General features: G+C 46.6%; 5 long non-coding RNA genes and 5 pseudogenes across 5 annotated transcripts; all 10 read right to left on the bottom strand.

Moving 5' to 3' along the window:
• Positions 1 to 116: 116 nt before the first annotated feature.
• LOC123397869 lies at positions 117 to 3808 on the bottom strand (annotated as a pseudogene).
• A 5802-nt stretch (positions 3809 to 9610) lies between these two features.
• Positions 9611 to 10031, bottom strand: LOC123451866. Its single transcript, XR_006632513.1, has 2 exons — positions 9933 to 10031; positions 9611 to 9842 (listed from the first exon to the last, which is right to left on the bottom strand). It is a non-coding gene; the product is annotated as an uncharacterized LOC123451866 (long non-coding RNA).
• Positions 10032 to 15168: 5137 nt separating this feature from the next.
• LOC123397864 lies at positions 15169 to 18860 on the bottom strand (annotated as a pseudogene).
• Positions 18861 to 24661: 5801 nt separating this feature from the next.
• Positions 24662 to 25082, bottom strand: LOC123451893. Its single transcript, XR_006632527.1, has 2 exons — positions 24984 to 25082; positions 24662 to 24893 (listed from the first exon to the last, which is right to left on the bottom strand). It is a non-coding gene; the product is annotated as an uncharacterized LOC123451893 (long non-coding RNA).
• Positions 25083 to 30219: 5137 nt separating this feature from the next.
• LOC123397859 lies at positions 30220 to 33911 on the bottom strand (annotated as a pseudogene).
• A 5806-nt stretch (positions 33912 to 39717) lies between these two features.
• On the bottom strand, positions 39718 to 40138 carry LOC123451933. Its single transcript, XR_006632534.1, has 2 exons — positions 40040 to 40138; positions 39718 to 39949 (listed from the first exon to the last, which is right to left on the bottom strand). It is a non-coding gene; the product is annotated as an uncharacterized LOC123451933 (long non-coding RNA).
• Positions 40139 to 45275: 5137 nt separating this feature from the next.
• On the bottom strand, positions 45276 to 48967 carry LOC123397855 (annotated as a pseudogene).
• Positions 48968 to 54768: 5801 nt separating this feature from the next.
• On the bottom strand, positions 54769 to 55189 carry LOC123451966. The gene is made up of 2 exons (XR_006632538.1): positions 55091 to 55189; positions 54769 to 55000 (listed from the first exon to the last, which is right to left on the bottom strand). It is a non-coding gene; the product is annotated as an uncharacterized LOC123451966 (long non-coding RNA).
• Positions 55190 to 60326: 5137 nt separating this feature from the next.
• LOC123397843 lies at positions 60327 to 64018 on the bottom strand (annotated as a pseudogene).
• A 5806-nt stretch (positions 64019 to 69824) lies between these two features.
• Positions 69825 to 70245, bottom strand: LOC123451952. Its single transcript, XR_006632537.1, has 2 exons — positions 70147 to 70245; positions 69825 to 70056 (listed from the first exon to the last, which is right to left on the bottom strand). It is a non-coding gene; the product is annotated as an uncharacterized LOC123451952 (long non-coding RNA).
• Positions 70246 to 72089: the final 1844 nt, after the last annotated feature.

Here is a 72089-nt window from a genome sequence, read left to right as displayed (position 1 = left end):
ATCCGGGATCACTGAAGCTCGGGATCACATAAGTACTTTCGAATATAAGAGCATTTAGATCACTATTTTAATGATCTAAATGCTTACGGAGGGGGTAATAAAGAACCACAGTTCTCTTGAGAACGCATCTATTAAGATAATAAGATTAATACTAAATGTATAAGAAAAGTAAAAAAAGAACTTCTTAAACTCTCTAGAACCTCATGTCTGATGGTTTTACCTGATTGTTGGCTGCGTGTGTAAAGTTTTTGGGAATGGACTTGATTTCTAGAACCCTCTACGACTTACTGTAGAGCTATTATTGCATAATGCAATTGTTCAACATTTATTTGGTACAACTGTAAAGCAACGTAGCTCTGAGAGCCACTAGTAACTGAAGTGATACGTAAAACCTTTAGTACCATATATATCTAGTAATAGCTTGTCTATGCAACACTGTTCTGAATTTCTTCAGTTGAGGCTTCTGTTTCTGCTCCATGCTCCCCTATGAATTTGAGGTATGCATCTCGGATTGCATGCATCTCTGCCGCTGCATCTCCCGTAGTTGTTCGGTCTCGCGGGTGTTGCCTTGAGCAGGATATGCCAAGCCTGAAAACTGAAACCAATAACTCCATGATTCTAATACTTGTAGTGTTATCCCATTGTCCGCTGTGCAGCCACATTGTTGGGTCAGCTATCTCCAGGGTCCTATCTTGAAGTGCATCCTCAACAAACTTATGAAGATCCAATGAATCTCTAAACATGCCTTCTGTTGGGCTCCTTCCAGTAAACATCTCAAGCAGCAATATGCCAAGGCTATAAATATCACCAGCTGTAGAGACCGCAGATCCTTCTCCATACTCTGCAATTATGCAAAGTCTTGTGGTTAGCATGGAATACTTGAGTGAAAAGTAATAATAAAATTAGAAGTTTTAGTCACCTGGAGCAACATAGCCTATGGAACCTTTAATTCCAGTTGAGCCATATGAACTTTGCATCCCCTCACTTGTATTTTCTTGAAGAATTCTTGATATGCCAAAGTCTCCAACTCGGGCGCTCATGTCTTCAGCAAGAAGAATATTGCTTGGCTTAATATCACAATGGATCACCAATGGTTGGCAGTAGCGGTGCAGATATTCTACTGCATCCACAATATCGACAGCAATATCGAACCTCTGGGCAAGGCTGAGCGTGTTGTTTGCAGTGGGATCTTGAGATGGTTGATGAAGCCAGCTATCCAAGTTACCATTGGGCATGAATTCAAAAACCAATGCCTTGAACTCTTGACCTTGGTGGTTGATGCTCGAACAAGAAGTAATGATCTTTATGAGACAACGGTGTCTTATCCTTCTCATAGCCTCACATTCAGCCTCAAAACTCTTCGAATACCTAGATCGACCAAGGTTAAACACCTTGACAGCCAATTCTGTTTCTTCATTGTCCAAAACACACTTATAAACCGCACCATAACTTCCTTTCCCAAGCAAGTTGGCTTCTGAAAATTCGTTAGTTCCTTTCAGTAATGCAGGATAGGGGATTCTTCTGTAATGGCCATCAACAATTGAATCTTTTGCTACTGCGTTCTGGCTTGATTTGAGCTTCTTACAAAGTCTCCAAACAAGAACAATCACTGCAAGTAAGAACATGATTGCTCCAACTGCTGCTAGAGAAATTACCAGAGATTTTGGCATTTTTTTTCTCTTCTTGCTTAAGACCCCTGTGGGGCACGGAGCCAAATGAAGTTGAGGTGTACCACCACACAAATTGACATTCCCAACAACCGCTAAATGAGTGATGTTTCTGAAAACACCTACATTTGGCACCTCTCCTTGCAAATTATTGTAGGATATATCCAATTCAGACAATGACGACAATTTTTCTAGAACTAGTGGGATTGATCCTGACAAGTTGTTGTGTGCTACGTACAACTCTCGCAGGTTTCCAATATTGCCAATGGCATCCGGAATATTACCAGAGAACTTGTTCATGGTCAGGTTCAATATACTGAGCCCCCTTATATTTGTCAGTGACTGAGGTATGTTTCCCTCAAAGGAATTGTTGTCTAAGAATAGTTGTTCCAATACCATGCAATTCTGTATGCTGTCGGGTATCTTGCCAGACAGCTGGTTTCCTGATAGAACTAGTAGGTTAAGGTTTGCCAAGCTACCAACTTCATTGGGAAGGGGTCCGGAAAGGGAATTGTATGACAAGTCCAAATACCAAGAAAGGCTAGGTAACCTGAAAATTTCTTTGGGTATTGAACCGTTGAGATGGTAATTCATTTTTAAATCAAGTACAATGAGGTTTTTCAACTTCCCCAGGCTTGCCGGAATTGGTCCCTCCAAGTTGCTATTACGTGCATAAAGCTTATTCAATTGTGAAAGGTTTCCTAGCGATGGCGGTATGAGCCCAGACAAGCTATTGTTGTACAATGCTAAATCGATCAAGTTCTGTAGCTTACCGATGCTCTTTGGGATCATTCCGGACATGGAAGTATTTACTATCGCAAGTGTTTGTAGACCAATCAAATTGCCTATATCTGCAGGAATACTCCCAGAGATCCTATTGTCACCTAAGTGCAAGTACTGGAGAGTCGTTGACAGGTTCACAATTGAACCTGGTAGTTGTCCTTGAAAAGAATTGCTGCTGAGTACCAATAGCTGCAGTTGGCTGCAGTTTGCCAAAGACGTGATGAATTCCCAACCCTTGTTGTCATTCGCTTCAAGCTTATTGTTATTCAAGTTCAAATATTGAAGTGCTGCCAGCTTCCCAAACGCGGGAGAAAAGTACCCACTAAATCTGTTGCTATCAAAGCCAACTGATAAGAGGGAAGATATGTTGGATATTGATGATGGGATTGTTCCAGTGAAGTTATTACCAGACAGGCCAAGATATTTTAACTTGGGGAACTTGTTTCCGATACTATCCAAACTCCCGTACATCATATTTGTCCCTACATCAAATAGTTGTAGCGATGACCAATTGTAGAGAGAAGTCGGAATCATACCGTTGATGAGGTTTCTGGCGATGCTGAACTGTTGCATGCCCTGGATGCTTCCGAGCCGTGGTGGGATTGAGCCCACGAGCTGGTTGCGAGAGAGATCAAGGATTTCCAAATGGGACAGATTGGCCAGCGATGGAGGGATGAGCCCTGTGAAGCTGTTGTTACTCAGTGATATCCTTACCAGGGACGTGAGCTTCTCTCCGAGCTCAGCCGGGATGCGCCCGCCAAGCTTGTTGTTTAGCAGTCCCATTATGGCCATGCTGACACATGAGCTCAGGTTCACTGGTAACGTGCCTGAGAAGGAGTTGTCACCCAAGTCGAGCCTATGCAGGCGGCGGAGGCGGCCGAGGCTCGCTGGTATCTCCCCGTGCAACCAGTTGAAGCTCAGGTTAAGCGTCCGCAGGAACGTGAGGTTCCCGATGGCCGGTGAGAGTTCTCCGGCGAGCGCCTTGTTGTTCAATCTCAGCGCCACCACCCGCGCTGGCCTTCGGTGGCTGCATGTCACACCTTCCCAGCTGCAAAAGCTGGCGCTGCTATTCCAGGAGGCTAGCGAGCCGCCATCGCTGACCTGCGCTCTGAAAGCAAGCAACGCAGCCTCGTCGTGGTCGCTACCACTCACGGTCGCAGTAGTCAGGACGGCCAGGAATGAGCATAGCAAACTCATGATCCCCATTGCCATTGCTTGGTTTGGTTAGCAAGTACTGTAGTTGTAGTAGTAGCATCTGTGTGTGTGTATATATATTTATATATAACAGTATGTGTTGCGTGATTGCGTTGAGCATGTTGCTAATATTCCAAGGATGTACAAATAAACGCTCTTGTCAACGGTCGGAGCTGGACAAGTTTTTCATGTGTTCACATGACATGTTGTTCTCAAACTATTAGGCCTCGTTTGGTTAAGGGGGATTGGAGAGGATTTAAGAGGGAGGGAATTCAGGGGATTGGATGAATCCCTTTGTTTCACCCAATCCTCTCAAATCCCCGGGTTTTTGCTTCCACTAGTCCTCCGAGGAGGGTTTTGAAACACATGGATAGGAAGGGATTGAAGGGGAATGGAGGGGATTGGGCTAAGCAAACCCCTCCTACCAAATGGACGCGCGAGGATCTGTGGGGTTTCTGACCCCCCGGGGATTTTCCTCTCAAATCCTCTCCAATCCCGCTTAACCAAACGAGGCCTTAGTGGGCAGATAAGGCATCCACCTGCCTGCTTGCATTTTATTGTTCTAAAAATCTTCTTTCTTCGAAGCAAATTTAGAATGAAATAGATTGCAGGTATATTGCACATACTCCTACATAACTCCATCTTCACATTTCAGTTTCATGTTTATATGTTCACAGGAAATTCACAGTTTTGACATCTTTGGGTGAAAGATTAGCACAGCTCTGTGTTTCTCATCTGTTTACTGCAATTTGCTGAATGTTTCTAATGTACGTACATGCCATCTTAGATGCTGCGGGTTTTGATGCGATATTGGCCTGCTCATCTTACCAGCTGGTATACAATTAAGACCCATTGTAAGAGCATTGTGTGACTTGCGACGCCGAAAATAGTGATGTGTGTGAATGCGTGACTTGTCCAAGCATGGTTGTCACCGATAAGAGATGTGTGTGCACGCATGTCCAGCCAAGTAAACGAGCCACGGAATTCTCCACCGTCACCGTCATCGATCATTCACGTTCTCATACTAGTTTGAACTTCGTTCTCTGAAGCAACACATGTAATTAAGTCATATGCATATGCACAACTTGTCACGAGTGCCTTTCTTTCTATTGACTAGTTTTATAGCTGCCGTATTATCGATGCAAAATAGAGGCCATGATTGAGCAAGCATGTCCTTTCTAAAAAATTTAATTGTTTGCGATGCCTCGGCACATAATTGAGTAGATCATACCACCAAGTTGCAATTGGCCCTACGTACGTAATCCTGTAGATAGGTCCATGTGAACACGCACCTTGATCCCATCCACCTCTCTTCACCAGAAATACCCCGCTGCATAAATAATTTATAAAACAAAATATGGCGTTTTGATTTTGCATGTTCTCTCAAAACAGGCTTTCGTCCTGCTTTATAAATAAAGCAATACAATGAACAGTACACAACCAAACGATACAAGATGAAGAAAAGACTCTTTTACAAAGCCGAACACAAGATACAACAAGAAGCTTAGCGCTAGTCTAACAACTCGCCTATGACCAATATATGACACCAAAACTCCACGGCAACGCCCCCAAGAGGATGACGACACGATGTGTCGCCGCTGGGGAGTATGAAAACAGATAAGGTTTTTCATCCGGAGCCCTGATACAAGAACGAGACCCACGACTACGCCTTTCAAAAAGGGAACGACACCCATAGGTGCTGTCGGCGCCGACGCTAAGAGCTAAGAATCACCAAGAGGCGCCACTGCCACAACCGCACGAGAGTCAGGCCAGCACCGCCAAATCCGGGCACGAACAGAGCATGCCAGAGTCTTCCACCCTACACCCCTCGGCACACACGGTCGAGAGGCGTAGGCACCACCGTCACCACGGAGCTTACCGGAAAGCTCATTGTGGATCCTGCCATCCAGGACCGTTGTTCCGGCTTCCTCCGAGAACTCAACACCGATGTCAAAACACGCGGCCGCCTCACCAACCAAGCCATGAGCCTCCACCTCGACCGCTACAAAGAAGGACGATACATGCCCGCGATCGGGGACCAAGTCAAACCCTTGCACCGGCGGCCAGCCCACGCTATCGGCCAACTGCCAGCTAGCACTACCGGGAGGGAGGGGGTCGCCCCATCAGATTTGGCACCTCCAGATCCAAACATGGGGACCCCATAGCATCCGGCACCTCCGGCTACCTAGTGGTAGCCGATACCTTCGATCACCAATCTCCCAACTCCATTGGCTCCCCGCGACATGCTCCACCCCTCAACACCACTCCCACCTACAACACCCAGCCATCACGCGACCGCGGTCGAAGATCGTTAACACCCCCCCCCCCCGACGTCATCAGGGTAGCGCCACCACCACCACGCCACAGCCACCTCTGTCCAAGAGCAAGGAGTAGGCCGCCGCCCGCGACCCAAGACAAACCGCAGCCCGCGCCACCCGACAGTTGCCCCAGCTGTAACCAGTCGTCCAGGGCAGCCCCGGTCCACACCGCCGCCACCACCACCACGCCGCAGCTTCCTCCGTCTAGCGGCAAGGAGGGAACCACCAACCGTGGCCCAAGCCACCTGCAGGCTGCAGCCCGTGGCCACCGGGAGCCGTAGGCAGGGCCTCGTCGTACCTCCACCCCTTAGGCTGCACCACCACACCTCCCCACCCCAACCAACAGCAGGGCGGGGACGGCCGTGTGCCTCGCTGCCCGTAGCCTTGGCCAGCTGATAGGACGCAGCCAACCCCGCGCACCACCTGGGGAGAGACCACCCGCAGCCGCCGCGCGTCGTCGGAGCCGCAGGGCGCCCTTACACCACTGTGAAGCAGAGGACCGGCCGCCCTGCACGCCTGCCACCGCACTGCTGGGCCCCGCGACAGCATGACACCCCAGCGCGCCGCGCAGACCCGCGCCTAGCATTGCACGCGCTGAGGGGGAGAGGCGCCCCCGCCGCCAATCACGCCGGCCGAGCTTTGCCCGACGGCACCTCTAGGCGGCGGTGGGGGAGGAGGACTGGGAGGGCGGAACGAGGGGCGGCGGCGCTAGGGTTCCCCCGGTCACCCGCAGGAGAGACGCGGGGGATGCAGGGGTGTTGGTCCGACCCAATAGGCATGTACAGTCCCCACTGAGACTTTTTGGCCATCAAATTTATATGGCTAACTAACCATTAACTTTATAGCATGAATCCATTCTAATGGTAAAAATCCAATAGTGTTATATTAGCTAGTATTTCGTACGATTTTGAGTGTTTTACTATTAGTTATTGGCCAAAGATGATTTTTTTTTAATGATTATACGCGATCTAGGCTGAATGCAGCTATGCAGCCTAGGAATACAGCGTCCTGGAAGATGCTATCAGTGAAGACACATATATAATCTTGGTTTTTTTTTGTGTTTAACAAGTACTTCTTTCGTCTTAAAATTCTTGTCTTAACTTTGTCTATAAATGGATGTATCAAAATAATAGATGTTACTAGATATATTCATCTCTAGACAAATTTTTTGATACGAAGGGAGTAGTAGCGTGCATAGAACTATCTGAAGGTGCAACTGAGAGTGACATTGTCAAACGAACAAACCGGTAGTGTATATCCAGTTCCTGTTGACGTTGTGGAGGTATTGACGTGCAAGCAATGATAGTAGCCGCCTCCCCGATATCACAAATCACAATTTGGCTGGCTGCTCAATTCCAAATCATCGCAGTGGTAAGCTGGTAAGTGTATTCAGCGCAAGTGGTGCCAAGACCGACGATCAAAGTCTTGCCTTTTCGCACCAACTTTTTCTTGTTAGTATAGGGCCCTCTTTCCAATTTCAAAAGTGATGCATGCATGCACATTCATATAATCTCCATTATATGACCTAACTGTCTACGTTTGTGTGATGTGTCCGCATATGAAGAGTACTAGTCGTCAAGTCCTGCATTCGCACAGGTTTGAATTTTACCTAATAATCATTTTAACTTTGTTATGTGATCAAAGTTATGCACTGATATATTTAATTTCATTTTGCAACCTCTACTGGGATTGCTGGATTATTGTACTCACCAACATCGTCATGCAATATCTTATGTGGTAGTAAGAAGATGTTGTACTCCCCGTAAAAAAAATGCATTACATAATTATCATCTTTTCTTTAAAAAATAATACACCAAATTAATCTGATGCTAATATTTATGCACAGATATAAACTGATGGTAACATTAAATTCTTGCGAAATTTAGCACTAAAAAAATTGCAAGATAGCATGCTTGTGTACAATAATGTTTTACAAATTTGCAATCTTCTGATTAAATTATACTGTAACCAAAGTAATCTTTGATGATGATAGTAGCCCCCCGCGTGCGTCGTTTTCTCTGACTATATGCACGATTAAAATCTGTCCAGGATTGTCTGTCTCCGTGGTCCGTGCCCACGCATGACTGCATCGATCTACTACTACCTTACTGCTCCACAGCCATGTCTGCGGGACAAGCCATGCTGCTGGCTATGCGTCCAGCCCGACGCTACCCGTCAGTTGCTGCATGCTCTAGTCGGCGATATGCAAAGGAAGCGCGCGCGTGGGGACGTAGGTGCCCGAACTGGAGAGCAAATTAATATACTCCCTTTTTTTCAATTTATACGGCTCAAATCTGAAATCTCATCAATCAAGATGAATTGTGAGTGGATGACACTAGTTTTAACTAGCCAATGAAACATTTCTCACATATTCAATTTTTAAGGCAATAAATGCAGCATCCTCCTTTTTATTGGACTTGCATGATGGATGTAAAAAACAATGCAAGCATAGCCACTCATCTCTTTTTTCTAAACTTTATGAATTAAATATGGCGTGAGACTCAAAGCACTTTAATTTAATTAGACTAAAAATGAGCCTAATGGAAATCTAAAATTTTTAAGATGAGTTCTATAAACCAGAAAGAAGGGAGTAGGTAGGAAGGAAAGAAGATGCGGGATGGGGTCAAGAAGCTGCAAAGATGGAGGAGGCCAATGCAAGAAGAAGATGAGCGCCATGGGAGGCCTGCCATGTGGCATGCGGCTGACCGCACGGTCGAGCAGAGCTCAAGCTCCCTTGGTCGATGGACAAGTTTGATCCGTCGCGATAAATAAAGTCAGGACATATCCCCGCGTGCGTGCCAAGACGAATTTCTCCCTAGTCGTCTGCTCACTTCTTGACCAGACAACTTCAGCACAAGCGCAACTCGTCCTCCTCCAAGGTCTGACGGCGATGGGAGATAAACTAGAGGATTGGATGGAGGACCAAAACACCTAGCATGCAAAAATACCAAGCAAGACCGAGACAGCATTCACGTATGGCTCCTCAGGCCGCCCGATGGCAGTCGTATTCCTCTGTGCACTCCAAACCAAAGCAACAATTAATACAGCCCAAAAACTAGCGACCGACACCACCCTGCTACCCGAGAAGATTAGAAAAGAGGGAAATAACATCGCGCTGAGTCATACAACTTTTATCTAACGTCCAGTTTAACGATGCACAAACTTGTAAAATACATGTTTTTTCTCATCAAACTTGCACGGGCGTGCAAATACAATCATATTCTACCATATCCACCATACCAAATGCACGTGTGGCTTGCCGACGTGGCGGGCACCCACTACACTAGTAAAAAAAGGCTTTTAGCCCGGTCCGGTTGAGCCATTAGTCCCGGTTCTCGAACCGGGACTAATGCTAGCCCTGGTTCGGCCCTGAACCGGGGCTAATGGCCTTTCACGTGGCGGGGCTGGGAGCGAGGGGGGAGGGGTATTAGTCCCGATTCGTATTACGAACCGAGGCTATTTCTTTGTTGTTTTTTCTGAGCAATTTTTGGATTTAAGGTTTTGCACTAAATTGGATGGGCTATTTTGCTGCCCTCTATTTTTCCATTTATTTGTTTTAGGCATTTTTTAATTCTTGTTTTGCACTAAATTGGATGGTACATACACAACAATAAAGGAACAACTATATTGCACATCGACACAAATATATTACACCATCTCATCCGTCGTGCTTTGTCGAACATATTTATAAAATGTAGACACAAGTTACATGCACATGTATGCATCTTTTTTACACTATATCATTTCATATCATTTCCGTCGAATGACAATACTATTCTCCCTTAACATCTAGGACCTCTGCATCTAAGAATCCGGCAATTTCCTCTTGAATTGCTCATACACGTTTCTGTGGTAGAAGACCGTCCCGCAACTGTTCGATCTAATTTAAAGAAGGGGTCAATATATATATCAATGAAAACAAACACAATTCACGGTAATAAAATAAAGTTGTGAGTATTGTTTATCGTACTTCGGTTTTTTTATGTCTCGGGTTTTGCCCTTCTGATGGGTTGTCTGTCGAATGAACTCGCAAACATAGATCCACATAAATTGTTCCCGTGTTCCTGCCTCAAGCACTTTACGAGAACAGAGTTCAATCAAAAACATAATCAAGAATTATAATGGGATTGAAACTAGAATAAAGAGATGTGCGGATCTAGCTAGTAGTTACTTACATCTATTTGTTTAAATGTAAGCTCTGACTTCCAATCACCTCGAGCCTTGGCGGTGAACCGTTTCCAAGCCCTGCCAAGAAAAGGAAATGAATAAAGGAGTTCTATATTAATTCCTTGCTATCAGAAAATGAACGAGAAGTTGCCGATATAGTGTCATAATTATTAAAATTACCTCTGGAGACATTCCTACATGTTCGCCCATTCAATGAGGGGTGTGGGTTTCGGGTCCATGACTATTACTTGTCCCTCGTCAGGTACAATGATTAATAAAATAAAGTGGAATCTGCGCACGCATAACGAGTCAATTATATGTACACTTATAATAACATCGAGTAAACGAAAATAGAATGTGTGTATAGTAACACTCACTTGAAGTTGTAAGGAAATAATATTTCCCTTTTGGTACTGCAAAACCTTAACCCTTGTACCAAGTTATTCTCTGTCTTGCGGGGATTCGTTGCGAGACTTTGATGATGATTGTAATATGGGTTAATGAACCCAATGTCATACATTTGTCCTCTTTTGCATTCGAGAATCTTCATTCTGCAAAATTAATATAGTGATGAGTAAGATTATACATGCAAGAACGAGCTGAGTAAAACTTAATGATATAAATTAATAATACTTACAAAAAAAAGACACTGATGATAGATTTGTCGAGGGCGCCTTGTTTGTATAACTGAAATAATTCGTCGAATTCAATCATTAGCACGTCTCGTCCACTCCAGAAATGCTCGTCTTCATATGCAACGTAGATCCAGTGTTGATGTTTAGTACATGCTTGCATGTACTAGGCATGCAATCTTCGCATTTTGGTTGGTAGCTTGTTGACTAACTCAGATTTGACGAAAGGAGACTCGTACCGGTACACGTATGTTACGTCAGCGAATTCCTGCAGATGGTCTAAGTACTCTGAAATAGACATGCCTTGAGCCTTGGCCACTTCTACGTATATTGCAACAAACTCCGGATCGATAGCAGCTGTTTCATCATTCCTCTGTTTGACCGCAGCTCCACTCGAGCACACCTTTGTATCGGAATACACTTTGAGCGGGGGCGCGATTGTTTTTTCTGTTGTCCGAGCTGGGCAACTGATTTCCCGCTGGACGTACTATTGTTCAACCGCTCTTTTTTGCCTGAGTCGACTTGGGAATAGAGCGTTCATAGTCTGCTGGCAACGATGGCGGGGGATCTGCAAGGTTTTTCAGCATTTTCACGCACGCGCCGTGATCTTCTGGGGTGTTCGGGTACTATGGTTCTTCCGGCTTCTTCTTGTTAGCCACTTCAGCCTTCCACTGTTGATGCTGGGCGTCTGCCCTCTTAATATTGTCCTCTCCAGTATAGTCTCAAGGTCTCTTCTCCATATCCATATGAGGTACTTTTGGGAGGGGTGACAACTTACGTTTCGGTGATCGGAACTTTCTGCCGCCACTATTAGTGGTGGTACGTTTCCGCTTTTTTGCTCTGATCCTCAGTGGACGGAGACGGCTGACGGGGCGGTGGAGACGGTTGCGCTGGAGACTGGTGAGGCGGCGAAGACGACGGTTACGGTGGAGACTGGTGAGGTGGAGGCGAAGAAGGATTGCTGCTATGAGGAGTCGGTGGCCTTGGCGTCCAATTTGGAAGCAAGATGTCCTCCTTTGGCCATACAACGGTTTGTTTCTTGACTTCTCCAAGTTGAGTCAAATCCCTATCTTCACCTGTAGGGTGGTCGAGCTTCAGCTCCTCATAATCTTTCATCACTTCATCCACCGCGACGACAGCGTAATCTTCTGGAACTGGAGAGCAATGCCAAGTTGGATTATGTCCAATTGGTATGGCCATGCCGACCGCCACCGTCAACCTTAAGTTAGCAAGTTTCACCTTTAGCTCACAAGGTGTGCTCTCTGTGATATCATCCACTGGGTAGCGACGAGGAGGATCCGTCGTTAGTGCATCATCACCATCATCTTGGAGCTGCATGGAAGCGACACTGCTTTTCCGATTCGATGCAGCTTCTATCATGAGCCGCTGAGATTGGCCGCTACCTTGTTCTCTGTCGATTTGATCCTGCTGCAGCCGCTTTACTGCTTCTTCTAGATTATGCAGCCGGTGTGCCTCAGCCGCTTTAATTATCACGTGTCTCCTTTTCCTTTCTCCTGTGATGGCTTCTATCGATAAATCTCTTCCTTTCCTCGGAGAACGCAAGAATCCACGGCGGGGAGCCTGGTAAGCCTCGTGCTCACCCTTTGTGTTCCTTATTCCCAAGGGCGCGTGTGAGCTCGTCGTTCTCTCTATCGGGTAAGAACTGTCCCTCTTCAACATCCTGTACTGCATGTCTAATCTCCTCGATGGATAGGGGATTATATTTGTGTCTTTGGTTATATATTGTCTTCCCTTCTGCGTCCAACAAGCCCCCCTGCCCGTAAAACCAGTTTCTTACCCGTTCGAGCCATCTTAAGGGCTGTGGAGTGATATTATTGTCCAGAAATGATGCCTCAAGTTCTTCCCACTTAGCCATCTTACCGCCGTAGCCACCAGGCCCCATAATATGGTGGTACTTCTTCTTACCTGCATTCATCCTATTTGTTGCAGACTTTTTCAAGGCGTCCTTCAATTTCTTGTACGCCACAAATTCGGCCAGTAGTCTTTAATCTTCTCATAGCCGTGATCGAAATCTGGAGTCTTATCTTTCAAGATAAAATCCTGGTGCAATCTTTTTTTTCAGCCCCTGAATAGATCGGCCATCTTCTTAAGAGCCCACTCCTTGACTTTTTTCTCTAGGGCCTCTTTTCACCTCTTCATTTCCTCCTCATTTGGCTCCTCCTCATCTGGATCCACCTCTGGCGCCGACAGGGTGAAATGAAGCATGAGCTTTCTCCAAAGGTTTTCTTTGGCTGCTGTGCCGACATATGAGACTCCTTCCTCCCTTGGCTTAATCCATTCTCGAGTGGTGATAGGGATGTGGTCCCTTACAACAACTCTGCATGCCTTCACAAACTTCTGCTTTACATCTGTGGGAGCAATTGCTTGCCCGACATTTGAGACTGTTTCAATCATGTATCTCTCACCGTCATCCAGCTTCTTGGTTGGGCCTCGTTTCGTCCGTACTGAAGATTTGCTCGATCCGGAGGGCTTGGGGAGCCGTCGCCAAATACGCTCGCCGGGGGGCGTCGCTGTAGAGTGCGGTCGCTCATCCCGACCGTTGGACGCCTGTGCTGCCAGGGTGCCGCATCGGAAGAGGCGGTGTCTCAGATGAAGGCCGCCGCGCCTGGGGAAGAAGCGACAGAGTCGAGGGCCATCGCGCGCTCCGTGATGGAAGCAGTCAGTTGGAGATGCCTCTGCGCCGAGGCCGAGGGCCATGGCTAAGCCGTGGGCGTTGTCTGGTTGGTGCGTCGGTGGGAGAGGTCGAGGCCGCGCCTTGATGCTCGTGGGCGGGATGGCCATGTTACGCACCGACCGGTGGCCGTCTCCGTCGAGGCAAGGGATGGCCTCCTTTCTTCTCGTTCCTGGTGCCTAATCGCTCTAGGTTAGGGCAAAGTGCTGACAACGTGTTAAAGTAAAACGAGATTGAATGAAAGTGAATGGACGATTAGTCGTGTTTCTATTGATTCTCAAGTATATATACATCTGAAAGAGGTGCGAAGAAGAGATATCTGTTCAGAGGCATCCCTCCAGAACAGGTGCGTGTTAGCAATAGAGAGAGAGAAGAGACACGCATGTTCAGGGTTGGACACATCCCTTTGCTAATAAACTAATCTACTAATTAGTTTCTAACAATTATGATTAATTTGCAGATTAATCAAAGGTTAGGAGTATCAGATATATTTCACATATTGTATGACATACCATATATTTAATGAAGATAGTTAGGTATTAAGACCAAGCAGGTTTATATTTCACATATTGTATGACATCCTTTAGAGTACTTTAGTTACAAGAATTTTTCAGATTTCAAGGCATCATTTTCATTTCGCACCCCCCTCAATTCCTAAAGACGGCCGTGGGTCAGGATGGACACGGTCCGAGCCGGTCCAGTCGCGGTCCGAGCTGACGTTTCAACTGGCCGCCGACGGTCCGGTCCGGACCGGACCGAGCAGCCCGGTGGTCCTGATTTCAGGGACCGGACCGGCAGATGTAAAGCTCGGTGCGGACCGCCGATCCTCACGGTCCAACGACGTCCGGTGACTGTCATGTGGACCCAGGGTGTCGGAGCGGTGGTCGGGACAACAACACGATGGCCGGAGACGGAGAAGACACACCTGAGAAGCGGCGGCGCGGTGGCCGGGGCGCGAGGGCACAAGGGAAAGGCACGGGAGAGAGAGGGAGATGCACGACCGCACGGATGAGAGGGCGAGCAGCCCGCGGAGGAGCGGCGACGCGAGGCAGTGGCGCCGGGGAAAGGAGGGGAGAGCAGGGAAGAGGAAGATGAAGTCACGCGGCGGCGTCCTGGGCATGGACGAGGGAGAGAGAGCAGCAGTTAGGTCACACAGCGCACGCACGCGTAGTCTTTATGGGTTGAATCTCTCTTCATTAGTTTTGTTGGGCTGGTCCTTCGGTCCTCCGGGCCGGAACGAGTTTGCACCGGACCGGACAGACCAAATTTTAGTCTTTTTTTCACGGACCGGACCGGCCATATTATTTCACGAGCCGGGCCCGTGCGATCCGGTCCATAACGGGCTACGAGCCGGGCCGAAAGCCCGCTCGTCACGTCCAGGCTGAGCCCTGGGTGTGGGAAAAGAAAACATAATGGATGTTCCAGAAAAGTGTTTTTGAAAGCACTTTAGAACATCATTTTTGTTTTTTCGCCCACAACTTCACAAATATCATTTCATCATGAAAAATTGCATGCATGTAGAAAAACATCAAAGTTTCCTGTAAAAAAAAATCAGATTTTTTAAAAACTTTTTTAGTATTTTTTCGGATTTTATTGTTCATCCGGGATCACTGAAGCTCGGGATCACATAAGTACTTTCGAATATAAGAGCATTTAGATCACTATTTTAATGATCTAAATGCTTACGGAGGGGGTAATAAAGAACCACAGTTCTCTTGAGAACGCATCTATTAAGATAATAAGATTAATACTAAATGTATAAGAAAAGTAAAAAAAGAACTTCTTAAACTCTCTAGAACCTCATGTCTGATGGTTTTACCTGATTGTTGGCTGCGTGTGTAAAGTTTTTGGGAATGGACTTGATTTCTAGAACCCTCTACGACTTACTGTAGAGCTATTATTGCATAATGCAATTGTTCAACATTTATTTGGTACAACTGTAAAGCAACGTAGCTCTGAGAGCCACTAGTAACTGAAGTGATACGTAAAACCTTTAGTACCATATATATCTAGTAATAGCTTGTCTATGCAACACTGTTCTGAATTTCTTCAGTTGAGGCTTCTGTTTCTGCTCCATGCTCCCCTATGAATTTGAGGTATGCATCTCGGATTGCATGCATCTCTGCCGCTGCATCTCCCGTAGTTGTTCGGTCTCGCGGGTGTTGCCTTGAGCAGGATATGCCAAGCCTGAAAACTGAAACCAATAACTCCATGATTCTAATACTTGTAGTGTTATCCCATTGTCCGCTGTGCAGCCACATTGTTGGGTCAGCTATCTCCAGGGTCCTATCTTGAAGTGCATCCTCAACAAACTTATGAAGATCCAATGAATCTCTAAACATGCCTTCTGTTGGGCTCCTTCCAGTAAACATCTCAAGCAGCAATATGCCAAGGCTATAAATATCACCAGCTGTAGAGACCGCAGATCCTTCTCCATACTCTGCAATTATGCAAAGTCTTGTGGTTAGCATGGAATACTTGAGTGAAAAGTAATAATAAAATTAGAAGTTTTAGTCACCTGGAGCAACATAGCCTATGGAACCTTTAATTCCAGTTGAGCCATATGAACTTTGCATCCCCTCACTTGTATTTTCTTGAAGAATTCTTGATATGCCAAAGTCTCCAACTCGGGCGCTCATGTCTTCAGCAAGAAGAATATTGCTTGGCTTAATATCACAATGGATCACCAATGGTTGGCAGTAGCGGTGCAGATATTCTACTGCATCCACAATATCGACAGCAATATCGAACCTCTGGGCAAGGCTGAGCGTGTTGTTTGCAGTGGGATCTTGAGATGGTTGATGAAGCCAGCTATCCAAGTTACCATTGGGCATGAATTCAAAAACCAATGCCTTGAACTCTTGACCTTGGTGGTTGATGCTCGAACAAGAAGTAATGATCTTTATGAGACAACGGTGTCTTATCCTTCTCATAGCCTCACATTCAGCCTCAAAACTCTTCGAATACCTAGATCGACCAAGGTTAAACACCTTGACAGCCAATTCTGTTTCTTCATTGTCCAAAACACACTTATAAACCGCACCATAACTTCCTTTCCCAAGCAAGTTGGCTTCTGAAAATTCGTTAGTTCCTTTCAGTAATGCAGGATAGGGGATTCTTCTGTAATGGCCATCAACAATTGAATCTTTTGCTACTGCGTTCTGGCTTGATTTGAGCTTCTTACAAAGTCTCCAAACAAGAACAATCACTGCAAGTAAGAACATGATTGCTCCAACTGCTGCTAGAGAAATTACCAGAGATTTTGGCATTTTTTTTCTCTTCTTGCTTAAGACCCCTGTGGGGCACGGAGCCAAATGAAGTTGAGGTGTACCACCACACAAATTGACATTCCCAACAACCGCTAAATGAGTGATGTTTCTGAAAACACCTACATTTGGCACCTCTCCTTGCAAATTATTGTAGGATATATCCAATTCAGACAATGACGACAATTTTTCTAGAACTAGTGGGATTGATCCTGACAAGTTGTTGTGTGCTACGTACAACTCTCGCAGGTTTCCAATATTGCCAATGGCATCCGGAATATTACCAGAGAACTTGTTCATGGTCAGGTTCAATATACTGAGCCCCCTTATATTTGTCAGTGACTGAGGTATGTTTCCCTCAAAGGAATTGTTGTCTAAGAATAGTTGTTCCAATACCATGCAATTCTGTATGCTGTCGGGTATCTTGCCAGACAGCTGGTTTCCTGATAGAACTAGTAGGTTAAGGTTTGCCAAGCTACCAACTTCATTGGGAAGGGGTCCGGAAAGGGAATTGTATGACAAGTCCAAATACCAAGAAAGGCTAGGTAACCTGAAAATTTCTTTGGGTATTGAACCGTTGAGATGGTAATTCATTTTTAAATCAAGTACAATGAGGTTTTTCAACTTCCCCAGGCTTGCCGGAATTGGTCCCTCCAAGTTGCTATTACGTGCATAAAGCTTATTCAATTGTGAAAGGTTTCCTAGCGATGGCGGTATGAGCCCAGACAAGCTATTGTTGTACAATGCTAAATCGATCAAGTTCTGTAGCTTACCGATGCTCTTTGGGATCATTCCGGACATGGAAGTATTTACTATCGCAAGTGTTTGTAGACCAATCAAATTGCCTATATCTGCAGGAATACTCCCAGAGATCCTATTGTCACCTAAGTGCAAGTACTGGAGAGTCGTTGACAGGTTCACAATTGAACCTGGTAGTTGTCCTTGAAAAGAATTGCTGCTGAGTACCAATAGCTGCAGTTGGCTGCAGTTTGCCAAAGACGTGATGAATTCCCAACCCTTGTTGTCATTCGCTTCAAGCTTATTGTTATTCAAGTTCAAATATTGAAGTGCTGCCAGCTTCCCAAACGCGGGAGAAAAGTACCCACTAAATCTGTTGCTATCAAAGCCAACTGATAAGAGGGAAGATATGTTGGATATTGATGATGGGATTGTTCCAGTGAAGTTATTACCAGACAGGCCAAGATATTTTAACTTGGGGAACTTGTTTCCGATACTATCCAAACTCCCGTACATCATATTTGTCCCTACATCAAATAGTTGTAGCGATGACCAATTGTAGAGAGAAGTCGGAATCATACCGTTGATGAGGTTTCTGGCGATGCTGAACTGTTGCATGCCCTGGATGCTTCCGAGCCGTGGTGGGATTGAGCCCACGAGCTGGTTGCGAGAGAGATCAAGGATTTCCAAATGGGACAGATTGGCCAGCGATGGAGGGATGAGCCCTGTGAAGCTGTTGTTACTCAGTGATATCCTTACCAGGGACGTGAGCTTCTCTCCGAGCTCAGCCGGGATGCGCCCGCCAAGCTTGTTGTTTAGCAGTCCCATTATGGCCATGCTGACACATGAGCTCAGGTTCACTGGTAACGTGCCTGAGAAGGAGTTGTCACCCAAGTCGAGCCTATGCAGGCGGCGGAGGCGGCCGAGGCTCGCTGGTATCTCCCCGTGCAACCAGTTGAAGCTCAGGTTAAGCGTCCGCAGGAACGTGAGGTTCCCGATGGCCGGTGAGAGTTCTCCGGCGAGCGCCTTGTTGTTCAATCTCAGCGCCACCACCCGCGCTGGCCTTCGGTGGCTGCATGTCACACCTTCCCAGCTGCAAAAGCTGGCGCTGCTATTCCAGGAGGCTAGCGAGCCGCCATCGCTGACCTGCGCTCTGAAAGCAAGCAACGCAGCCTCGTCGTGGTCGCTACCACTCACGGTCGCAGTAGTCAGGACGGCCAGGAATGAGCATAGCAAACTCATGATCCCCATTGCCATTGCTTGGTTTGGTTAGCAAGTACTGTAGTTGTAGTAGTAGCATCTGTGTGTGTGTATATATATTTATATATAACAGTATGTGTTGCGTGATTGCGTTGAGCATGTTGCTAATATTCCAAGGATGTACAAATAAACGCTCTTGTCAACGGTCGGAGCTGGACAAGTTTTTCATGTGTTCACATGACATGTTGTTCTCAAACTATTAGGCCTCGTTTGGTTAAGGGGGATTGGAGAGGATTTAAGAGGGAGGGAATTCAGGGGATTGGATGAATCCCTTTGTTTCACCCAATCCTCTCAAATCCCCGGGTTTTTGCTTCCACTAGTCCTCCGAGGAGGGTTTTGAAACACATGGATAGGAAGGGATTGAAGGGGAATGGAGGGGATTGGGCTAAGCAAACCCCTCCTACCAAATGGACGCGCGAGGATCTGTGGGGTTTCTGACCCCCCGGGGATTTTCCTCTCAAATCCTCTCCAATCCCGCTTAACCAAACGAGGCCTTAGTGGGCAGATAAGGCATCCACCTGCCTGCTTGCATTTTATTGTTCTAAAAATCTTCTTTCTTCGAAGCAAATTTAGAATGAAATAGATTGCAGGTATATTGCACATACTCCTACATAACTCCATCTTCACATTTCAGTTTCATGTTTATATGTTCACAGGAAATTCACAGTTTTGACATCTTTGGGTGAAAGATTAGCACAGCTCTGTGTTTCTCATCTGTTTACTGCAATTTGCTGAATGTTTCTAATGTACGTACATGCCATCTTAGATGCTGCGGGTTTTGATGCGATATTGGCCTGCTCATCTTACCAGCTGGTATACAATTAAGACCCATTGTAAGAGCATTGTGTGACTTGCGACGCCGAAAATAGTGATGTGTGTGAATGCGTGACTTGTCCAAGCATGGTTGTCACCGATAAGAGATGTGTGTGCACGCATGTCCAGCCAAGTAAACGAGCCACGGAATTCTCCACCGTCACCGTCATCGATCATTCACGTTCTCATACTAGTTTGAACTTCGTTCTCTGAAGCAACACATGTAATTAAGTCATATGCATATGCACAACTTGTCACGAGTGCCTTTCTTTCTATTGACTAGTTTTATAGCTGCCGTATTATCGATGCAAAATAGAGGCCATGATTGAGCAAGCATGTCCTTTCTAAAAAATTTAATTGTTTGCGATGCCTCGGCACATAATTGAGTAGATCATACCACCAAGTTGCAATTGGCCCTACGTACGTAATCCTGTAGATAGGTCCATGTGAACACGCACCTTGATCCCATCCACCTCTCTTCACCAGAAATACCCCGCTGCATAAATAATTTATAAAACAAAATATGGCGTTTTGATTTTGCATGTTCTCTCAAAACAGGCTTTCGTCCTGCTTTATAAATAAAGCAATACAATGAACAGTACACAACCAAACGATACAAGATGAAGAAAAGACTCTTTTACAAAGCCGAACACAAGATACAACAAGAAGCTTAGCGCTAGTCTAACAACTCGCCTATGACCAATATATGACACCAAAACTCCACGGCAACGCCCCCAAGAGGATGACGACACGATGTGTCGCCGCTGGGGAGTATGAAAACAGATAAGGTTTTTCATCCGGAGCCCTGATACAAGAACGAGACCCACGACTACGCCTTTCAAAAAGGGAACGACACCCATAGGTGCTGTCGGCGCCGACGCTAAGAGCTAAGAATCACCAAGAGGCGCCACTGCCACAACCGCACGAGAGTCAGGCCAGCACCGCCAAATCCGGGCACGAACAGAGCATGCCAGAGTCTTCCACCCTACACCCCTCGGCACACACGGTCGAGAGGCGTAGGCACCACCGTCACCACGGAGCTTACCGGAAAGCTCATTGTGGATCCTGCCATCCAGGACCGTTGTTCCGGCTTCCTCCGAGAACTCAACACCGATGTCAAAACACGCGGCCGCCTCACCAACCAAGCCATGAGCCTCCACCTCGACCGCTACAAAGAAGGACGATACATGCCCGCGATCGGGGACCAAGTCAAACCCTTGCACCGGCGGCCAGCCCACGCTATCGGCCAACTGCCAGCTAGCACTACCGGGAGGGAGGGGGTCGCCCCATCAGATTTGGCACCTCCAGATCCAAACATGGGGACCCCATAGCATCCGGCACCTCCGGCTACCTAGTGGTAGCCGATACCTTCGATCACCAATCTCCCAACTCCATTGGCTCCCCGCGACATGCTCCACCCCTCAACACCACTCCCACCTACAACACCCAGCCATCACGCGACCGCGGTCGAAGATCGTTAACACCCCCCCCCCCCGACGTCATCAGGGTAGCGCCACCACCACCACGCCACAGCCACCTCTGTCCAAGAGCAAGGAGTAGGCCGCCGCCCGCGACCCAAGACAAACCGCAGCCCGCGCCACCCGACAGTTGCCCCAGCTGTAACCAGTCGTCCAGGGCAGCCCCGGTCCACACCGCCGCCACCACCACCACGCCGCAGCTTCCTCCGTCTAGCGGCAAGGAGGGAACCACCAACCGTGGCCCAAGCCACCTGCAGGCTGCAGCCCGTGGCCACCGGGAGCCGTAGGCAGGGCCTCGTCGTACCTCCACCCCTTAGGCTGCACCACCACACCTCCCCACCCCAACCAACAGCAGGGCGGGGACGGCCGTGTGCCTCGCTGCCCGTAGCCTTGGCCAGCTGATAGGACGCAGCCAACCCCGCGCACCACCTGGGGAGAGACCACCCGCAGCCGCCGCGCGTCGTCGGAGCCGCAGGGCGCCCTTACACCACTGTGAAGCAGAGGACCGGCCGCCCTGCACGCCTGCCACCGCACTGCTGGGCCCCGCGACAGCATGACACCCCAGCGCGCCGCGCAGACCCGCGCCTAGCATTGCACGCGCTGAGGGGGAGAGGCGCCCCCGCCGCCAATCACGCCGGCCGAGCTTTGCCCGACGGCACCTCTAGGCGGCGGTGGGGGAGGAGGACTGGGAGGGCGGAACGAGGGGCGGCGGCGCTAGGGTTCCCCCGGTCACCCGCAGGAGAGACGCGGGGGATGCAGGGGTGTTGGTCCGACCCAATAGGCATGTACAGTCCCCACTGAGACTTTTTGGCCATCAAATTTATATGGCTAACTAACCATTAACTTTATAGCATGAATCCATTCTAATGGTAAAAATCCAATAGTGTTATATTAGCTAGTATTTCGTACGATTTTGAGTGTTTTACTATTAGTTATTGGCCAAAGATGATTTTTTTTTAATGATTATACGCGATCTAGGCTGAATGCAGCTATGCAGCCTAGGAATACAGCGTCCTGGAAGATGCTATCAGTGAAGACACATATATAATCTTGGTTTTTTTTTGTGTTTAACAAGTACTTCTTTCGTCTTAAAATTCTTGTCTTAACTTTGTCTATAAATGGATGTATCAAAATAATAGATGTTACTAGATATATTCATCTCTAGACAAATTTTTTGATACGAAGGGAGTAGTAGCGTGCATAGAACTATCTGAAGGTGCAACTGAGAGTGACATTGTCAAACGAACAAACCGGTAGTGTATATCCAGTTCCTGTTGACGTTGTGGAGGTATTGACGTGCAAGCAATGATAGTAGCCGCCTCCCCGATATCACAAATCACAATTTGGCTGGCTGCTCAATTCCAAATCATCGCAGTGGTAAGCTGGTAAGTGTATTCAGCGCAAGTGGTGCCAAGACCGACGATCAAAGTCTTGCCTTTTCGCACCAACTTTTTCTTGTTAGTATAGGGCCCTCTTTCCAATTTCAAAAGTGATGCATGCATGCACATTCATATAATCTCCATTATATGACCTAACTGTCTACGTTTGTGTGATGTGTCCGCATATGAAGAGTACTAGTCGTCAAGTCCTGCATTCGCACAGGTTTGAATTTTACCTAATAATCATTTTAACTTTGTTATGTGATCAAAGTTATGCACTGATATATTTAATTTCATTTTGCAACCTCTACTGGGATTGCTGGATTATTGTACTCACCAACATCGTCATGCAATATCTTATGTGGTAGTAAGAAGATGTTGTACTCCCCGTAAAAAAAATGCATTACATAATTATCATCTTTTCTTTAAAAAATAATACACCAAATTAATCTGATGCTAATATTTATGCACAGATATAAACTGATGGTAACATTAAATTCTTGCGAAATTTAGCACTAAAAAAATGCAAGATAGCATGCTTGTGTACAATAATGTTTTACAAATTTGCAATCTTCTGATTAAATTATACTGTAACCAAAGTAATCTTTGATGATGATAGTAGCCCCCCGCGTGCGTCGTTTTCTCTGACTATATGCACGATTAAAATCTGTCCAGGATTGTCTGTCTCCGTGGTCCGTGCCCACGCATGACTGCATCGATCTACTACTACCTTACTGCTCCACAGCCATGTCTGCGGGACAAGCCATGCTGCTGGCTATGCGTCCAGCCCGACGCTACCCGTCAGTTGCTGCATGCTCTAGTCGGCGATATGCAAAGGAAGCGCGCGCGTGGGGACGTAGGTGCCCGAACTGGAGAGCAAATTAATATACTCCCTTTTTTTCAATTTATACGGCTCAAATCTGAAATCTCATCAATCAAGATGAATTGTGAGTGGATGACACTAGTTTTAACTAGCCAATGAAACATTTCTCACATATTCAATTTTTAAGGCAATAAATGCAGCATCCTCCTTTTTATTGGACTTGCATGATGGATGTAAAAAACAATGCAAGCATAGCCACTCATCTCTTTTTTCTAAACTTTATGAATTAAATATGGCGTGAGACTCAAAGCATTTTAATTTAATTAGACTAAAAATGAGCCTAATGGAAATCTAAAATTTTTAAGATGAGTTCTATAAACCAGAAAGAAGGGAGTAGGTAGGAAGGAAAGAAGATGCGGGATGGGGTCAAGAAGCTGCAAAGATGGAGGAGGCCAATGCAAGAAGAAGATGAGCGCCATGGGAGGCCTGCCATGTGGCATGCGGCTGACCGCACGGTCGAGCAGAGCTCAAGCTCCCTTGGTCGATGGACAAGTTTGATCCGTCGCGATAAATAAAGTCAGGACATATCCCCGCGTGCGTGCCAAGACGAATTTCTCCCTAGTCGTCTGCTCACTTCTTGACCAGACAACTTCAGCACAAGCGCAACTCGTCCTCCTCCAAGGTCTGACGGCGATGGGAGATAAACTAGAGGATTGGATGGAGGACCAAAACACCTAGCATGCAAAAATACCAAGCAAGACCGAGACAGCATTCACGTATGGCTCCTCAGGCCGCCCGATGGCAGTCGTATTCCTCTGTGCACTCCAAACCAAAGCAACAATTAATACAGCCCAAAAACTAGCGACCGACACCACCCTGCTACCCGAGAAGATTAGAAAAGAGGGAAATAACATCGCGCTGAGTCATACAACTTTTATCTAACGTCCAGTTTAACGATGCACAAACTTGTAAAATACATGTTTTTTCTCATCAAACTTGCACGGGCGTGCAAATACAATCATATTCTACCATATCCACCATACCAAATGCACGTGTGGCTTGCCGACGTGGCGGGCACCCACTACACTAGTAAAAAAAGGCTTTTAGCCCGGTCCGGTTGAGCCATTAGTCCCGGTTCTCGAACCGGGACTAATGCTAGCCCTGGTTCGGCCCTGAACCGGGGCTAATGGCCTTTCACGTGGCGGGGCTGGGAGCGAGGGGGGAGGGGTATTAGTCCCGATTCGTATTACGAACCGAGGCTATTTCTTTGTTGTTTTTTCTGAGCAATTTTTGGATTTAAGGTTTTGCACTAAATTGGATGGGCTATTTTGCTGCCCTCTATTTTTCCATTTATTTGTTTTAGGCATTTTTTAATTCTTGTTTTGCACTAAATTGGATGGTACATACACAACAATAAAGGAACAACTATATTGCACATCGACACAAATATATTACACCATCTCATCCGTCGTGCTTTGTCGAACATATTTATAAAATGTAGACACAAGTTACATGCACATGTATGCATCTTTTTTACACTATATCATTTCATATCATTTCCGTCGAATGACAATACTATTCTCCCTTAACATCTAGGACCTCTGCATCTAAGAATCCGGCAATTTCCTCTTGAATTGCTCATACACGTTTCTGTGGTAGAAGACCGTCCCGCAACTGTTCGATCTAATTTAAAGAAGGGGTCAATATATATATCAATGAAAACAAACACAATTCACGGTAATAAAATAAAGTTGTGAGTATTGTTTATCGTACTTCGGTTTTTTTATGTCTCGGGTTTTGCCCTTCTGATGGGTTGTCTGTCGAATGAACTCGCAAACATAGATCCACATAAATTGTTCCCGTGTTCCTGCCTCAAGCACTTTACGAGAACAGAGTTCAATCAAAAACATAATCAAGAATTATAATGGTATTGAAACTAGAATAAAGAGATGTGCGGATCTAGCTAGTAGTTACTTACATCTATTTGTTTAAATGTAAGCTCTGACTTCCAATCACCTCGAGCCTTGGCGGTGAACCGTTTCCAAGCCCTGCCAAGAAAAGGAAATGAATAAAGGAGTTCTATATTAATTCCTTGCTATCAGAAAATGAACGAGAAGTTGCCGATATAGTGTCATAATTATTAAAATTACCTCTGGAGACATTCCTACATGTTCGCCCATTCAATGAGGGGTGTGGGTTTCGGGTCCATGACTATTACTTGTCCCTCGTCAGGTACAATGATTAATAAAATAAAGTGGAATCTGCGCACGCATAACGAGTCAATTATATGTACACTTATAATAACATCGAGTAAACGAAAATAGAATGTGTGTATAGTAACACTCACTTGAAGTTGTAAGGAAATAATATTTCCCTTTTGGTACTGCAAAACCTTAACCCTTGTACCAAGTTATTCTCTGTCTTGCGGGGATTCGTTGCGAGACTTTGATGATGATTGTAATATGGGTTAATGAACCCAATGTCATACATTTGTCCTCTTTTGCATTCGAGAATCTTCATTCTGCAAAATTAATATAGTGATGAGTAAGATTATACATGCAAGAACGAGCTGAGTAAAACTTAATGATATAAATTAATAATACTTACAAAAAAAAGACACTGATGATAGATTTGTCGAGGGCGCCTTGTTTGTATAACTGAAATAATTCGTCGAATTCAATCATTAGCACGTCTCGTCCACTCCAGAAATGCTCGTCTTCATATGCAACGTAGATCCAGTGTTGATGTTTAGTACATGCTTGCATGTACTAGGCATGCAATCTTCGCATTTTGGTTGGTAGCTTGTTGACTAACTCAGATTTGACGAAAGGAGACTCGTACCGGTACACGTATGTTACGTCAGCGAATTCCTGCAGATGGTCTAAGTACTCTGAAATAGACATGCCTTGAGCCTTGGCCACTTCTACGTATATTGCAACAAACTCCGGATCGATAGCAGCTGTTTCATCATTCCTCTGTTTGACCGCAGCTCCACTCGAGCACACCTTTGTATCGGAATACACTTTGAGCGGGGGCGCGATTGTTTTTTCTGTTGTCCGAGCTGGGCAACTGATTTCCCGCTGGACGTACTATTGTTCAACCGCTCTTTTTTGCCTGAGTCGACTTGGGAATAGAGCGTTCATAGTCTGCTGGCAACGATGGCGGGGGATCTGCAAGGTTTTTCAGCATTTTCACGCACGCGCCGTGATCTTCTGGGGTGTTCGGGTACTATGGTTCTTCCGGCTTCTTCTTGTTAGCCACTTCAGCCTTCCACTGTTGATGCTGGGCGTCTGCCCTCTTAATATTGTCCTCTCCAGTATAGTCTCAAGGTCTCTTCTCCATATCCATATGAGGTACTTTTGGGAGGGGTGACAACTTACGTTTCGGTGATCGGAACTTTCTGCCGCCACTATTAGTGGTGGTACGTTTCCGCTTTTTTGCTCTGATCCTCAGTGGACGGAGACGGCTGACGGGGCGGTGGAGACGGTTGCGCTGGAGACTGGTGAGGCGGCGAAGACGACGGTTACGGTGGAGACTGGTGAGGTGGAGGCGAAGAAGGATTGCTGCTATGAGGAGTCGGTGGCCTTGGCGTCCAATTTGGAAGCAAGATGTCCTCCTTTGGCCATACAACGGTTTGTTTCTTGACTTCTCCAAGTTGAGTCAAATCCCTATCTTCACCTGTAGGGTGGTCGAGCTTCAGCTCCTCATAATCTTTCATCACTTCATCCACCGCGACGACAGCGTAATCTTCTGGAACTGGAGAGCAATGCCAAGTTGGATTATGTCCAATTGGTATGGCCATGCCGACCGCCACCGTCAACCTTAAGTTAGCAAGTTTCACCTTTAGCTCACAAGGTGTGCTCTCTGTGATATCATCCACTGGGTAGCGACGAGGAGGATCCGTCGTTAGTGCATCATCACCATCATCTTGGAGCTGCATGGAAGCGACACTGCTTTTCCGATTCGATGCAGCTTCTATCATGAGCCGCTGAGATTGGCCGCTACCTTGTTCTCTGTCGATTTGATCCTGCTGCAGCCGCTTTACTGCTTCTTCTAGATTATGCAGCCGGTGTGCCTCAGCCGCTTTAATTATCACGTGTCTCCTTTTCCTTTCTCCTGTGATGGCTTCTATCGATAAATCTCTTCCTTTCCTCGGAGAACGCAAGAATCCACGGCGGGGAGCCTGGTAAGCCTCGTGCTCACCCTTTGTGTTCCTTATTCCCAAGGGCGCGTGTGAGCTCGTCGTTCTCTCTATCGGGTAAGAACTGTCCCTCTTCAACATCCTGTACTGCATGTCTAATCTCCTCGATGGATAGGGGATTATATTTGTGTCTTTGGTTATATATTGTCTTCCCTTCTGCGTCCAACAAGCCCCCCTGCCCGTAAAACCAGTTTCTTACCCGTTCGAGCCATCTTAAGGGCTGTGGAGTGATATTATTGTCCAGAAATGATGCCTCAAGTTCTTCCCACTTAGCCATCTTACCGCCGTAGCCACCAGGCCCCATAATATGGTGGTACTTCTTCTTACCTGCATTCATCCTATTTGTTGCAGACTTTTTCAAGGCGTCCTTCAATTTCTTGTACGCCACAAATTCGGCCAGTAGTCTTTAATCTTCTCATAGCCGTGATCGAAATCTGGAGTCTTATCTTTCAAGATAAAATCCTGGTGCAATCTTTTTTTTCAGCCCCTGAATAGATCGGCCATCTTCTTAAGAGCCCACTCCTTGACTTTTTTCTCTAGGGCCTCTTTTCACCTCTTCATTTCCTCCTCATTTGGCTCCTCCTCATCTGGATCCACCTCTGGCGCCGACAGGGTGAAATGAAGCATGAGCTTTCTCCAAAGGTTTTCTTTGGCTGCTGTGCCGACATATGAGACTCCTTCCTCCCTTGGCTTAATCCATTCTCGAGTGGTGATAGGGATGTGGTCCCTTACAACAACTCTGCATGCCTTCACAAACTTCTGCTTTACATCTGTGGGAGCAATTGCTTGCCCGACATTTGAGACTGTTTCAATCATGTATCTCTCACCGTCATCCAGCTTCTTGGTTGGGCCTCGTTTCGTCCGTACTGAAGATTTGCTCGATCCGGAGGGCTTGGGGAGCCGTCGCCAAATACGCTCGCCGGGGGGCGTCGCTGTAGAGTGCGGTCGCTCATCCCGACCGTTGGACGCCTGTGCTGCCAGGGTGCCGCATCGGAAGAGGCGGTGTCTCAGATGAAGGCCGCCGCGCCTGGGGAAGAAGCGACAGAGTCGAGGGCCATCGCGCGCTCCGTGATGGAAGCAGTCAGTTGGAGATGCCTCTGCGCCGAGGCCGAGGGCCATGGCTAAGCCGTGGGCGTTGTCTGGTTGGTGCGTCGGTGGGAGAGGTCGAGGCCGCGCCTTGATGCTCGTGGGCGGGATGGCCATGTTACGCACCGACCGGTGGCCGTCTCCGTCGAGGCAAGGGATGGCCTCCTTTCTTCTCGTTCCTGGTGCCTAATCGCTCTAGGTTAGGGCAAAGTGCTGACAACGTGTTAAAGTAAAACGAGATTGAATGAAAGTGAATGGACGATTAGTCGTGTTTCTATTGATTCTCAAGTATATATACATCTGAAAGAGGTGCGAAGAAGAGATATCTGTTCAGAGGCATCCCTCCAGAACAGGTGCGTGTTAGCAATAGAGAGAGAGAAGAGACACGCATGTTCAGGGTTGGACACATCCCTTTGCTAATAAACTAATCTACTAATTAGTTTCTAACAATTATGATTAATTTGCAGATTAATCAAAGGTTAGGAGTATCAGATATATTTCACATATTGTATGACATACCATATATTTAATGAAGATAGTTAGGTATTAAGACCAAGCAGGTTTATATTTCACATATTGTATGACATCCTTTAGAGTACTTTAGTTACAAGAATTTTTCAGATTTCAAGGCATCATTTTCATTTCGCACCCCCCTCAATTCCTAAAGACGGCCGTGGGTCAGGATGGACACGGTCCGAGCCGGTCCAGTCGCGGTCCGAGCTGACGTTTCGACTGGCCGCCGACGGTCCGGTCCGGACCGGACCGAGCAGCCCGGTGGTCCTGATTTCAGGGACCGGACCGGCAGATGTAAAGCTCGGTGCGGACCGCCGATCCTCACGGTCCAACGACGTCCGGTGACTGTCATGTGGACCCAGGGTGTCGGAGCGGTGGTCGGGACAACAACACGATGGCCGGAGACGGAGAAGACACACCTGAGAAGCGGCGGCGCGGTGGCCGGGGCGCGAGGGCACAAGGGAAAGGCACGGGAGAGAGAGGGAGATGCACGACCGCACGGATGAGAGGGCGAGCAGCCCGCGGAGGAGCGGCGACGCGAGGCAGTGGCGCCGGGGAAAGGAGGGGAGAGCAGGGAAGAGGAAGATGAAGTCACGCGGCGGCGTCCTGGGCATGGACGAGGGAGAGAGAGCAGCAGTTAGGTCACACAGCGCACGCACGCGTAGTCTTTATGGGTTGAATCTCTCTTCATTAGTTTTGTTGGGCTGGTCCTTCGGTCCTCCGGGCCGGAACGAGTTTGCACCGGACCGGACAGACCAAATTTTAGTCTTTTTTTCACGGACCGGACCGGCCATATTATTTCACGAGCCGGGCCCGTGCGATCCGGTCCATAACGGGCTACGAGCCGGGCCGAAAGCCCGCTCGTCACGTCCAGGCTGAGCCCTGGGTGTGGGAAAAGAAAACATAATGGATGTTCCAGAAAAGTGTTTTTGAAAGCACTTTAGAACATCATTTTTGTTTTTTCGCCCACAACTTCACAAATATCATTTCATCATGAAAAATTGCATGCATGTAGAAAAACATCAAAGTTTCCTGTAAAAAAAAATCAGATTTTTTAAAAACTTTTTTAGTATTTTTTCGGATTTTATTGTTCATCCGGGATCACTGAAGCTCGGGATCACATAAGTACTTTCGAATATAAGAGCATTTAGATCACTATTTTAATGATCTAAATGCTTACGGAGGGGGTAATAAAGAACCACAGTTCTCTTGAGAACGCATCTATTAAGATAATAAGATTAATACTAAATGTATAAGAAAAGTAAAAAAAGAACTTCTTAAACTCTCTAGAACCTCATGTCTGATGGTTTTACCTGATTGTTGGCTGCGTGTGTAAAGTTTTTGGGAATGGACTTGATTTCTAGAACCCTCTACGACTTACTGTAGAGCTATTATTGCATAATGCAATTGTTCAACATTTATTTGGTACAACTGTAAAGCAACGTAGCTCTGAGAGCCACTAGTAACTGAAGTGATACGTAAAACCTTTAGTACCATATATATCTAGTAATAGCTTGTCTATGCAACACTGTTCTGAATTTCTTCAGTTGAGGCTTCTGTTTCTGCTCCATGCTCCCCTATGAATTTGAGGTATGCATCTCGGATTGCATGCATCTCTGCCGCTGCATCTCCCGTAGTTGTTCGGTCTCGCGGGTGTTGCCTTGAGCAGGATATGCCAAGCCTGAAAACTGAAACCAATAACTCCATGATTCTAATACTTGTAGTGTTATCCCATTGTCCGCTGTGCAGCCACATTGTTGGGTCAGCTATCTCCAGGGTCCTATCTTGAAGTGCATCCTCAACAAACTTATGAAGATCCAATGAATCTCTAAACATGCCTTCTGTTGGGCTCCTTCCAGTAAACATCTCAAGCAGCAATATGCCAAGGCTATAAATATCACCAGCTGTAGAGACCGCAGATCCTTCTCCATACTCTGCAATTATGCAAAGTCTTGTGGTTAGCATGGAATACTTGAGTGAAAAGTAATAATAAAATTAGAAGTTTTAGTCACCTGGAGCAACATAGCCTATGGAACCTTTAATTCCAGTTGAGCCATATGAACTTTGCATCCCCTCACTTGTATTTTCTTGAAGAATTCTTGATATGCCAAAGTCTCCAACTCGGGCGCTCATGTCTTCAGCAAGAAGAATATTGCTTGGCTTAATATCACAATGGATCACCAATGGTTGGCAGTAGCGGTGCAGATATTCTACTGCATCCACAATATCGACAGCAATATCGAACCTCTGGGCAAGGCTGAGCGTGTTGTTTGCAGTGGGATCTTGAGATGGTTGATGAAGCCAGCTATCCAAGTTACCATTGGGCATGAATTCAAAAACCAATGCCTTGAACTCTTGACCTTGGTGGTTGATGCTCGAACAAGAAGTAATGATCTTTATGAGACAACGGTGTCTTATCCTTCTCATAGCCTCACATTCAGCCTCAAAACTCTTCGAATACCTAGATCGACCAAGGTTAAACACCTTGACAGCCAATTCTGTTTCTTCATTGTCCAAAACACACTTATAAACCGCACCATAACTTCCTTTCCCAAGCAAGTTGGCTTCTGAAAATTCGTTAGTTCCTTTCAGTAATGCAGGATAGGGGATTCTTCTGTAATGGCCATCAACAATTGAATCTTTTGCTACTGCGTTCTGGCTTGATTTGAGCTTCTTACAAAGTCTCCAAACAAGAACAATCACTGCAAGTAAGAACATGATTGCTCCAACTGCTGCTAGAGAAATTACCAGAGATTTTGGCATTTTTTTTCTCTTCTTGCTTAAGACCCCTGTGGGGCACGGAGCCAAATGAAGTTGAGGTGTACCACCACACAAATTGACATTCCCAACAACCGCTAAATGAGTGATGTTTCTGAAAACACCTACATTTGGCACCTCTCCTTGCAAATTATTGTAGGATATATCCAATTCAGACAATGACGACAATTTTTCTAGAACTAGTGGGATTGATCCTGACAAGTTGTTGTGTGCTACGTACAACTCTCGCAGGTTTCCAATATTGCCAATGGCATCCGGAATATTACCAGAGAACTTGTTCATGGTCAGGTTCAATATACTGAGCCCCCTTATATTTGTCAGTGACTGAGGTATGTTTCCCTCAAAGGAATTGTTGTCTAAGAATAGTTGTTCCAATACCATGCAATTCTGTATGCTGTCGGGTATCTTGCCAGACAGCTGGTTTCCTGATAGAACTAGTAGGTTAAGGTTTGCCAAGCTACCAACTTCATTGGGAAGGGGTCCGGAAAGGGAATTGTATGACAAGTCCAAATACCAAGAAAGGCTAGGTAACCTGAAAATTTCTTTGGGTATTGAACCGTTGAGATGGTAATTCATTTTTAAATCAAGTACAATGAGGTTTTTCAACTTCCCCAGGCTTGCCGGAATTGGTCCCTCCAAGTTGCTATTACGTGCATAAAGCTTATTCAATTGTGAAAGGTTTCCTAGCGATGGCGGTATGAGCCCAGACAAGCTATTGTTGTACAATGCTAAATCGATCAAGTTCTGTAGCTTACCGATGCTCTTTGGGATCATTCCGGACATGGAAGTATTTACTATCGCAAGTGTTTGTAGACCAATCAAATTGCCTATATCTGCAGGAATACTCCCAGAGATCCTATTGTCACCTAAGTGCAAGTACTGGAGAGTCGTTGACAGGTTCACAATTGAACCTGGTAGTTGTCCTTGAAAAGAATTGCTGCTGAGTACCAATAGCTGCAGTTGGCTGCAGTTTGCCAAAGACGTGATGAATTCCCAACCCTTGTTGTCATTCGCTTCAAGCTTATTGTTATTCAAGTTCAAATATTGAAGTGCTGCCAGCTTCCCAAACGCGGGAGAAAAGTACCCACTAAATCTGTTGCTATCAAAGCCAACTGATAAGAGGGAAGATATGTTGGATATTGATGATGGGATTGTTCCAGTGAAGTTATTACCAGACAGGCCAAGATATTTTAACTTGGGGAACTTGTTTCCGATACTATCCAAACTCCCGTACATCATATTTGTCCCTACATCAAATAGTTGTAGCGATGACCAATTGTAGAGAGAAGTCGGAATCATACCGTTGATGAGGTTTCTGGCGATGCTGAACTGTTGCATGCCCTGGATGCTTCCGAGCCGTGGTGGGATTGAGCCCACGAGCTGGTTGCGAGAGAGATCAAGGATTTCCAAATGGGACAGATTGGCCAGCGATGGAGGGATGAGCCCTGTGAAGCTGTTGTTACTCAGTGATATCCTTACCAGGGACGTGAGCTTCTCTCCGAGCTCAGCCGGGATGCGCCCGCCAAGCTTGTTGTTTAGCAGTCCCATTATGGCCATGCTGACACATGAGCTCAGGTTCACTGGTAACGTGCCTGAGAAGGAGTTGTCACCCAAGTCGAGCCTATGCAGGCGGCGGAGGCGGCCGAGGCTCGCTGGTATCTCCCCGTGCAACCAGTTGAAGCTCAGGTTAAGCGTCCGCAGGAACGTGAGGTTCCCGATGGCCGGTGAGAGTTCTCCGGCGAGCGCCTTGTTGTTCAATCTCAGCGCCACCACCCGCGCTGGCCTTCGGTGGCTGCATGTCACACCTTCCCAGCTGCAAAAGCTGGCGCTGCTATTCCAGGAGGCTAGCGAGCCGCCATCGCTGACCTGCGCTCTGAAAGCAAGCAACGCAGCCTCGTCGTGGTCGCTACCACTCACGGTCGCAGTAGTCAGGACGGCCAGGAATGAGCATAGCAAACTCATGATCCCCATTGCCATTGCTTGGTTTGGTTAGCAAGTACTGTAGTTGTAGTAGTAGCATCTGTGTGTGTGTATATATATTTATATATAACAGTATGTGTTGCGTGATTGCGTTGAGCATGTTGCTAATATTCCAAGGATGTACAAATAAACGCTCTTGTCAACGGTCGGAGCTGGACAAGTTTTTCATGTGTTCACATGACATGTTGTTCTCAAACTATTAGGCCTCGTTTGGTTAAGGGGGATTGGAGAGGATTTAAGAGGGAGGGAATTCAGGGGATTGGATGAATCCCTTTGTTTCACCCAATCCTCTCAAATCCCCGGGTTTTTGCTTCCACTAGTCCTCCGAGGAGGGTTTTGAAACACATGGATAGGAAGGGATTGAAGGGGAATGGAGGGGATTGGGCTAAGCAAACCCCTCCTACCAAATGGACGCGCGAGGATCTGTGGGGTTTCTGACCCCCCGGGGATTTTCCTCTCAAATCCTCTCCAATCCCGCTTAACCAAACGAGGCCTTAGTGGGCAGATAAGGCATCCACCTGCCTGCTTGCATTTTATTGTTCTAAAAATCTTCTTTCTTCGAAGCAAATTTAGAATGAAATAGATTGCAGGTATATTGCACATACTCCTACATAACTCCATCTTCACATTTCAGTTTCATGTTTATATGTTCACAGGAAATTCACAGTTTTGACATCTTTGGGTGAAAGATTAGCACAGCTCTGTGTTTCTCATCTGTTTACTGCAATTTGCTGAATGTTTCTAATGTACGTACATGCCATCTTAGATGCTGCGGGTTTTGATGCGATATTGGCCTGCTCATCTTACCAGCTGGTATACAATTAAGACCCATTGTAAGAGCATTGTGTGACTTGCGACGCCGAAAATAGTGATGTGTGTGAATGCGTGACTTGTCCAAGCATGGTTGTCACCGATAAGAGATGTGTGTGCACGCATGTCCAGCCAAGTAAACGAGCCACGGAATTCTCCACCGTCACCGTCATCGATCATTCACGTTCTCATACTAGTTTGAACTTCGTTCTCTGAAGCAACACATGTAATTAAGTCATATGCATATGCACAACTTGTCACGAGTGCCTTTCTTTCTATTGACTAGTTTTATAGCTGCCGTATTATCGATGCAAAATAGAGGCCATGATTGAGCAAGCATGTCCTTTCTAAAAAATTTAATTGTTTGCGATGCCTCGGCACATAATTGAGTAGATCATACCACCAAGTTGCAATTGGCCCTACGTACGTAATCCTGTAGATAGGTCCATGTGAACACGCACCTTGATCCCATCCACCTCTCTTCACCAGAAATACCCCGCTGCATAAATAATTTATAAAACAAAATATGGCGTTTTGATTTTGCATGTTCTCTCAAAACAGGCTTTCGTCCTGCTTTATAAATAAAGCAATACAATGAACAGTACACAACCAAACGATACAAGATGAAGAAAAGACTCTTTTACAAAGCCGAACACAAGATACAACAAGAAGCTTAGCGCTAGTCTAACAACTCGCCTATGACCAATATATGACACCAAAACTCCACGGCAACGCCCCCAAGAGGATGACGACACGATGTGTCGCCGCTGGGGAGTATGAAAACAGATAAGGTTTTTCATCCGGAGCCCTGATACAAGAACGAGACCCACGACTACGCCTTTCAAAAAGGGAACGACACCCATAGGTGCTGTCGGCGCCGACGCTAAGAGCTAAGAATCACCAAGAGGCGCCACTGCCACAACCGCACGAGAGTCAGGCCAGCACCGCCAAATCCGGGCACGAACAGAGCATGCCAGAGTCTTCCACCCTACACCCCTCGGCACACACGGTCGAGAGGCGTAGGCACCACCGTCACCACGGAGCTTACCGGAAAGCTCATTGTGGATCCTGCCATCCAGGACCGTTGTTCCGGCTTCCTCCGAGAACTCAACACCGATGTCAAAACACGCGGCCGCCTCACCAACCAAGCCATGAGCCTCCACCTCGACCGCTACAAAGAAGGACGATACATGCCCGCGATCGGGGACCAAGTCAAACCCTTGCACCGGCGGCCAGCCCACGCTATCGGCCAACTGCCAGCTAGCACTACCGGGAGGGAGGGGGTCGCCCCATCAGATTTGGCACCTCCAGATCCAAACATGGGGACCCCATAGCATCCGGCACCTCCGGCTACCTAGTGGTAGCCGATACCTTCGATCACCAATCTCCCAACTCCATTGGCTCCCCGCGACATGCTCCACCCCTCAACACCACTCCCACCTACAACACCCAGCCATCACGCGACCGCGGTCGAAGATCGTTAACACCCCCCCCCCCCCCCCGACGTCATCAGGGTAGCGCCACCACCACCACGCCACAGCCACCTCTGTCCAAGAGCAAGGAGTAGGCCGCCGCCCGCGACCCAAGACAAACCGCAGCCCGCGCCACCCGACAGTTGCCCCAGCTGTAACCAGTCGTCCAGGGCAGCCCCGGTCCACACCGCCGCCACCACCACCACGCCGCAGCTTCCTCCGTCTAGCGGCAAGGAGGGAACCACCAACCGTGGCCCAAGCCACCTGCAGGCTGCAGCCCGTGGCCACCGGGAGCCGTAGGCAGGGCCTCGTCGTACCTCCACCCCTTAGGCTGCACCACCACACCTCCCCACCCCAACCAACAGCAGGGCGGGGACGACCGTGTGCCTCGCTGCCCGTAGCCTTGGCCAGCTGATAGGACGCAGCCAACCCCGCGCACCACCTGGGGAGAGACCACCCGCAGCCGCCGCGCGTCGTCGGAGCCGCAGGGCGCCCTTACACCACTGTGAAGCAGAGGACCGGCCGCCCTGCACGCCTGCCACCGCACTGCTGGGCCCCGCGACAGCATGACACCCCAGCGCGCCGCGCAGACCCGCGCCTAGCATTGCACGCGCTGAGGGGGAGAGGCGCCCCCGCCGCCAATCACGCCGGCCGAGCTTTGCCCGACGGCACCTCTAGGCGGCGGTGGGGGAGGAGGACTGGGAGGGCGGAACGAGGGGCGGCGGCGCTAGGGTTCCCCCGGTCACCCGCAGGAGAGACGCGGGGGATGCAGGGGTGTTGGTCCGACCCAATAGGCATGTACAGTCCCCACTGAGACTTTTTGGCCATCAAATTTATATGGCTAACTAACCATTAACTTTATAGCATGAATCCATTCTAATGGTAAAAATCCAATAGTGTTATATTAGCTAGTATTTCGTACGATTTTGAGTGTTTTACTATTAGTTATTGGCCAAAGATGATTTTTTTTTAATGATTATACGACGATCTAGGCTGAATGCAGCTATGCAGCCTAGGAATACAGCGTCCTGGAAGATGCTATCAGTGAAGACACATATATAATCTTGGTTTTTTTTTGTGTTTAACAAGTACTTCTTTCGTCTTAAAATTCTTGTCTTAACTTTGTCTATAAATGGATGTATCAAAATAATAGATGTTACTAGATATATTCATCTCTAGACAAATTTTTTGATACGAAGGGAGTAGTAGCGTGCATAGAACTATCTGAAGGTGCAACTGAGAGTGACATTGTCAAACGAACAAACCGGTAGTGTATATCCAGTTCCTGTTGACGTTGTGGAGGTATTGACGTGCAAGCAATGATAGTAGCCGCCTCCCCGATATCACAAATCACAATTTGGCTGGCTGCTCAATTCCAAATCATCGCAGTGGTAAGCTGGTAAGTGTATTCAGCGCAAGTGGTGCCAAGACCGACGATCAAAGTCTTGCCTTTTCGCACCAACTTTTTCTTGTTAGTATAGGGCCCTCTTTCCAATTTCAAAAGTGATGCATGCATGCACATTCATATAATCTCCATTATATGACCTAACTGTCTACGTTTGTGTGATGTGTCCGCATATGAAGAGTACTAGTCATCAAGTCCTGCATTCGCACAGGTTTGAATTTTACCTAATAATCATTTTAACTTTGTTATGTGATCAAAGTTATGCACTGATATATTTAATTTCATTTTGCAACCTCTACTGGGATTGCTGGATTATTGTACTCACCAACATCGTCATGCAATATCTTATGTGGTAGTAAGAAGATGTTGTACTCCCCGTAAAAAAAATGCATTACATAATTATCATCTTTTCTTTAAAAAATAATACACCAAATTAATCTGATGCTAATATTTATGCACAGATATAAACTGATGGTAACATTAAATTCTTGCGAAATTTAGCACTAAAAAAATGCAAGATAGCATGCTTGTGTACAATAATGTTTTACAAATTTGCAATCTTCTGATTAAATTATACTGTAACCAAAGTAATCTTTGATGATGATAGTAGCCCCCCGCGTGCGTCGTTTTCTCTGACTATATGCACGATTAAAATCTGTCCAGGATTGTCTGTCTCCGTGGTCCGTGCCCACGCATGACTGCATCGATCTACTACTACCTTACTGCTCCACAGCCATGTCTGCGGGACAAGCCATGCTGCTGGCTATGCGTCCAGCCCGACGCTACCCGTCAGTTGCTGCATGCTCTAGTCGGCGATATGCAAAGGAAGCGCGCGCGTGGGGACGTAGGTGCCCGAACTGGAGAGCAAATTAATATACTCCCTTTTTTTCAATTTATACGGCTCAAATCTGAAATCTCATCAATCAAGATGAATTGTGAGTGGATGACACTAGTTTTAACTAGCCAATGAAACATTTCTCACATATTCAATTTTTAAGGCAATAAATGCAGCATCCTCCTTTTTATTGGACTTGCATGATGGATGTAAAAAACAATGCAAGCATAGCCACTCATCTCTTTTTTCTAAACTTTATGAATTAAATATGGCGTGAGACTCAAAGCACTTTAATTTAATTAGACTAAAAATGAGCCTAATGGAAATCTAAAATTTTTAAGATGAGTTCTATAAACCAGAAAGAAGGGAGTAGGTAGGAAGGAAAGAAGATGCGGGATGGGGTCAAGAAGCTGCAAAGATGGAGGAGGCCAATGCAAGAAGAAGATGAGCGCCATGGGAGGCCTGCCATGTGGCATGCGGCTGACCGCACGGTCGAGCAGAGCTCAAGCTCCCTTGGTCGATGGACAAGTTTGATCCGTCGCGATAAATAAAGTCAGGACATATCCCCGCGTGCGTGCCAAGACGAATTTCTCCCTAGTCGTCTGCTCACTTCTTGACCAGACAACTTCAGCACAAGCGCAACTCGTCCTCCTCCAAGGTCTGACGGCGATGGGAGATAAACTAGAGGATTGGATGGAGGACCAAAACACCTAGCATGCAAAAATACCAAGCAAGACCGAGACAGCATTCACGTATGGCTCCTCAGGCCGCCCGATGGCAGTCGTATTCCTCTGTGCACTCCAAACCAAAGCAACAATTAATACAGCCCAAAAACTAGCGACCGACACCACCCTGCTACCCGAGAAGATTAGAAAAGAGGGAAATAACATCGCGCTGAGTCATACAACTTTTATCTAACGTCCAGTTTAACGATGCACAAACTTGTAAAATACATGTTTTTTCTCATCAAACTTGCACGGGCGTGCAAATACAATCATATTCTACCATATCCACCATACCAAATGCACGTGTGGCTTGCCGACGTGGCGGGCACCCACTACACTAGTAAAAAAAGGCTTTTAGCCCGGTCCGGTTGAGCCATTAGTCCCGGTTCTCGAACCGGGACTAATGCTAGCCCTGGTTCGGCCCTGAACCGGGGCTAATGGCCTTTCACGTGGCGGGGCTGGGAGCGAGGGGGGAGGGGTATTAGTCCCGATTCGTATTACGAACCGAGGCTATTTCTTTGTTGTTTTTTCTGAGCAATTTTTGGATTTAAGGTTTTGCACTAAATTGGATGGGCTATTTTGCTGCCCTCTATTTTTCCATTTATTTGTTTTAGGCATTTTTTAATTCTTGTTTTGCACTAAATTGGATGGTACATACACAACAATAAAGGAACAACTATATTGCACATCGACACAAATATATTACACCATCTCATCCGTCGTGCTTTGTCGAACATATTTATAAAATGTAGACACAAGTTACATGCACATGTATGCATCTTTTTTACACTATATCATTTCATATCATTTCCGTCGAATGACAATACTATTCTCCCTTAACATCTAGGACCTCTGCATCTAAGAATCCGGCAATTTCCTCTTGAATTGCTCATACACGTTTCTGTGGTAGAAGACCGTCCCGCAACTGTTCGATCTAATTTAAAGAAGGGGTCAATATATATATCAATGAAAACAAACACAATTCACGGTAATAAAATAAAGTTGTGAGTATTGTTTATCGTACTTCGGTTTTTTTATGTCTCGGGTTTTGCCCTTCTGATGGGTTGTCTGTCGAATGAACTCGCAAACATAGATCCACATAAATTGTTCCCGTGTTCCTGCCTCAAGCACTTTACGAGAACAGAGTTCAATCAAAAACATAATCAAGAATTATAATGGGATTGAAACTAGAATAAAGAGATGTGCGGATCTAGCTAGTAGTTACTTACATCTATTTGTTTAAATGTAAGCTCTGACTTCCAATCACCTCGAGCCTTGGCGGTGAACCGTTTCCAAGCCCTGCCAAGAAAAGGAAATGAATAAAGGAGTTCTATATTAATTCCTTGCTATCAGAAAATGAACGAGAAGTTGCCGATATAGTGTCATAATTATTAAAATTACCTCTGGAGACATTCCTACATGTTCGCCCATTCAATGAGGGGTGTGGGTTTCGGGTCCATGACTATTACTTGTCCCTCGTCAGGTACAATGATTAATAAAATAAAGTGGAATCTGCGCACGCATAACGAGTCAATTATATGTACACTTATAATAACATCGAGTAAACGAAAATAGAATGTGTGTATAGTAACACTCACTTGAAGTTGTAAGGAAATAATATTTCCCTTTTGGTACTGCAAAACCTTAACCCTTGTACCAAGTTATTCTCTGTCTTGCGGGGATTCGTTGCGAGACTTTGATGATGATTGTAATATGGGTTAATGAACCCAATGTCATACATTTGTCCTCTTTTGCATTCGAGAATCTTCATTCTGCAAAATTAATATAGTGATGAGTAAGATTATACATGCAAGAACGAGCTGAGTAAAACTTAATGATATAAATTAATAATACTTACAAAAAAAAGACACTGATGATAGATTTGTCGAGGGCGCCTTGTTTGTATAACTGAAATAATTCGTCGAATTCAATCATTAGCACGTCTCGTCCACTCCAGAAATGCTCGTCTTCATATGCAACGTAGATCCAGTGTTGATGTTTAGTACATGCTTGCATGTACTAGGCATGCAATCTTCGCATTTTGGTTGGTAGCTTGTTGACTAACTCAGATTTGACGAAAGGAGACTCGTACCGGTACACGTATGTTACGTCAGCGAATTCCTGCAGATGGTCTAAGTACTCTGAAATAGACATGCCTTGAGCCTTGGCCACTTCTACGTATATTGCAACAAACTCCGGATCGATAGCAGCTGTTTCATCATTCCTCTGTTTGACCGCAGCTCCACTCGAGCACACCTTTGTATCGGAATACACTTTGAGCGAGGGCGCGATTGTTTTTTCTGTTGTCCGAGCTGGGCAACTGATTTCCCGCTGGACGTACTATTGTTCAACCGCTCTTTTTTGCCTGAGTCGACTTGGGAATAGAGCGTTCATAGTCTGCTGGCAACGATGGCGGGGGATCTGCAAGGTTTTTCAGCATTTTCACGCACGCGCCGTGATCTTCTGGGGTGTTCGGGTACTATGGTTCTTCCGGCTTCTTCTTGTTAGCCACTTCAGCCTTCCACTGTTGATGCTGGGCGTCTGCCCTCTTAATATTGTCCTCTCCAGTATAGTCTCAAGGTCTCTTCTCCATATCCATATGAGGTACTTTTGGGAGGGGTGACAACTTACGTTTCGGTGATCGGAACTTTCTGCCGCCACTATTAGTGGTGGTACGTTTCCGCTTTTTTGCTCTGATCCTCAGTGGACGGAGACGGCTGACGGGGCGGTGGAGACGGTTGCGCTGGAGACTGGTGAGGCGGCGAAGACGACGGTTACGGTGGAGACTGGTGAGGTGGAGGCGAAGAAGGATTGCTGCTATGAGGAGTCGGTGGCCTTGGCGTCCAATTTGGAAGCAAGATGTCCTCCTTTGGCCATACAACGGTTTGTTTCTTGACTTCTCCAAGTTGAGTCAAATCCCTATCTTCACCTGTAGGGTGGTCGAGCTTCAGCTCCTCATAATCTTTCATCACTTCATCCACCGCGACGACAGCGTAATCTTCTGGAACTGGAGAGCAATGCCAAGTTGGATTATGTCCAATTGGTATGGCCATGCCGACCGCCACCGTCAACCTTAAGTTAGCAAGTTTCACCTTTAGCTCACAAGGTGTGCTCTCTGTGATATCATCCACTGGGTAGCGACGAGGAGGATCCGTCGTTAGTGCATCATCACCATCATCTTGGAGCTGCATGGAAGCGACACTGCTTTTCCGATTCGATGCAGCTTCTATCATGAGCCGCTGAGATTGGCCGCTACCTTGTTCTCTGTCGATTTGATCCTGCTGCAGCCGCTTTACTGCTTCTTCTAGATTATGCAGCCGGTGTGCCTCAGCCGCTTTAATTATCACGTGTCTCCTTTTCCTTTCTCCTGTGATGGCTTCTATCGATAAATCTCTTCCTTTCCTCGGAGAACGCAAGAATCCACGGCGGGGAGCCTGGTAAGCCTCGTGCTCACCCTTTGTGTTCCTTATTCCCAAGGGCGCGTGTGAGCTCGTCGTTCTCTCTATCGGGTAAGAACTGTCCCTCTTCAACATCCTGTACTGCATGTCTAATCTCCTCGATGGATAGGGGATTATATTTGTGTCTTTGGTTATATATTGTCTTCCCTTCTGCGTCCAACAAGCCCCCCTGCCCGTAAAACCAGTTTCTTACCCGTTCGAGCCATCTTAAGGGCTGTGGAGTGATATTATTGTCCAGAAATGATGCCTCAAGTTCTTCCCACTTAGCCATCTTACCGCCGTAGCCACCAGGCCCCATAATATGGTGGTACTTCTTCTTACCTGCATTCATCCTATTTGTTGCAGACTTTTTCAAGGCGTCCTTCAATTTCTTGTACGCCACAAATTCGGCCAGTAGTCTTTAATCTTCTCATAGCCGTGATCGAAATCTGGAGTCTTATCTTTCAAGATAAAATCCTGGTGCAATCTTTTTTTTCAGCCCCTGAATAGATCGGCCATCTTCTTAAGAGCCCACTCCTTGACTTTTTTCTCTAGGGCCTCTTTTCACCTCTTCATTTCCTCCTCATTTGGCTCCTCCTCATCTGGATCCACCTCTGGCGCCGACAGGGTGAAATGAAGCATGAGCTTTCTCCAAAGGTTTTCTTTGGCTGCTGTGCCGACATATGAGACTCCTTCCTCCCTTGGCTTAATCCATTCTCGAGTGGTGATAGGGATGTGGTCCCTTACAACAACTCTGCATGCCTTCACAAACTTCTGCTTTACATCTGTGGGAGCAATTGCTTGCCCGACATTTGAGACTGTTTCAATCATGTATCTCTCACCGTCATCCAGCTTCTTGGTTGGGCCTCGTTTCGTCCGTACTGAAGATTTGCTCGATCCGGAGGGCTTGGGGAGCCGTCGCCAAATACGCTCGCCGGGGGGCGTCGCTGTAGAGTGCGGTCGCTCATCCCGACCGTTGGACGCCTGTGCTGCCAGGGTGCCGCATCGGAAGAGGCGGTGTCTCAGATGAAGGCCGCCGCGCCTGGGGAAGAAGCGACAGAGTCGAGGGCCATCGCGCGCTCCGTGATGGAAGCAGTCAGTTGGAGATGCCTCTGCGCCGAGGCCGAGGGCCATGGCTAAGCCGTGGGCGTTGTCTGGTTGGTGCGTCGGTGGGAGAGGTCGAGGCCGCGCCTTGATGCTCGTGGGCGGGATGGCCATGTTACGCACCGACCGGTGGCCGTCTCCGTCGAGGCAAGGGATGGCCTCCTTTCTTCTCGTTCCTGGTGCCTAATCGCTCTAGGTTAGGGCAAAGTGCTGACAACGTGTTAAAGTAAAACGAGATTGAATGAAAGTGAATGGACGATTAGTCGTGTTTCTATTGATTCTCAAGTATATATACATCTGAAAGAGGTGCGAAGAAGAGATATCTGTTCAGAGGCATCCCTCCAGAACAGGTGCGTGTTAGCAATAGAGAGAGAGAAGAGACACGCATGTTCAGGGTTGGACACATCCCTTTGCTAATAAACTAATCTACTAATTAGTTTCTAACAATTATGATTAATTTGCAGATTAATCAAAGGTTAGGAGTATCAGATATATTTCACATATTGTATGACATACCATATATTTAATGAAGATAGTTAGGTATTAAGACCAAGCAGGTTTATATTTCACATATTGTATGACATCCTTTAGAGTACTTTAGTTACAAGAATTTTTCAGATTTCAAGGCATCATTTTCATTTCGCACCCCCCTCAATTCCTAAAGACGGCCGTGGGTCAGGATGGACACGGTCCGAGCCGGTCCAGTCGCGGTCCGAGCTGACGTTTCGACTGGCCGCCGACGGTCCGGTCCGGACCGGACCGAGCAGCCCGGTGGTCCTGATTTCAGGGACCGGACCGGCAGATGTAAAGCTCGGTGCGGACCGCCGATCCTCACGGTCCAACGACGTCCGGTGACTGTCATGTGGACCCAGGGTGTCGGAGCGGTGGTCGGGACAACAACACGATGGCCGGAGACGGAGAAGACACACCTGAGAAGCGGCGGCGCGGTGGCCGGGGCGCGAGGGCACAAGGGAAAGGCACGGGAGAGAGAGGGAGATGCACGACCGCACGGATGAGAGGGCGAGCAGCCCGCGGAGGAGCGGCGACGCGAGGCAGTGGCGCCGGGGAAAGGAGGGGAGAGCAGGGAAGAGGAAGATGAAGTCACGCGGCGGCGTCCTGGGCATGGACGAGGGAGAGAGAGCAGCAGTTAGGTCACACAGCGCACGCACGCGTAGTCTTTATGGGTTGAATCTCTCTTCATTAGTTTTGTTGGGCTGGTCCTTCGGTCCTCCGGGCCGGAACGAGTTTGCACCGGACCGGACAGACCAAATTTTAGTCTTTTTTTCACGGACCGGACCGGCCATATTATTTCACGAGCCGGGCCCGTGCGATCCGGTCCATAACGGGCTACGAGCCGGGCCGAAAGCCCGCTCGTCACGTCCAGGCTGAGCCCTGGGTGTGGGAAAAGAAAACATAATGGATGTTCCAGAAAAGTGTTTTTGAAAGCACTTTAGAACATCATTTTTGTTTTTTCGCCCACAACTTCACAAATATCATTTCATCATGAAAAATTGCATGCATGTAGAAAAACATCAAAGTTTCCTGTAAAAAAAAATCAGATTTTTTAAAAACTTTTTTAGTATTTTTTCGGATTTTATTGTTCATCCGGGATCACTGAAGCTCGGGATCACATAAGTACTTTCGAATATAAGAGCATTTAGATCACTATTTTAATGATCTAAATGCTTACGGAGGGGGTAATAAAGAACCACAGTTCTCTTGAGAACGCATCTATTAAGATAATAAGATTAATACTAAATGTATAAGAAAAGTAAAAAAAGAACTTCTTAAACTCTCTAGAACCTCATGTCTGATGGTTTTACCTGATTGTTGGCTGCGTGTGTAAAGTTTTTGGGAATGGACTTGATTTCTAGAACCCTCTACGACTTACTGTAGAGCTATTATTGCATAATGCAATTGTTCAACATTTATTTGGTACAACTGTAAAGCAACGTAGCTCTGAGAGCCACTAGTAACTGAAGTGATACGTAAAACCTTTAGTACCATATATATCTAGTAATAGCTTGTCTATGCAACACTGTTCTGAATTTCTTCAGTTGAGGCTTCTGTTTCTGCTCCATGCTCCCCTATGAATTTGAGGTATGCATCTCGGATTGCATGCATCTCTGCCGCTGCATCTCCCGTAGTTGTTCGGTCTCGCGGGTGTTGCCTTGAGCAGGATATGCCAAGCCTGAAAACTGAAACCAATAACTCCATGATTCTAATACTTGTAGTGTTATCCCATTGTCCGCTGTGCAGCCACATTGTTGGGTCAGCTATCTCCAGGGTCCTATCTTGAAGTGCATCCTCAACAAACTTATGAAGATCCAATGAATCTCTAAACATGCCTTCTGTTGGGCTCCTTCCAGTAAACATCTCAAGCAGCAATATGCCAAGGCTATAAATATCACCAGCTGTAGAGACCGCAGATCCTTCTCCATACTCTGCAATTATGCAAAGTCTTGTGGTTAGCATGGAATACTTGAGTGAAAAGTAATAATAAAATTAGAAGTTTTAGTCACCTGGAGCAACATAGCCTATGGAACCTTTAATTCCAGTTGAGCCATATGAACTTTGCATCCCCTCACTTGTATTTTCTTGAAGAATTCTTGATATGCCAAAGTCTCCAACTCGGGCGCTCATGTCTTCAGCAAGAAGAATATTGCTTGGCTTAATATCACAATGGATCACCAATGGTTGGCAGTAGCGGTGCAGATATTCTACTGCATCCACAATATCGACAGCAATATCGAACCTCTGGGCAAGGCTGAGCGTGTTGTTTGCAGTGGGATCTTGAGATGGTTGATGAAGCCAGCTATCCAAGTTACCATTGGGCATGAATTCAAAAACCAATGCCTTGAACTCTTGACCTTGGTGGTTGATGCTCGAACAAGAAGTAATGATCTTTATGAGACAACGGTGTCTTATCCTTCTCATAGCCTCACATTCAGCCTCAAAACTCTTCGAATACCTAGATCGACCAAGGTTAAACACCTTGACAGCCAATTCTGTTTCTTCATTGTCCAAAACACACTTATAAACCGCACCATAACTTCCTTTCCCAAGCAAGTTGGCTTCTGAAAATTCGTTAGTTCCTTTCAGTAATGCAGGATAGGGGATTCTTCTGTAATGGCCATCAACAATTGAATCTTTTGCTACTGCGTTCTGGCTTGATTTGAGCTTCTTACAAAGTCTCCAAACAAGAACAATCACTGCAAGTAAGAACATGATTGCTCCAACTGCTGCTAGAGAAATTACCAGAGATTTTGGCATTTTTTTTCTCTTCTTGCTTAAGACCCCTGTGGGGCACGGAGCCAAATGAAGTTGAGGTGTACCACCACACAAATTGACATTCCCAACAACCGCTAAATGAGTGATGTTTCTGAAAACACCTACATTTGGCACCTCTCCTTGCAAATTATTGTAGGATATATCCAATTCAGACAATGACGACAATTTTTCTAGAACTAGTGGGATTGATCCTGACAAGTTGTTGTGTGCTACGTACAACTCTCGCAGGTTTCCAATATTGCCAATGGCATCCGGAATATTACCAGAGAACTTGTTCATGGTCAGGTTCAATATACTGAGCCCCCTTATATTTGTCAGTGACTGAGGTATGTTTCCCTCAAAGGAATTGTTGTCTAAGAATAGTTGTTCCAATACCATGCAATTCTGTATGCTGTCGGGTATCTTGCCAGACAGCTGGTTTCCTGATAGAACTAGTAGGTTAAGGTTTGCCAAGCTACCAACTTCATTGGGAAGGGGTCCGGAAAGGGAATTGTATGACAAGTCCAAATACCAAGAAAGGCTAGGTAACCTGAAAATTTCTTTGGGTATTGAACCGTTGAGATGGTAATTCATTTTTAAATCAAGTACAATGAGGTTTTTCAACTTCCCCAGGCTTGCCGGAATTGGTCCCTCCAAGTTGCTATTACGTGCATAAAGCTTATTCAATTGTGAAAGGTTTCCTAGCGATGGCGGTATGAGCCCAGACAAGCTATTGTTGTACAATGCTAAATCGATCAAGTTCTGTAGCTTACCGATGCTCTTTGGGATCATTCCGGACATGGAAGTATTTACTATCGCAAGTGTTTGTAGACCAATCAAATTGCCTATATCTGCAGGAATACTCCCAGAGATCCTATTGTCACCTAAGTGCAAGTACTGGAGAGTCGTTGACAGGTTCACAATTGAACCTGGTAGTTGTCCTTGAAAAGAATTGCTGCTGAGTACCAATAGCTGCAGTTGGCTGCAGTTTGCCAAAGACGTGATGAATTCCCAACCCTTGTTGTCATTCGCTTCAAGCTTATTGTTATTCAAGTTCAAATATTGAAGTGCTGCCAGCTTCCCAAACGCGGGAGAAAAGTACCCACTAAATCTGTTGCTATCAAAGCCAACTGATAAGAGGGAAGATATGTTGGATATTGATGATGGGATTGTTCCAGTGAAGTTATTACCAGACAGGCCAAGATATTTTAACTTGGGGAACTTGTTTCCGATACTATCCAAACTCCCGTACATCATATTTGTCCCTACATCAAATAGTTGTAGCGATGACCAATTGTAGAGAGAAGTCGGAATCATACCGTTGATGAGGTTTCTGGCGATGCTGAACTGTTGCATGCCCTGGATGCTTCCGAGCCGTGGTGGGATTGAGCCCACGAGCTGGTTGCGAGAGAGATCAAGGATTTCCAAATGGGACAGATTGGCCAGCGATGGAGGGATGAGCCCTGTGAAGCTGTTGTTACTCAGTGATATCCTTACCAGGGACGTGAGCTTCTCTCCGAGCTCAGCCGGGATGCGCCCGCCAAGCTTGTTGTTTAGCAGTCCCATTATGGCCATGCTGACACATGAGCTCAGGTTCACTGGTAACGTGCCTGAGAAGGAGTTGTCACCCAAGTCGAGCCTATGCAGGCGGCGGAGGCGGCCGAGGCTCGCTGGTATCTCCCCGTGCAACCAGTTGAAGCTCAGGTTAAGCGTCCGCAGGAACGTGAGGTTCCCGATGGCCGGTGAGAGTTCTCCGGCGAGCGCCTTGTTGTTCAATCTCAGCGCCACCACCCGCGCTGGCCTTCGGTGGCTGCATGTCACACCTTCCCAGCTGCAAAAGCTGGCGCTGCTATTCCAGGAGGCTAGCGAGCCGCCATCGCTGACCTGCGCTCTGAAAGCAAGCAACGCAGCCTCGTCGTGGTCGCTACCACTCACGGTCGCAGTAGTCAGGACGGCCAGGAATGAGCATAGCAAACTCATGATCCCCATTGCCATTGCTTGGTTTGGTTAGCAAGTACTGTAGTTGTAGTAGTAGCATCTGTGTGTGTGTATATATATTTATATATAACAGTATGTGTTGCGTGATTGCGTTGAGCATGTTGCTAATATTCCAAGGATGTACAAATAAACGCTCTTGTCAACGGTCGGAGCTGGACAAGTTTTTCATGTGTTCACATGACATGTTGTTCTCAAACTATTAGGCCTCGTTTGGTTAAGGGGGATTGGAGAGGATTTAAGAGGGAGGGAATTCAGGGGATTGGATGAATCCCTTTGTTTCACCCAATCCTCTCAAATCCCCGGGTTTTTGCTTCCACTAGTCCTCCGAGGAGGGTTTTGAAACACATGGATAGGAAGGGATTGAAGGGGAATGGAGGGGATTGGGCTAAGCAAACCCCTCCTACCAAATGGACGCGCGAGGATCTGTGGGGTTTCTGACCCCCCGGGGATTTTCCTCTCAAATCCTCTCCAATCCCGCTTAACCAAACGAGGCCTTAGTGGGCAGATAAGGCATCCACCTGCCTGCTTGCATTTTATTGTTCTAAAAATCTTCTTTCTTCGAAGCAAATTTAGAATGAAATAGATTGCAGGTATATTGCACATACTCCTACATAACTCCATCTTCACATTTCAGTTTCATGTTTATATGTTCACAGGAAATTCACAGTTTTGACATCTTTGGGTGAAAGATTAGCACAGCTCTGTGTTTCTCATCTGTTTACTGCAATTTGCTGAATGTTTCTAATGTACGTACATGCCATCTTAGATGCTGCGGGTTTTGATGCGATATTGGCCTGCTCATCTTACCAGCTGGTATACAATTAAGACCCATTGTAAGAGCATTGTGTGACTTGCGACGCCGAAAATAGTGATGTGTGTGAATGCGTGACTTGTCCAAGCATGGTTGTCACCGATAAGAGATGTGTGTGCACGCATGTCCAGCCAAGTAAACGAGCCACGGAATTCTCCACCGTCACCGTCATCGATCATTCACGTTCTCATACTAGTTTGAACTTCGTTCTCTGAAGCAACACATGTAATTAAGTCATATGCATATGCACAACTTGTCACGAGTGCCTTTCTTTCTATTGACTAGTTTTATAGCTGCCGTATTATCGATGCAAAATAGAGGCCATGATTGAGCAAGCATGTCCTTTCTAAAAAATTTAATTGTTTGCGATGCCTCGGCACATAATTGAGTAGATCATACCACCAAGTTGCAATTGGCCCTACGTACGTAATCCTGTAGATAGGTCCATGTGAACACGCACCTTGATCCCATCCACCTCTCTTCACCAGAAATACCCCGCTGCATAAATAATTTATAAAACAAAATATGGCGTTTTGATTTTGCATGTTCTCTCAAAACAGGCTTTCGTCCTGCTTTATAAATAAAGCAATACAATGAACAGTACACAACCAAACGATACAAGATGAAGAAAAGACTCTTTTACAAAGCCGAACACAAGATACAACAAGAAGCTTAGCGCTAGTCTAACAACTCGCCTATGACCAATATATGACACCAAAACTCCACGGCAACGCCCCCAAGAGGATGACGACACGATGTGTCGCCGCTGGGGAGTATGAAAACAGATAAGGTTTTTCATCCGGAGCCCTGATACAAGAACGAGACCCACGACTACGCCTTTCAAAAAGGGAACGACACCCATAGGTGCTGTCGGCGCCGACGCTAAGAGCTAAGAATCACCAAGAGGCGCCACTGCCACAACCGCACGAGAGTCAGGCCAGCACCGCCAAATCCGGGCACGAACAGAGCATGCCAGAGTCTTCCACCCTACACCCCTCGGCACACACGGTCGAGAGGCGTAGGCACCACCGTCACCACGGAGCTTACCGGAAAGCTCATTGTGGATCCTGCCATCCAGGACCGTTGTTCCGGCTTCCTCCGAGAACTCAACACCGATGTCAAAACACGCGGCCGCCTCACCAACCAAGCCATGAGCCTCCACCTCGACCGCTACAAAGAAGGACGATACATGCCCGCGATCGGGGACCAAGTCAAACCCTTGCACCGGCGGCCAGCCCACGCTATCGGCCAACTGCCAGCTAGCACTACCGGGAGGGAGGGGGTCGCCCCATCAGATTTGGCACCTCCAGATCCAAACATGGGGACCCCATAGCATCCGGCACCTCCGGCTACCTAGTGGTAGCCGATACCTTCGATCACCAATCTCCCAACTCCATTGGCTCCCCGCGACATGCTCCACCCCTCAACACCACTCCCACCTACAACACCCAGCCATCACGCGACCGCGGTCGAAGATCGTTAACACCCCCCCCCCCCGACGTCATCAGGGTAGCGCCACCACCACCACGCCACAGCCACCTCTGTCCAAGAGCAAGGAGTAGGCCGCCGCCCGCGACCCAAGACAAACCGCAGCCCGCGCCACCCGACAGTTGCCCCAGCTGTAACCAGTCGTCCAGGGCAGCCCCGGTCCACACCGCCGCCACCACCACCACGCCGCAGCTTCCTCCGTCTAGCGGCAAGGAGGGAACCACCAACCGTGGCCCAAGCCACCTGCAGGCTGCAGCCCGTGGCCACCGGGAGCCGTAGGCAGGGCCTCGTCGTACCTCCACCCCTTAGGCTGCACCACCACACCTCCCCACCCCAACCAACAGCAGGGCGGGGACGGCCGTGTGCCTCGCTGCCCGTAGCCTTGGCCAGCTGATAGGACGCAGCCAACCCCGCGCACCACCTGGGGAGAGACCACCCGCAGCCGCCGCGCGTCGTCGGAGCCGCAGGGCGCCCTTACACCACTGTGAAGCAGAGGACCGGCCGCCCTGCACGCCTGCCACCGCACTGCTGGGCCCCGCGACAGCATGACACCCCAGCGCGCCGCGCAGACCCGCGCCTAGCATTGCACGCGCTGAGGGGGAGAGGCGCCCCCGCCGCCAATCACGCCGGCCGAGCTTTGCCCGACGGCACCTCTAGGCGGCGGTGGGGGAGGAGGACTGGGAGGGCGGAACGAGGGGCGGCGGCGCTAGGGTTCCCCCGGTCACCCGCAGGAGAGACGCGGGGGATGCAGGGGTGTTGGTCCGACCCAATAGGCATGTACAGTCCCCACTGAGACTTTTTGGCCATCAAATTTATATGGCTAACTAACCATTAACTTTATAGCATGAATCCATTCTAATGGTAAAAATCCAATAGTGTTATATTAGCTAGTATTTTGTACGATTTTGAGTGTTTTACTATTAGTTATTGGCCAAAGATGATTTTTTTTTAATGATTATACGCGATCTAGGCTGAATGCAGCTATGCAGCCTAGGAATACAGCGTCCTGGAAGATGCTATCAGTGAAGACACATATATAATCTTGGTTTTTTTTTGTGTTTAACAAGTACTTCTTTCGTCTTAAAATTCTTGTCTTAACTTTGTCTATAAATGGATGTATCAAAATAATAGATGTTACTAGATATATTCATCTCTAGACAAATTTTTTGATACGAAGGGAGTAGTAGCGTGCATAGAACTATCTGAAGGTGCAACTGAGAGTGACATTGTCAAACGAACAAACCGGTAGTGTATATCCAGTTCCTGTTGACGTTGTGGAGGTATTGACGTGCAAGCAATGATAGTAGCCGCCTCCCCGATATCACAAATCACAATTTGGCTGGCTGCTCAATTCCAAATCATCGCAGTGGTAAGCTGGTAAGTGTATTCAGCGCAAGTGGTGCCAAGACCGACGATCAAAGTCTTGCCTTTTCGCACCAACTTTTTCTTGTTAGTATAGGGCCCTCTTTCCAATTTCAAAAGTGATGCATGCATGCACATTCATATAATCTCCATTATATGACCTAACTGTCTACGTTTGTGTGATGTGTCCGCATATGAAGAGTACTAGTCGTCAAGTCCTGCATTCGCACAGGTTTGAATTTTACCTAATAATCATTTTAACTTTGTTATGTGATCAAAGTTATGCACTGATATATTTAATTTCATTTTGCAACCTCTACTGGGATTGCTGGATTATTGTACTCACCAACATCGTCATGCAATATCTTATGTGGTAGTAAGAAGATGTTGTACTCCCCGTAAAAAAAATGCATTACATAATTATCATCTTTTCTTTAAAAAATAATACACCAAATTAATCTGATGCTAATATTTATGCACAGATATAAACTGATGGTAACATTAAATTCTTGCGAAATTTAGCACTAAAAAAATGCAAGATAGCATGCTTGTGTACAATAATGTTTTACAAATTTGCAATCTTCTGATTAAATTATACTGTAACCAAAGTAATCTTTGATGATGATAGTAGCCCCCCGCGTGCGTCGTTTTCTCTGACTATATGCACGATTAAAATCTGTCCAGGATTGTCTGTCTCCGTGGTCCGTGCCCACGCATGACTGCATCGATCTACTACTACCTTACTGCTCCATAGCCATGTCTGCGGGACAAGCCATGTTGCTGGCTATGCGTCCAGCCCGACGCTACCCGTCAGTTGCTGCATGCTCTAGTCGGCGATATGCAAAGGAAGCGCGCGCGTGGGGACGTAGGTGCCCGAACTGGAGAGCAAATTAATATACTCCCTTTTTTTCAATTTATACGGCTCAAATCTGAAATCTCATCAATCAAGATGAATTGTGAGTGGATGACACTAGTTTTAACTAGCCAATGAAACATTTCTCACATATTCAATTTTTAAGGCAATAAATGCAGCATCCTCCTTTTTATTGGACTTGCATGATGGATGTAAAAAACAATGCAAGCATAGCCACTCATCTCTTTTTTCTAAACTTTATGAATTAAATATGGCGTGAGACTCAAAGCACTTTAATTTAATTAGACTAAAAATGAGCCTAATGGAAATCTAAAATTTTTAAGATGAGTTCTATAAACCAGAAAGAAGGGAGTAGGTAGGAAGGAAAGAAGATGCGGGATGGGGTCAAGAAGCTGCAAAGATGGAGGAGGCCAATGCAAGAAGAAGATGAGCGCCATGGGAGGCCTGCCATGTGGCATGCGGCTGACCGCACGGTCGAGCAGAGCTCAAGCTCCCTTGGTCGATGGACAAGTTTGATCCGTCGCGATAAATAAAGTCAGGACATATCCCCGCGTGCGTGCCAAGACGAATTTCTCCCTAGTCGTCTGCTCACTTCTTGACCAGACAACTTCAGCACAAGCGCAACTCGTCCTCCTCCAAGGTCTGACGGCGATGGGAGATAAACTAGAGGATTGGATGGAGGACCAAAACACCTAGCATGCAAAAATACCAAGCAAGACCGAGACAGCATTCACGTATGGCTCCTCAGGCCGCCCGATGGCAGTCGTATTCCTCTGTGCACTCCAAACCAAAGCAACAATTAATACAGCCCAAAAACTAGCGACCGACACCACCCTGCTACCCGAGAAGATTAGAAAAGAGGGAAATAACATCGCGCTGAGTCATACAACTTTTATCTAACGTCCAGTTTAACGATGCACAAACTTGTAAAATACATGTTTTTTCTCATCAAACTTGCACGGGCGTGCAAATACAATCATATTCTACCATATCCACCATACCAAATGCACGTGTGGCTTGCCGACGTGGCGGGCACCCACTACACTAGTAAAAAAAGGCTTTTAGCCCGGTCCGGTTGAGCCATTAGTCCCGGTTCTCGAACCGGGACTAATGCTAGCCCTGGTTCGGCCCTGAACCGGGGCTAATGGCCTTTCACGTGGCGGGGCTGGGAGCGAGGGGGGAGGGGTATTAGTCCCGATTCGTATTACGAACCGAGGCTATTTCTTTGTTGTTTTTTCTGAGCAATTTTTGGATTTAAGGTTTTGCACTAAATTGGATGGGCTATTTTGCTGCCCTCTATTTTTCCATTTATTTGTTTTAGGCATTTTTTAATTCTTGTTTTGCACTAAATTGGATGGTACATACACAACAATAAAGGAACAACTATATTGCACATCGACACAAATATATTACACCATCTCATCCGTCGTGCTTTGTCGAACATATTTATAAAATGTAGACACAAGTTACATGCACATGTATGCATCTTTTTTACACTATATCATTTCATATCATTTCCGTCGAATGACAATACTATTCTCCCTTAACATCTAGGACCTCTGCATCTAAGAATCCGGCAATTTCCTCTTGAATTGCTCATACACGTTTCTGTGGTAGAAGACCGTCCCGCAACTGTTCGATCTAATTTAAAGAAGGGGTCAATATATATATCAATGAAAACAAACACAATTCACGGTAATAAAATAAAGTTGTGAGTATTGTTTATCGTACTTCGGTTTTTTTATGTCTCGGGTTTTGCCCTTCTGATGGGTTGTCTGTCGAATGAACTCGCAAACATAGATCCACATAAATTGTTCCCGTGTTCCTGCCTCAAGCACTTTACGAGAACAGAGTTCAATCAAAAACATAATCAAGAATTATAATGGGATTGAAACTAGAATAAAGAGATGTGCGGATCTAGCTAGTAGTTACTTACATCTATTTGTTTAAATGTAAGCTCTGACTTCCAATCACCTCGAGCCTTGGCGGTGAACCGTTTCCAAGCCCTGCCAAGAAAAGGAAATGAATAAAGGAGTTCTATATTAATTCCTTGCTATCAGAAAATGAACGAGAAGTTGCCGATATAGTGTCATAATTATTAAAATTACCTCTGGAGACATTCCTACATGTTCGCCCATTCAATGAGGGGTGTGGGTTTCGGGTCCATGACTATTACTTGTCCCTCGTCAGGTACAATGATTAATAAAATAAAGTGGAATCTGCGCACGCATAACGAGTCAATTATATGTACACTTATAATAACATCGAGTAAACGAAAATAGAATGTGTGTATAGTAACACTCACTTGAAGTTGTAAGGAAATAATATTTCCCTTTTGGTACTGCAAAACCTTAACCCTTGTACCAAGTTATTCTCTGTCTTGCGGGGATTCGTTGCGAGACTTTGATGATGATTGTAATATGGGTTAATGAACCCAATGTCATACATTTGTCCTCTTTTGCATTCGAGAATCTTCATTCTGCAAAATTAATATAGTGATGAGTAAGATTATACATGCAAGAACGAGCTGAGTAAAACTTAATGATATAAATTAATAATACTTACAAAAAAAAGACACTGATGATAGATTTGTCGAGGGCGCCTTGTTTGTATAACTGAAATAATTCGTCGAATTCAATCATTAGCACGTCTCGTCCACTCCAGAAATGCTCGTCTTCATATGCAACGTAGATCCAGTGTTGATGTTTAGTACATGCTTGCATGTACTAGGCATGCAATCTTCGCATTTTGGTTGGTAGCTTGTTGACTAACTCAGATTTGACGAAAGGAGACTCGTACCGGTACACGTATGTTACGTCAGCGAATTCCTGCAGATGGTCTAAGTACTCTGAAATAGACATGCCTTGAGCCTTGGCCACTTCTACGTATATTGCAACAAACTCCGGATCGATAGCAGCTGTTTCATCATTCCTCTGTTTGACCGCAGCTCCACTCGAGCACACCTTTGTATCGGAATACACTTTGAGCGAGGGCGCGATTGTTTTTTCTGTTGTCCGAGCTGGGCAACTGATTTCCCGCTGGACGTACTATTGTTCAACCGCTCTTTTTTGCCTGAGTCGACTTGGGAATAGAGCGTTCATAGTCTGCTGGCAACGATGGCGGGGGATCTGCAAGGTTTTTCAGCATTTTCACGCACGCGCCGTGATCTTCTGGGGTGTTCGGGTACTATGGTTCTTCCGGCTTCTTCTTGTTAGCCACTTCAGCCTTCCACTGTTGATGCTGGGCGTCTGCCCTCTTAATATTGTCCTCTCCAGTATAGTCTCAAGGTCTCTTCTCCATATCCATATGAGGTACTTTTGGGAGGGGTGACAACTTACGTTTCGGTGATCGGAACTTTCTGCCGCCACTATTAGTGGTGGTACGTTTCCGCTTTTTTGCTCTGATCCTCAGTGGACGGAGACGGCTGACGGGGCGGTGGAGACGGTTGCGCTGGAGACTGGTGAGGCGGCGAAGACGACGGTTACGGTGGAGACTGGTGAGGTGGAGGCGAAGAAGGATTGCTGCTATGAGGAGTCGGTGGCCTTGGCGTCCAATTTGGAAGCAAGATGTCCTCCTTTGGCCATACAACGGTTTGTTTCTTGACTTCTCCAAGTTGAGTCAAATCCCTATCTTCACCTGTAGGGTGGTCGAGCTTCAGCTCCTCATAATCTTTCATCACTTCATCCACCGCGACGACAGCGTAATCTTCTGGAACTGGAGAGCAATGCCAAGTTGGATTATGTCCAATTGGTATGGCCATGCCGACCGCCACCGTCAACCTTAAGTTAGCAAGTTTCACCTTTAGCTCACAAGGTGTGCTCTCTGTGATATCATCCACTGGGTAGCGACGAGGAGGATCCGTCGTTAGTGCATCATCACCATCATCTTGGAGCTGCATGGAAGCGACACTGCTTTTCCGATTCGATGCAGCTTCTATCATGAGCCGCTGAGATTGGCCGCTACCTTGTTCTCTGTCGATTTGATCCTGCTGCAGCCGCTTTACTGCTTCTTCTAGATTATGCAGCCGGTGTGCCTCAGCCGCTTTAATTATCACGTGTCTCCTTTTCCTTTCTCCTGTGATGGCTTCTATCGATAAATCTCTTCCTTTCCTCGGAGAACGCAAGAATCCACGGCGGGGAGCCTGGTAAGCCTCGTGCTCACCCTTTGTGTTCCTTATTCCCAAGGGCGCGTGTGAGCTCGTCGTTCTCTCTATCGGGTAAGAACTGTCCCTCTTCAACATCCTGTACTGCATGTCTAATCTCCTCGATGGATAGGGGATTATATTTGTGTCTTTGGTTATATATTGTCTTCCCTTCTGCGTCCAACAAGCCCCCCTGCCCGTAAAACCAGTTTCTTACCCGTTCGAGCCATCTTAAGGGCTGTGGAGTGATATTATTGTCCAGAAATGATGCCTCAAGTTCTTCCCACTTAGCCATCTTACCGCCGTAGCCACCAGGCCCCATAATATGGTGGTACTTCTTCTTACCTGCATTCATCCTATTTGTTGCAGACTTTTTCAAGGCGTCCTTCAATTTCTTGTACGCCACAAATTCGGCCAGTAGTCTTTAATCTTCTCATAGCCGTGATCGAAATCTGGAGTCTTATCTTTCAAGATAAAATCCTGGTGCAATCTTTTTTTTCAGCCCCTGAATAGATCGGCCATCTTCTTAAGAGCCCACTCCTTGACTTTTTTCTCTAGGGCCTCTTTTCACCTCTTCATTTCCTCCTCATTTGGCTCCTCCTCATCTGGATCCACCTCTGGCGCCGACAGGGTGAAATGAAGCATGAGCTTTCTCCAAAGGTTTTCTTTGGCTGCTGTGCCGACATATGAGACTCCTTCCTCCCTTGGCTTAATCCATTCTCGAGTGGTGATAGGGATGTGGTCCCTTACAACAACTCTGCATGCCTTCACAAACTTCTGCTTTACATCTGTGGGAGCAATTGCTTGCCCGACATTTGAGACTGTTTCAATCATGTATCTCTCACCGTCATCCAGCTTCTTGGTTGGGCCTCGTTTCGTCCGTACTGAAGATTTGCTCGATCCGGAGGGCTTGGGGAGCCGTCGCCAAATACGCTCGCCGGGGGGCGTCGCTGTAGAGTGCGGTCGCTCATCCCGACCGTTGGACGCCTGTGCTGCCAGGGTGCCGCATCGGAAGAGGCGGTGTCTCAGATGAAGGCCGCCGCGCCTGGGGAAGAAGCGACAGAGTCGAGGGCCATCGCGCGCTCCGTGATGGAAGCAGTCAGTTGGAGATGCCTCTGCGCCGAGGCCGAGGGCCATGGCTAAGCCGTGGGCGTTGTCTGGTTGGTGCGTCGGTGGGAGAGGTCGAGGCCGCGCCTTGATGCTCGTGGGCGGGATGGCCATGTTACGCACCGACCGGTGGCCGTCTCCGTCGAGGCAAGGGATGGCCTCCTTTCTTCTCGTTCCTGGTGCCTAATCGCTCTAGGTTAGGGCAAAGTGCTGACAACGTGTTAAAGTAAAACGAGATTGAATGAAAGTGAATGGACGATTAGTCGTGTTTCTATTGATTCTCAAGTATATATACATCTGAAAGAGGTGCGAAGAAGAGATATCTGTTCAGAGGCATCCCTCCAGAACAGGTGCGTGTTAGCAATAGAGAGAGAGAAGAGACACGCATGTTCAGGGTTGGACACATCCCTTTGCTAATAAACTAATCTACTAATTAGTTTCTAACAATTATGATTAATTTGCAGATTAATCAAAGGTTAGGAGTATCAGATATATTTCACATATTGTATGACATACCATATATTTAATGAAGATAGTTAGGTATTAAGACCAAGCAGGTTTATATTTCACATATTGTATGACATCCTTTAGAGTACTTTAGTTACAAGAATTTTTCAGATTTCAAGGCATCATTTTCATTTCGCACCCCCCTCAATTCCTAAAGACGGCCGTGGGTCAGGATGGACACGGTCCGAGCCGGTCCAGTCGCGGTCCGAGCTGACGTTTCGACTGGCCGCCGACGGTCCGGTCCGGACCGGACCGAGCAGCCCGGTGGTCCTGATTTCAGGGACCGGACCGGCAGATGTAAAGCTCGGTGCGGACCGCCGATCCTCACGGTCCAACGACGTCCGGTGACTGTCATGTGGACCCAGGGTGTCGGAGCGGTGGTCGGGACAACAACACGATGGCCGGAGACGGAGAAGACACACCTGAGAAGCGGCGGCGCGGTGGCCGGGGCGCGAGGGCACAAGGGAAAGGCACGGGAGAGAGAGGGAGATGCACGACCGCACGGATGAGAGGGCGAGCAGCCCGCGGAGGAGCGGCGACGCGAGGCAGTGGCGCCGGGGAAAGGAGGGGAGAGCAGGGAAGAGGAAGATGAAGTCACGCGGCGGCGTCCTGGGCATGGACGAGGGAGAGAGAGCAGCAGTTAGGTCACACAGCGCACGCACGCGTAGTCTTTATGGGTTGAATCTCTCTTCATTAGTTTTGTTGGGCTGGTCCTTCGGTCCTCCGGGCCGGAACGAGTTTGCACCGGACCGGACAGACCAAATTTTAGTCTTTTTTTCACGGACCGGACCGGCCATATTATTTCACGAGCCGGGCCCGTGCGATCCGGTCCATAACGGGCTACGAGCCGGGCCGAAAGCCCGCTCGTCACGTCCAGGCTGAGCCCTGGGTGTGGGAAAAGAAAACATAATGGATGTTCCAGAAAAGTGTTTTTGAAAGCACTTTAGAACATCATTTTTGTTTTTTCGCCCACAACTTCACAAATATCATTTCATCATGAAAAATTGCATGCATGTAGAAAAACATCAAAGTTTCCTGTAAAAAAAAATCAGATTTTTTAAAAACTTTTTTAGTATTTTTTCGGATTTTATTGTTCATCCGGGATCACTGAAGCTCGGGATCACATAAGTACTTTCGAATATAAGAGCATTTAGATCACTATTTTAATGATCTAAATGCTTACGGAGGGGGTAATAAAGAACCACAGTTCTCTTGAGAACGCATCTATTAAGATAATAAGATTAATACTAAATGTATAAGAAAAGTAAAAAAAGAACTTCTTAAACTCTCTAGAACCTCATGTCTGATGGTTTTACCTGATTGTTGGCTGCGTGTGTAAAGTTTTTGGGAATGGACTTGATTTCTAGAACCCTCTACGACTTACTGTAGAGCTATTATTGCATAATGCAATTGTTCAACATTTATTTGGTACAACTGTAAAGCAACGTAGCTCTGAGAGCCACTAGTAACTGAAGTGATACGTAAAACCTTTAGTACCATATATATCTAGTAATAGCTTGTCTATGCAACACTGTTCTGAATTTCTTCAGTTGAGGCTTCTGTTTCTGCTCCATGCTCCCCTATGAATTTGAGGTATGCATCTCGGATTGCATGCATCTCTGCCGCTGCATCTCCCGTAGTTGTTCGGTCTCGCGGGTGTTGCCTTGAGCAGGATATGCCAAGCCTGAAAACTGAAACCAATAACTCCATGATTCTAATACTTGTAGTGTTATCCCATTGTCCGCTGTGCAGCCACATTGTTGGGTCAGCTATCTCCAGGGTCCTATCTTGAAGTGCATCCTCAACAAACTTATGAAGATCCAATGAATCTCTAAACATGCCTTCTGTTGGGCTCCTTCCAGTAAACATCTCAAGCAGCAATATGCCAAGGCTATAAATATCACCAGCTGTAGAGACCGCAGATCCTTCTCCATACTCTGCAATTATGCAAAGTCTTGTGGTTAGCATGGAATACTTGAGTGAAAAGTAATAATAAAATTAGAAGTTTTAGTCACCTGGAGCAACATAGCCTATGGAACCTTTAATTCCAGTTGAGCCATATGAACTTTGCATCCCCTCACTTGTATTTTCTTGAAGAATTCTTGATATGCCAAAGTCTCCAACTCGGGCGCTCATGTCTTCAGCAAGAAGAATATTGCTTGGCTTAATATCACAATGGATCACCAATGGTTGGCAGTAGCGGTGCAGATATTCTACTGCATCCACAATATCGACAGCAATATCGAACCTCTGGGCAAGGCTGAGCGTGTTGTTTGCAGTGGGATCTTGAGATGGTTGATGAAGCCAGCTATCCAAGTTACCATTGGGCATGAATTCAAAAACCAATGCCTTGAACTCTTGACCTTGGTGGTTGATGCTCGAACAAGAAGTAATGATCTTTATGAGACAACGGTGTCTTATCCTTCTCATAGCCTCACATTCAGCCTCAAAACTCTTCGAATACCTAGATCGACCAAGGTTAAACACCTTGACAGCCAATTCTGTTTCTTCATTGTCCAAAACACACTTATAAACCGCACCATAACTTCCTTTCCCAAGCAAGTTGGCTTCTGAAAATTCGTTAGTTCCTTTCAGTAATGCAGGATAGGGGATTCTTCTGTAATGGCCATCAACAATTGAATCTTTTGCTACTGCGTTCTGGCTTGATTTGAGCTTCTTACAAAGTCTCCAAACAAGAACAATCACTGCAAGTAAGAACATGATTGCTCCAACTGCTGCTAGAGAAATTACCAGAGATTTTGGCATTTTTTTTCTCTTCTTGCTTAAGACCCCTGTGGGGCACGGAGCCAAATGAAGTTGAGGTGTACCACCACACAAATTGACATTCCCAACAACCGCTAAATGAGTGATGTTTCTGAAAACACCTACATTTGGCACCTCTCCTTGCAAATTATTGTAGGATATATCCAATTCAGACAATGACGACAATTTTTCTAGAACTAGTGGGATTGATCCTGACAAGTTGTTGTGTGCTACGTACAACTCTCGCAGGTTTCCAATATTGCCAATGGCATCCGGAATATTACCAGAGAACTTGTTCATGGTCAGGTTCAATATACTGAGCCCCCTTATATTTGTCAGTGACTGAGGTATGTTTCCCTCAAAGGAATTGTTGTCTAAGAATAGTTGTTCCAATACCATGCAATTCTGTATGCTGTCGGGTATCTTGCCAGACAGCTGGTTTCCTGATAGAACTAGTAGGTTAAGGTTTGCCAAGCTACCAACTTCATTGGGAAGGGGTCCGGAAAGGGAATTGTATGACAAGTCCAAATACCAAGAAAGGCTAGGTAACCTGAAAATTTCTTTGGGTATTGAACCGTTGAGATGGTAATTCATTTTTAAATCAAGTACAATGAGGTTTTTCAACTTCCCCAGGCTTGCCGGAATTGGTCCCTCCAAGTTGCTATTACGTGCATAAAGCTTATTCAATTGTGAAAGGTTTCCTAGCGATGGCGGTATGAGCCCAGACAAGCTATTGTTGTACAATGCTAAATCGATCAAGTTCTGTAGCTTACCGATGCTCTTTGGGATCATTCCGGACATGGAAGTATTTACTATCGCAAGTGTTTGTAGACCAATCAAATTGCCTATATCTGCAGGAATACTCCCAGAGATCCTATTGTCACCTAAGTGCAAGTACTGGAGAGTCGTTGACAGGTTCACAATTGAACCTGGTAGTTGTCCTTGAAAAGAATTGCTGCTGAGTACCAATAGCTGCAGTTGGCTGCAGTTTGCCAAAGACGTGATGAATTCCCAACCCTTGTTGTCATTCGCTTCAAGCTTATTGTTATTCAAGTTCAAATATTGAAGTGCTGCCAGCTTCCCAAACGCGGGAGAAAAGTACCCACTAAATCTGTTGCTATCAAAGCCAACTGATAAGAGGGAAGATATGTTGGATATTGATGATGGGATTGTTCCAGTGAAGTTATTACCAGACAGGCCAAGATATTTTAACTTGGGGAACTTGTTTCCGATACTATCCAAACTCCCGTACATCATATTTGTCCCTACATCAAATAGTTGTAGCGATGACCAATTGTAGAGAGAAGTCGGAATCATACCGTTGATGAGGTTTCTGGCGATGCTGAACTGTTGCATGCCCTGGATGCTTCCGAGCCGTGGTGGGATTGAGCCCACGAGCTGGTTGCGAGAGAGATCAAGGATTTCCAAATGGGACAGATTGGCCAGCGATGGAGGGATGAGCCCTGTGAAGCTGTTGTTACTCAGTGATATCCTTACCAGGGACGTGAGCTTCTCTCCGAGCTCAGCCGGGATGCGCCCGCCAAGCTTGTTGTTTAGCAGTCCCATTATGGCCATGCTGACACATGAGCTCAGGTTCACTGGTAACGTGCCTGAGAAGGAGTTGTCACCCAAGTCGAGCCTATGCAGGCGGCGGAGGCGGCCGAGGCTCGCTGGTATCTCCCCGTGCAACCAGTTGAAGCTCAGGTTAAGCGTCCGCAGGAACGTGAGGTTCCCGATGGCCGGTGAGAGTTCTCCGGCGAGCGCCTTGTTGTTCAATCTCAGCGCCACCACCCGCGCTGGCCTTCGGTGGCTGCATGTCACACCTTCCCAGCTGCAAAAGCTGGCGCTGCTATTCCAGGAGGCTAGCGAGCCGCCATCGCTGACCTGCGCTCTGAAAGCAAGCAACGCAGCCTCGTCGTGGTCGCTACCACTCACGGTCGCAGTAGTCAGGACGGCCAGGAATGAGCATAGCAAACTCATGATCCCCATTGCCATTGCTTGGTTTGGTTAGCAAGTACTGTAGTTGTAGTAGTAGCATCTGTGTGTGTGTATATATATTTATATATAACAGTATGTGTTGCGTGATTGCGTTGAGCATGTTGCTAATATTCCAAGGATGTACAAATAAACGCTCTTGTCAACGGTCGGAGCTGGACAAGTTTTTCATGTGTTCACATGACATGTTGTTCTCAAACTATTAGGCCTCGTTTGGTTAAGGGGGATTGGAGAGGATTTAAGAGGGAGGGAATTCAGGGGATTGGATGAATCCCTTTGTTTCACCCAATCCTCTCAAATCCCCGGGTTTTTGCTTCCACTAGTCCTCCGAGGAGGGTTTTGAAACACATGGATAGGAAGGGATTGAAGGGGAATGGAGGGGATTGGGCTAAGCAAACCCCTCCTACCAAATGGACGCGCGAGGATCTGTGGGGTTTCTGACCCCCCGGGGATTTTCCTCTCAAATCCTCTCCAATCCCGCTTAACCAAACGAGGCCTTAGTGGGCAGATAAGGCATCCACCTGCCTGCTTGCATTTTATTGTTCTAAAAATCTTCTTTCTTCGAAGCAAATTTAGAATGAAATAGATTGCAGGTATATTGCACATACTCCTACATAACTCCATCTTCACATTTCAGTTTCATGTTTATATGTTCACAGGAAATTCACAGTTTTGACATCTTTGGGTGAAAGATTAGCACAGCTCTGTGTTTCTCATCTGTTTACTGCAATTTGCTGAATGTTTCTAATGTACGTACATGCCATCTTAGATGCTGCGGGTTTTGATGCGATATTGGCCTGCTCATCTTACCAGCTGGTATACAATTAAGACCCATTGTAAGAGCATTGTGTGACTTGCGACGCCGAAAATAGTGATGTGTGTGAATGCGTGACTTGTCCAAGCATGGTTGTCACCGATAAGAGATGTGTGTGCACGCATGTCCAGCCAAGTAAACGAGCCACGGAATTCTCCACCGTCACCGTCATCGATCATTCACGTTCTCATACTAGTTTGAACTTCGTTCTCTGAAGCAACACATGTAATTAAGTCATATGCATATGCACAACTTGTCACGAGTGCCTTTCTTTCTATTGACTAGTTTTATAGCTGCCGTATTATCGATGCAAAATAGAGGCCATGATTGAGCAAGCATGTCCTTTCTAAAAAATTTAATTGTTTGCGATGCCTCGGCACATAATTGAGTAGATCATACCACCAAGTTGCAATTGGCCCTACGTACGTAATCCTGTAGATAGGTCCATGTGAACACGCACCTTGATCCCATCCACCTCTCTTCACCAGAAATACCCCGCTGCATAAATAATTTATAAAACAAAATATGGCGTTTTGATTTTGCATGTTCTCTCAAAACAGGCTTTCGTCCTGCTTTATAAATAAAGCAATACAATGAACAGTACACAACCAAACGATACAAGATGAAGAAAAGACTCTTTTACAAAGCCGAACACAAGATACAACAAGAAGCTTAGCGCTAGTCTAACAACTCGCCTATGACCAATATATGACACCAAAACTCCACGGCAACGCCCCCAAGAGGATGACGACACGATGTGTCGCCGCTGGGGAGTATGAAAACAGATAAGGTTTTTCATCCGGAGCCCTGATACAAGAACGAGACCCACGACTACGCCTTTCAAAAAGGGAACGACACCCATAGGTGCTGTCGGCGCCGACGCTAAGAGCTAAGAATCACCAAGAGGCGCCACTGCCACAACCGCACGAGAGTCAGGCCAGCACCGCCAAATCCGGGCACGAACAGAGCATGCCAGAGTCTTCCACCCTACACCCCTCGGCACACACGGTCGAGAGGCGTAGGCACCACCGTCACCACGGAGCTTACCGGAAAGCTCATTGTGGATCCTGCCATCCAGGACCGTTGTTCCGGCTTCCTCCGAGAACTCAACACCGATGTCAAAACACGCGGCCGCCTCACCAACCAAGCCATGAGCCTCCACCTCGACCGCTACAAAGAAGGACGATACATGCCCGCGATCGGGGACCAAGTCAAACCCTTGCACCGGCGGCCAGCCCACGCTATCGGCCAACTGCCAGCTAGCACTACCGGGAGGGAGGGGGTCGCCCCATCAGATTTGGCACCTCCAGATCCAAACATGGGGACCCCATAGCATCCGGCACCTCCGGCTACCTAGTGGTAGCCGATACCTTCGATCACCAATCTCCCAACTCCATTGGCTCCCCGCGACATGCTCCACCCCTCAACACCACTCCCACCTACAACACCCAGCCATCACGCGACCGCGGTCGAAGATCGTTAACACCCCCCCCCCCCCCCCCGACGTCATCAGGGTAGCGCCACCACCACCACGCCACAGCCACCTCTGTCCAAGAGCAAGGAGTAGGCCGCCGCCCGCGACCCAAGACAAACCGCAGCCCGCGCCACCCGACAGTTGCCCCAGCTGTAACCAGTCGTCCAGGGCAGCCCCGGTCCACACCGCCGCCACCACCACCACGCCGCAGCTTCCTCCGTCTAGCGGCAAGGAGGGAACCACCAACCGTGGCCCAAGCCACCTGCAGGCTGCAGCCCGTGGCCACCGGGAGCCGTAGGCAGGGCCTCGTCGTACCTCCACCCCTTAGGCTGCACCACCACACCTCCCCACCCCAACCAACAGCAGGGCGGGGACGGCCGTGTGCCTCGCTGCCCGTAGCCTTGGCCAGCTGATAGGACGCAGCCAACCCCGCGCACCACCTGGGGAGAGACCACCCGCAGCCGCCGCGCGTCGTCGGAGCCGCAGGGCGCCCTTACACCACTGTGAAGCAGAGGACCGGCCGCCCTGCACGCCTGCCACCGCACTGCTGGGCCCCGCGACAGCATGACACCCCAGCGCGCCGCGCAGACCCGCGCCTAGCATTGCACGCGCTGAGGGGGAGAGGCGCCCCCGCCGCCAATCACGCCGGCCGAGCTTTGCCCGACGGCACCTCTAGGCGGCGGTGGGGGAGGAGGACTGGGAGGGCGGAACGAGGGGCGGCGGCGCTAGGGTTCCCCCGGTCACCCGCAGGAGAGACGCGGGGGATGCAGGGGTGTTGGTCCGACCCAATAGGCATGTACAGTCCCCACTGAGACTTTTTGGCCATCAAATTTATATGGCTAACTAACCATTAACTTTATAGCATGAATCCATTCTAATGGTAAAAATCCAATAGTGTTATATTAGCTAGTATTTCGTACGATTTTGAGTGTTTTACTATTAGTTATTGGCCAAAGATGATTTTTTTTTAATGATTATACGCGATCTAGGCTGAATGCAGCTATGCAGCCTAGGAATACAGCGTCCTGGAAGATGCTATCAGTGAAGACACATATATAATCTTGGTTTTTTTTTGTGTTTAACAAGTACTTCTTTCGTCTTAAAATTCTTGTCTTAACTTTGTCTATAAATGGATGTATCAAAATAATAGATGTTACTAGATATATTCATCTCTAGACAAATTTTTTGATACGAAGGGAGTAGTAGCGTGCATAGAACTATCTGAAGGTGCAACTGAGAGTGACATTGTCAAACGAACAAACCGGTAGTGTATATCCAGTTCCTGTTGACGTTGTGGAGGTATTGACGTGCAAGCAATGATAGTAGCCGCCTCCCCGATATCACAAATCACAATTTGGCTGGCTGCTCAATTCCAAATCATCGCAGTGGTAAGCTGGTAAGTGTATTCAGCGCAAGTGGTGCCAAGACCGACGATCAAAGTCTTGCCTTTTCGCACCAACTTTTTCTTGTTAGTATAGGGCCCTCTTTCCAATTTCAAAAGTGATGCATGCATGCACATTCATATAATCTCCATTATATGACCTAACTGTCTACGTTTGTGTGATGTGTCCGCATATGAAGAGTACTAGTCGTCAAGTCCTGCATTCGCACAGGTTTGAATTTTACCTAATAATCATTTTAACTTTGTTATGTGATCAAAGTTATGCACTGATATATTTAATTTCATTTTGCAACCTCTACTGGGATTGCTGGATTATTGTACTCACCAACATCGTCATGCAATATCTTATGTGGTAGTAAGAAGATGTTGTACTCCCCGTAAAAAAAATGCATTACATAATTATCATCTTTTCTTTAAAAAATAATACACCAAATTAATCTGATGCTAATATTTATGCACAGATATAAACTGATGGTAACATTAAATTCTTGCGAAATTTAGCACTAAAAAAATGCAAGATAGCATGCTTGTGTACAATAATGTTTTACAAATTTGCAATCTTCTGATTAAATTATACTGTAACCAAAGTAATCTTTGATGATGATAGTAGCCCCCCGCGTGCGTCGTTTTCTCTGACTATATGCACGATTAAAATCTGTCCAGGATTGTCTGTCTCCGTGGTCCGTGCCCACGCATGACTGCATCGATCTACTACTACCTTACTGCTCCACAGCCATGTCTGCGGGACAAGCCATGTTGCTGGCTATGCGTCCAGCCCGACGCTACCCGTCAGTTGCTGCATGCTCTAGTCGGCGATATGCAAAGGAAGCGCGCGCGTGGGGACGTAGGTGCCCGAACTGGAGAGCAAATTAATATACTCCCTTTTTTTCAATTTATACGGCTCAAATCTGAAATCTCATCAATCAAGATGAATTGTGAGTGGATGACACTAGTTTTAACTAGCCAATGAAACATTTCTCACATATTCAATTTTTAAGGCAATAAATGCAGCATCCTCCTTTTTATTGGACTTGCATGATGGATGTAAAAAACAATGCAAGCATAGCCACTCATCTCTTTTTTCTAAACTTTATGAATTAAATATGGCGTGAGACTCAAAGCACTTTAATTTAATTAGACTAAAAATGAGCCTAATGGAAATCTAAAATTTTTAAGATGAGTTCTATAAACCAGAAAGAAGGGAGTAGGTAGGAAGGAAAGAAGATGCGGGATGGGGTCAAGAAGCTGCAAAGATGGAGGAGGCCAATGCAAGAAGAAGATGAGCGCCATGGGAGGCCTGCCATGTGGCATGCGGCTGACCGCACGGTCGAGCAGAGCTCAAGCTCCCTTGGTCGATGGACAAGTTTGATCCGTCGCGATAAATAAAGTCAGGACATATCCCCGCGTGCGTGCCAAGACGAATTTCTCCCTAGTCGTCTGCTCACTTCTTGACCAGACAACTTCAGCACAAGCGCAACTCGTCCTCCTCCAAGGTCTGACGGCGATGGGAGATAAACTAGAGGATTGGATGGAGGACCAAAACACCTAGCATGCAAAAATACCAAGCAAGACCGAGACAGCATTCACGTATGGCTCCTCAGGCCGCCCGATGGCAGTCGTATTCCTCTGTGCACTCCAAACCAAAGCAACAATTAATACAGCCCAAAAACTAGCGACCGACACCACCCTGCTACCCGAGAAGATTAGAAAAGAGGGAAATAACATCGCGCTGAGTCATACAACTTTTATCTAACGTCCAGTTTAACGATGCACAAACTTGTAAAATACATGTTTTTTCTCATCAAACTTGCACGGGCGTGCAAATACAATCATATTCTACCATATCCACCATACCAAATGCACGTGTGGCTTGCCGACGTGGCGGGCACCCACTACACTAGTAAAAAAAGGCTTTTAGCCCGGTCCGGTTGAGCCATTAGTCCCGGTTCTCGAACCGGGACTAATGCTAGCCCTGGTTCGGCCCTGAACCGGGGCTAATGGCCTTTCACGTGGCGGGGCTGGGAGCGAGGGGGGAGGGGTATTAGTCCCGATTCGTATTACGAACCGAGGCTATTTCTTTGTTGTTTTTTCTGAGCAATTTTTGGATTTAAGGTTTTGCACTAAATTGGATGGGCTATTTTGCTGCCCTCTATTTTTCCATTTATTTGTTTTAGGCATTTTTTAATTCTTGTTTTGCACTAAATTGGATGGTACATACACAACAATAAAGGAACAACTATATTGCACATCGACACAAATATATTACACCATCTCATCCGTCGTGCTTTGTCGAACATATTTATAAAATGTAGACACAAGTTACATGCACATGTATGCATCTTTTTTACACTATATCATTTCATATCATTTCCGTCGAATGACAATACTATTCTCCCTTAACATCTAGGACCTCTGCATCTAAGAATCCGGCAATTTCCTCTTGAATTGCTCATACACGTTTCTGTGGTAGAAGACCGTCCCGCAACTGTTCGATCTAATTTAAAGAAGGGGTCAATATATATATCAATGAAAACAAACACAATTCACGGTAATAAAATAAAGTTGTGAGTATTGTTTATCGTACTTCGGTTTTTTTATGTCTCGGGTTTTGCCCTTCTGATGGGTTGTCTGTCGAATGAACTCGCAAACATAGATCCACATAAATTGTTCCCGTGTTCCTGCCTCAAGCACTTTACGAGAACAGAGTTCAATCAAAAACATAATCAAGAATTATAATGGTATTGAAACTAGAATAAAGAGATGTGCGGATCTAGCTAGTAGTTACTTACATCTATTTGTTTAAATGTAAGCTCTGACTTCCAATCACCTCGAGCCTTGGCGGTGAACCGTTTCCAAGCCCTGCCAAGAAAAGGAAATGAATAAAGGAGTTCTATATTAATTCCTTGCTATCAGAAAATGAACGAGAAGTTGCCGATATAGTGTCATAATTATTAAAATTACCTCTGGAGACATTCCTACATGTTCGCCCATTCAATGAGGGGTGTGGGTTTCGGGTCCATGACTATTACTTGTCCCTCGTCAGGTACAATGATTAATAAAATAAAGTGGAATCTGCGCACGCATAACGAGTCAATTATATGTACACTTATAATAACATCGAGTAAACGAAAATAGAATGTGTGTATAGTAACACTCACTTGAAGTTGTAAGGAAATAATATTTCCCTTTTGGTACTGCAAAACCTTAACCCTTGTACCAAGTTATTCTCTGTCTTGCGGGGATTCGTTGCGAGACTTTGATGATGATTGTAATATGGGTTAATGAACCCAATGTCATACATTTGTCCTCTTTTGCATTCGAGAATCTTCATTCTGCAAAATTAATATAGTGATGAGTAAGATTATACATGCAAGAACGAGCTGAGTAAAACTTAATGATATAAATTAATAATACTTACAAAAAAAAGACACTGATGATAGATTTGTCGAGGGCGCCTTGTTTGTATAACTGAAATAATTCGTCGAATTCAATCATTAGCACGTCTCGTCCACTCCAGAAATGCTCGTCTTCATATGCAACGTAGATCCAGTGTTGATGTTTAGTACATGCTTGCATGTACTAGGCATGCAATCTTCGCATTTTGGTTGGTAGCTTGTTGACTAACTCAGATTTGACGAAAGGAGACTCGTACCGGTACACGTATGTTACGTCAGCGAATTCCTGCAGATGGTCTAAGTACTCTGAAATAGACATGCCTTGAGCCTTGGCCACTTCTACGTATATTGCAACAAACTCCGGATCGATAGCAGCTGTTTCATCATTCCTCTGTTTGACCGCAGCTCCACTCGAGCACACCTTTGTATCGGAATACACTTTGAGCGGGGGCGCGATTGTTTTTTCTGTTGTCCGAGCTGGGCAACTGATTTCCCGCTGGACGTACTATTGTTCAACCGCTCTTTTTTGCCTGAGTCGACTTGGGAATAGAGCGTTCATAGTCTGCTGGCAACGATGGCGGGGGATCTGCAAGGTTTTTCAGCATTTTCACGCACGTGCCGTGATCTTCTGGGGTGTTCGGGTACTATGGTTCTTCCGGCTTCTTCTTGTTAGCCACTTCAGCCTTCCACTGTTGATGCTGGGCGTCTGCCCTCTTAATATTGTCCTCTCCAGTATAGTCTCAAGGTCTCTTCTCCATATCCATATGAGGTACTTTTGGGAGGGGTGACAACTTACGTTTCGGTGATCGGAACTTTCTGCCGCCACTATTAGTGGTGGTACGTTTCCGCTTTTTTGCTCTGATCCTCAGTGGACGGAGACGGCTGACGGGGCGGTGGAGACGGTTGCGCTGGAGACTGGTGAGGCGGCGAAGACGACGGTTACGGTGGAGACTGGTGAGGTGGAGGCGAAGAAGGATTGCTGCTATGAGGAGTCGGTGGCCTTGGCGTCCAATTTGGAAGCAAGATGTCCTCCTTTGGCCATACAACGGTTTGTTTCTTGACTTCTCCAAGTTGAGTCAAATCCCTATCTTCACCTGTAGGGTGGTCGAGCTTCAGCTCCTCATAATCTTTC

Source organism: Hordeum vulgare, chromosome 5H (assembly GCF_904849725.1).
Source record: "Hordeum vulgare subsp. vulgare chromosome 5H, MorexV3_pseudomolecules_assembly, whole genome shotgun sequence".
NCBI classification, from domain to species: Eukaryota; Viridiplantae; Streptophyta; class Magnoliopsida; order Poales; family Poaceae; genus Hordeum; species Hordeum vulgare.
Note: the sequence above shows the minus strand (reverse complement) of the source record. Positions and strands in the feature narration are given on the sequence as shown.